The 72089-nt window shown below is 39.5% G+C and overlaps 3 protein-coding genes across 21 annotated transcripts in view; 2 read left to right on the forward strand and 1 right to left on the reverse strand.

Moving 5' to 3' along the window:
* Positions 1–21483: 21483 nt before the first annotated feature.
* LOC128612714 (uncharacterized) lies at positions 21484–47228 on the reverse strand. 16 transcript variants are annotated; one of them, XM_053633071.1, is made up of 31 exons: positions 47023–47196; positions 45122–45187; positions 44818–44987; positions 44160–44307; positions 43587–43704; positions 43264–43369; positions 40108–40255; positions 39560–39674; positions 39238–39343; positions 37657–37892; positions 37459–37521; positions 37114–37272; positions 36862–36988; positions 35193–35293; positions 34871–34976; positions 33481–33716; positions 32884–33042; positions 32632–32758; positions 30962–31062; positions 30640–30745; positions 29051–29286; positions 28453–28611; positions 28201–28327; positions 26555–26655; positions 26233–26338; positions 24640–24875; positions 24042–24200; positions 23790–23916; positions 22809–22903; positions 21880–21953; positions 21484–21695 (listed from the first exon to the last, which is right to left on the reverse strand). In XM_053633071.1, exons 2-31 carry the CDS (start codon positions 45144–45146, stop codon positions 21691–21693), a joined length of 3882 nt encoding a protein of 1293 aa, XP_053489046.1. In that variant the 5' UTR covers positions 45147–45187; positions 47023–47196; the 3' UTR covers positions 21484–21690. The 16 variants fall into 16 exon arrangements, 10 of the variants coding, with proteins under 10 accessions (XP_053489046.1, XP_053489047.1, XP_053489048.1 ...); XM_053633072.1 differs by lacking the exon at positions 37459–37521 and having other exon boundaries at positions 47023–47195; XM_053633073.1 differs by lacking the exon at positions 21880–21953 and having other exon boundaries at positions 47023–47195.
* On the forward strand, positions 47110–58610 carry togaram1 (TOG array regulator of axonemal microtubules 1). Of its 4 annotated transcripts, XM_053633083.1 has the most exons (6): positions 50981–52743; positions 52844–53265; positions 54685–54724; positions 56634–56746; positions 56849–57020; positions 57280–58610. In XM_053633083.1, the coding sequence occupies exons 4-6, from the start codon at positions 56646–56648 to the stop codon at positions 57541–57543; spliced, it is 537 nt and encodes a 178-aa protein (XP_053489058.1). In that variant the 5' UTR covers positions 50981–52743; positions 52844–53265; positions 54685–54724; positions 56634–56645; the 3' UTR covers positions 57544–58610. The 4 variants fall into 4 exon arrangements, 3 of the variants coding, with proteins under 3 accessions (XP_053489059.1, XP_053489058.1, XP_053489057.1); XM_053633082.1 differs by having other exon boundaries at positions 50981–53265; XM_053633084.1 differs by lacking the exons at positions 50981–52743; positions 52844–53265; positions 54685–54724 and adding an exon at positions 47110–47215.
* Positions 58611–68914: 10304 nt separating this feature from the next.
* Positions 68915–72089, forward strand: part of greb1 (growth regulating estrogen receptor binding 1) — a 25859-nt gene continuing 22684 nt past the window's right edge. The window contains exons 1-4 of the mRNA XM_053632827.1: positions 68915–69240; positions 71212–71216; positions 71613–71706; positions 72045–72089. The exon at positions 72045–72089 is cut by the window's right edge and continues 132 nt beyond it. Of these exons, the coding sequence (XP_053488802.1) occupies positions 69009–69240; positions 71212–71216; positions 71613–71706; positions 72045–72089 (376 nt within the window). The 5' untranslated portion in view covers positions 68915–69008. The remainder of the gene's footprint in view (positions 69241–71211; positions 71217–71612; positions 71707–72044) is intronic.

Below are 72089 nucleotides of genomic sequence, written 5' to 3' on the forward strand. Positions count from 1 at the left end.
TACTTAAATTCCTTTTATTCTTTTTTTTTTTTTAATTGATCCACGCAATGTAAGAGGTAGAATAGTACTTAAGAAAAATTGGTTATTGGTAATTGTTGGCTGAGCGCATGTTTCTGTTAAAACCATAATGCATTACATGACAAAGAGAGAGAGAGAGAGAGAGAGAGAGAGAGAGCGCAAGTGATGCCAGTATGCCTCATGGTCTCCAGCACCCGGAAGGATTTCTAGCACACCTTATTAAACACTATGTGATAGGGTCAATAACTCCCTCTCCGAACACAATCCTAGAACAATTTCAATTTTAATAGCTTTTACTATGTATTTCATAGGAGAAATAGAGTGAAATGGAGCCCCCCATTGAAATAGAGCCATCAAAAAGTGGCACCGACACATTCCAGCCCAGGAGCTTGGCATAATTATCCCAGCGGATGTGGGCCTCTGAAGCTTGGTCAGCCTCGTTCATCATTTCCAGCAGGCCCCTGACTCTGCCTGCTAATTTCATCCCAGGGATTAGCTTGGCTCACTTGTCTATCTAGTTATATTTCTGCGTAGGAGTGTAAAATATCACCTCCTTCCATTTATAATAAGGCCAGGCGAGGCCATGCACCGATGCATGCACATGGCTACGGCTCACTCTTGTGGGAAGTGACCGAGGAGAGGAAGTGAAGGTGAACAAGTGTGTGTGCCTGCATTAGCTGCAGGGCAAGGTGAAAAAAAAGGTAAAAACCAAGGTACAAATACCTCCAGAGTATGCTTAGGCTGAATTTAGCAGACACCTAAGCACACACTGTACGTACAGACTGAACAAGTGTGTTACATCTTATTAGAAGATACTGACCAAATCCACTCTTGCACAGATCATTTGCTATCTGTTTGTCAACTTCACCCTCCACTTCACACGTTCTGTGCTTAATTACACTGTATATTGTTTAAAGGGGCAATTAAAGGCAATCACACAGTGCCAGGCTAGGCCTTAATTACACACTCAAAATAAGACCTGAATAACATTTGCTCCTCAGCAACATGCTGTTACTTTGTTGCAGAAATCCCAATTAGTTACAGTTATATTTATCTGTAATCATACCGTTATAATGAAATCAAAAGTAATACAGAATGTGCTTATCAAAAGAAGAAAATCTAATCCAATCAGAACCCAGTGACATGACAAATCCCACATCACTGCAAACAAGCTATTATTCTGTGCTTGTCCATCAGAAAATATTTAGGGCTGCGCTGATCACTCAGTAAAAGGTGATAGAGCCACTACAAAATTGAAACAGAGAGACTGAAAAATATAATTAACCTTGTTATAACCAGGTCAAGCAACCAATTGTTATTCACTTTGATATGACAGCGCTCTGAGGCAGTGTGTGCCCAGGGAACCTTGAGCCATGAGACTTAAATTGAGATCAAATGAAAACAAGAAAGCTGAATTAATACAACTGTGTAGAGTAAAGAGCTCAATGGCACCTGTGAGATACCCTCAAGCAGTGTGAATTCAAATCGCAATTTAACCAGATCCATTCAGCTACTGGAGCTCATTGCTTCAGACTTTTATTACAGAAGCCAGATATCATTTCATACTATACAAACTATCAGTTTCTCACACATACTACTTACCTTTTACTGTAAGCACCTGTGTACTGTATTATATTTAGAGCCAACACATGCACACGGTACAAATGTAGACAGACCATGAGCCTGTCCTGTAAACACCATTTGTTACCCATAATCATTAATAGAGATACAAATTATTATTTTCAACTGTTATGATAGAGAAACACAGAAACACAGGTCTCCTACATGATATCTCATTTAAGGGACACTATGATGAAGACCTTTTCATACACCTTCAACATTTTCCAAATAAAATTAGAAAAGTTATAAGAGAAGTGCTATATATATATATATATATATATATATATATATATATATATATATATATTATATAATACATTACAATTGTCATGGCAACTGTAAAAAATAATAAATAATAATAATAATAATAATAATAACACAATTAATTAATTAAATGGTCAATTGATTGATTGATTGATAGATAATAAAAATAAAAATAAGTCACAATAAAACTACATATTAATCTTCATGGAATATTCTTAAAAATATATACAGGTATTTCATCTTTGATTTACACATAAATACTTAGAGGTTTGTTTGTTTTTTTTAATTATAGTTTGAAGGGCAAACATTAGCTGTATGATAGCTGTTACTGGAAAAACAATGAATTTGCCATAATGCTCTTTTTAAATTGTTCTAAATTGAAGAACAATTTTAACAGCAAAATATAATGCTCCTGAAAGGTGGACTCACAGTATTACTCAAGTAAGGAATAACAGTAAAAACATACCATTTACTAGCACAAGCAGGCAATATGGATTTAAAGAGCACTATGTTGTGGTAGGAACTGTTCTTTGAGCAGGAATTTACACTGTTACGCTCCAGCCTGTAGCTTCTATTTAATTAAAGCCAGGGAATCGTATTGTTCATTACTTTGGTGTCTCGTGCTTGCAATTGCTGCAGCCTATTAATATTTACAACCTAAAATGTACCACTCATTACAGACACAGGAGTCATTGCACTCAAATGATATATCAGATGATTAACGGAATACTTATACTGTAGATAATCAACAAGCAATGAGCCATATTTCATACACGGCCGTGAGTTTGTTTTTCATTTTTAAGGGTTTAAATCGGTTCTTTATGCAAATAAGATCTGGACACTTCTCAATTAACGTTGAGGGACACTGTAAGTACAAAACATGAAACACTTTATAATTATAATTCATTTCTCTGTGACAAGTTTTGGTAATGTATTGTTTCGACTGAATTTCTTTCTAAAGCAGCAGTAATTTTGACGTTTTGGTGTCATTTTCTATTGTAATACAATATACAATCTTTTCCATTTACATTACAAATCAATTATAGTTAAAAGCAATAAAAACAATTACTGTGAAGTTTGCTTTTCTATGTCTCTCTGTCACTTAGAATTTTTTCCAAACAATTGACACATGTATGCTAATTATTTGTGTTTCTTTATTTGCTTTGTTCCGATGTACATTACAGAATAATGTCTGAATCATTGAAGGCCTAAGTTATCTCTTTATTCTTCTCATCCAAATCAAACCGGTTGTATACTTCATTTCCATAATAAAGTAAGTTCCAAATGTTTTGATTTTTTTTTTTATCCTGACTACCTCCTGAATTTCAGTGCTCCTAAAGTGTACCATGAACCACACTGTCATTCAAGCATAAAAACAGATATTAATTGAATCACCATATTTTCTGTCTACTTTCCAGAAAAGGCCACCCACCACATCAGGTGTGCAGGATCATCAATGATGACATTTCTATCTCACAATGCCAGGGGCACACTGTGATACATCATTTACCCCTCTGAAGGTTAAACTCAGATAACCTGCCTTTGGCATTTAATCAGTTACATGTTAAATACTCTTTTAGTAATAAAATTATTTTTAAAAGTTTATTGCTTCTCAAATGAGGCTCTTTTGTTAATGGATTTAATGATTTTATTAAGGCTCCACACTTTCCATGGTGCCTCTCCAGTCACATCAGTATGTAAAATTAATGGCATGCTTTACAGCATACAAAATTGCAATGATTTTCATCCAAATGACTTTGCTAATCATTGTGTGTAAATTAGAAATACTTGTGCCATAGGCAGACATTTAAAGGCAAATTTAAACTTGGAATATGGATGGTATGCTCCTGTGTTCTCAGCACTATTTGGTTTTATGGTAGGCATAATATGATCCACATGACATAAAGAAAATAAAAGAAAATGAAACATTTTTTTTTGTCCCAATGACTTTGACTGTGGCATGGCTGTTAGTGCAGGTGGGCTGGTTTAAGTATATATTAAAGTGTTGATCTCCTGGAATTTTCATACACAACAGTCTCTAGAGTTTACACAGAATGGTGTGAAAAACATCCAGTTCTATGGGTGGAAACACTTTGTGGACTGCTTTGAGCTGACAAAAAGGCTATGCTAATTCATGGATTTGATCTAAAAATAAGGTTTTTGTGGACTTCATGCCGGCTTGAATGCACTGTTATTAAAGCAGAAAGGGGACATACAAAAATACTAAGAAACTAATTTGTAATGAAGATTTTTGTATTAAATTAGAAAATAATGCAAAATAGAAGTGTTTTTACTAGTGGTCTTAGACTTTTGGTCCTCATTGTGTATAAAATTAGAATATGCTCAGTTAAGAATCTGCTTTTCGGTTTTTAAGGTACTGTTGAATTTCAGAAAACAAACTGGCCAAAACCTTACATATAAATAAATATATTACTCATACACACTAGTGTGAAAATATCCCAAAAATGTATCTCCCTAAAACAAACCCCTTCAATACTTCACTGTCTGGGTTGCCCTTCAAAGCCCAGATGTGCTTGTTTCCCATCCACTGACACCCATATAAATGGTCTTATTATCTCCCATTGTGGCAAGGGAAGCTGGCATGGTCTGGCCCAATGAATCACCGCTTGCATCCTGCTCGGCTGGCCTGGCTCCAGCTCTTGTTTTCTCATTAGGGGCTACTTCCTGCGAACGCTGCAGTGACAATAACTCACCTGGATTAAAAGCCCAAACCAGCGCCTGAGTGGCAGAACAGCCAGCTAATGAGGGGCGTTTGGGAAAATTGTTGACAGAGCTTTTCAAAGAAAGGGAGGGGCCACTGGTAATCTCCAAGCAGCCAATGAAGTCAATGAAGATGAAGATGGATCCACTAGCAGGTCCTTGGGAACTTCTGCATTAGTGCATGACAACCTGAAATGCTCTTGTCATCAATGAGCGTGTGATTTGCCCACAGGGCACTTAGTGGGGGAACAAGAAGCCGTCAGGATGACAGATTGCAGAATAAGGAGGACTGGTAGGGGAGGAGGGTATGAGAAATGAGCGTTTTGTTGTGAGGGCAACCACAGAGAGTGACAGTTACGTGATACTCGTGTCAGTTTATTAATTCTAAACTGAAGGGAATTTTCTGTCCTTGGTTTATTCATATATGCACTATCAGAGACGCTACCAGCTTCACACAGAATTGTATTAGGCATCTAGACTTTTATAAATGCTGGACACCAAAAAGTGATAGGTCCAGGGTCAGGAATAAATATGGCCCTTTGTAATGTTTGACAGCAATAAACATGCTTAAAACACCTTGATCTTGACCAGGGTGTCCAATCTTATCCAGAAAGGGCCTGTGTGGGAGCAGGTTTTCATTCCAACCAAACAGAATCCACACCTGAGTCTATTGAAAGCCAAGATCAACCGACTAACAGGTGGAATTAGGAGTGGCTCCTGCTTGATTGGAATGAAAACCTGCACCCACACCGGCCCTTTGCAGATAAGATTGGACACCCCTGGATTAGAATATGAATGTCCTTATCATTTTAATGTTTGTTTGTTTGTCCTTTGTTTGTTTGTTTTTTTTTGTTTTTGTCTATGCTTATTGTTTTTTTGAACTATGCTTTTTCTACTGTTATGTCATCTTTAAGCAATCTACGAATTACAATGCTTTTGTAAAGCTTCCTTGTTTAAATTTATATAAGTATAATAGATATATGATGCAATGGTGCAGTAATAGTGTCTTACAGCTCCAAGGTTTGATCACAAGTTAGTTCAATAAATGTGTGCAGAGTTTCATGTTAGTGTCCAAAGGGGAGTCCTTACAAATGTTCTTCAGGTCTTATTTTGAGTTTAAATTTAAATTACACTGAAATTCCTGGGCTGCCCCACAAGGTGGCATTGCTGAATTTTTGAATAGGGATGGTCCCTTGAAACGGAGTTATTTGAAACAAGAATGAGTTGAATTTTCATCTATGTAGCTTAGCCTGATTAGGTGAATAATTAATGTAACTTAATGTACATTGTCACAAAGCAGCTTTACAGATATCTGGATATAGATATAGATTTGGCAAGGAAAAACTCCTTGAGAGCTTCCCTCATGTCTATGAGGAAGAAACCTTGAGAGTAACCAAAAGGAGAGACTCGAAAGGAAACTCATCTTCTTCTGTGTGATATCAAATAGTACTATTATAAAGCTATACTATACATAAAAATAAAATACATGTATTTTTCAAGTAGAGATTGAAAATTTAATTTTGATGGGGCACTTCTGACCGGGTTTTACAGACCGTCATATCACACCTCTGGGGTGGGGGTTCGAATCCCGCCTCTGCCCTGGAGCTTGCATGTTCTCTCCATGCTTTGTGGGTTTCCTCCTGGTTCTCTGGTGCAGGAGGCCCAGTCCAAAAGACATGTGTTGTACGCTCCAGGCTAATCCACAAACCCTGTCTAGGATAAGGAGTATGGAAAAGGAATGGGTTTATAGTGCAAGAAGGACTTTTTTAACTAAAATTATAATCTCAAATCTTTTTCATTTTAAATTCTGATTTTGCATGCATTGCACCTCCAATTTTATTTTTGGGGGCCAATGACCCAGATTTCGTGTACCTACATTTTTGTGTGTTTACTGTTCTAATAAGAGCAAGTCAACGTTGCTATTACTAAACGTTAGTAATGACACCATGTAATCAAAATACATGTTGCATGACTTGGATGTGGTGTCACTATGTAGTCTGGCATCTATAATAGATAATATTATATAATATCATATAAATAGATCATATTAATATAATGTCCAAAACTATTTCACAGTATACATAAGTGCATAGATAATAAATACAAAGAAGAACTCAAAGATGCAAGACAAATAAAATAATCCAAAGAGTAAGTGCAGGGAAAGGATTAGGATAATGAAAAGGATATTGGGCAGACTGGATATTTTGTGAATGTGTAGGTCTTTAGACATGTGCAAATTAATGAAAGAGAGGCTTGTTTCACCACTGTGGAGCCAGGATACTGGTCAAGAAAGGTTGTTGTCTTCTCATTTGTGAAAAAGAGATCTGAAGGATGTGGTGGTTGGTTTAATGAGGTCAATATCTAGAATCACACCAGTTTCTTAGCTATATGTGCGGGATGGATTGTGAGCTTTTTAATGGTTTTTGATGGGTCCAGTATTAGGAAGCTTTATGCAGTGTAATCACTGAAAACGGTGATTTAGTGTAGAAGGGAACCTACAGTGCAACAAAGCTGACTCCATAGTGAGGCTTGAGGTAATGGTACTGAATCTCTCCAGATTATATACTATATACTGAATTGATCCTGTAGATTTGATGAAACCCAAATCAGAGCATCTCTTACAGTGCCTAAGTCAGCAAGAGTGGAAATCTGGTGTTTCACTGTATCAAAGGCAGCAGACTGGTCTATGAAACATGACTTAGGACTTAGCTTTTTGTATGGGATGATATAAGAGCTTTGTGACAATATTTAATTTAAATATTGATTAATTTTTAATTATTGATTCCTCACAGCTCTTGGGTCTTGTCTGTCTGTGTGTGTGGAGTTTCATATGTTCTCTCCATGTAAGCATGTGTTTGTACGGTGCCATTTACATTTAATCATTTAGCAGACTTTTTTTATCCAAAGCAACTTACAAATCAGAAAATACAAGCAAAGTGATATCAAGCAGAGAACAATACAAGTAGTGCTACCATACAAGTTCCATTAGTTGATATCCAGAAGAAGCAATGTGCGCAGAGTGGAGCTGAAAGTGCTAGAGTAAGTCCAGTTTTGAGATAACAAGTGCCTTACAATGGACTGGCGTTCCATCCAGGGTGTAATTTTTCATGCCTTGCATCCAGTGTTGCCAGGATAGGCTCCAGCTCCACTGTGAAACTAAACAAGATAAAGCCATTGCTGAAGGTGAATGAATAAATCATAATTGTTATAACTTTTTTTTTTTTTACAGAATATAGTGGTACAAAGTAAGTATAGCATATTAATTGTGGAGAATCAAACGATATGAGACAACGTCCTGGTTGTTTCAGAAAGCCCCAATGTGATGTCCTAAAAGATTTGCTTGATGACAGAAAACGTTTACAAAAAAGTGTCCCAGATTACTTGGTCATACCATCATTTCGCCAGAAGATGGCGCTAAATGATCCTTAGATTTGTTCATTTACTTTTTTTTTTTTTTTTTTACATTTAGCTACATGCATTTATCAATATTGTGTTCACATTTTCAAAACTTTTCACACAGCACAACAGTGGTCTCTGTGGACGGAACTGTGTATTATTATTGATTTAACACAAAAGCGTTGAATAAAATCAGCTTTCAAAATTTCAAAATGATTTCAAAATAATTTCCTCGGTCAAACGCAACCTCCAACAAACCTCTGTGTATCTACAGCTCATTTTTCATATTTACATACTGTTATACACATATACACACACACACACACATACATATATATGTGTGTATATATACACACATATATATATATATATATATATATATATATATATATATATATATATATATATATATATATATATACACACACACACATATATATATATATATACACACACATATATATATATATATATATATATATATATACACACACACACACACATTATATATATATATATATATATATGTATACAGTACTGTATATTAGACATAATTTCTAAGAATAATTGTGCCATTGCAATAAGATGTGACAGATATAATCAATGATGAGATATTGTGTAGCAGTCTTCAATTATGAGTCCTCTAAAATATTCTTGTTTGACTGAAAAGACTTTTGGAAAAAGATGGGGCGTCAAACATGCAAGGGCAGTACAAGAGTTTTTCTATATTTCTCACCCAAGAGACATGAGCACAAGCTCATGTTTGGTGTTTTGCACATATACTTAATTTTGTGTTGGCAAAAACAACTGAAAGTGTGGGAGGAGATCAGTGAGGACAGGAGACACGGATGTATTGTTCCAATAGGAGAAACATGGTGGTGGCCCAAAGACAAAGCACTAAGAAAAGTCTCTGTATGTTTTGGAAATCCTGATGGGGCACTTTTCATCGACATTGTGACCACCATGGCGAAGATGGAGAAAGACAATACAATGCGGCCCACTGCGAAAGTAAAAGCCTGAGAATACATGAAGGTGTTACTCAGATATGAAACCATACTCACAGCACAGATTTTCTTTCAAATATTTTCTTGAACTACACCACTGTCAAAATACCTTCAAACAAGTGGCATGGACTTGCTAACTGCTCAATGCACGGTGTTGGGAACTGAAGACAACCGGGTTCAACCAAACATTTGAAGGTGTTAAAAGAGCAACAGATACGTTTGTACAATCAGCAAACAGAAATCTACAGAAGCAAGATGACTGTGACTTTGTTGATTGTGACTTTGATGATGGTCCAAACTGCCCTCCCAGAAAAATAGCAAAGAAAAAAGAAAGTCATGCCAGATGAGATGGTAGAGGATGAGATACTTTCTGAGTTTTTAACAAAGTACAGAATCAAAGTCCACAGCATCATCATGGACACTGCCCAAGATAGTATCTACCACTGTTACAGAGCAAGTGCAGCTCTGTGTTCAGATTTTTCCCTGTATGGATCCAAACAAATTTCCTGAAATACTTCTATAACTTTCAAAGTTTTAATCAATTTAACATGCTATGAAAATCAAGTAAATATGCATTCTTGTGCACAGACAGAAAAGGTTAAAATTGTGTGCCAAATCTCTAGACATTCAATTAATCATATAACTTATAGGTTCAATAGAGCAAACCTTAAGAATATAAAAGAGTTTAGCTGTGAGGGCGAGTCCACATACAGCAATTTGGTAGGACTTACAGTTTTCTCTTCCCTTCTTTTTTTAAAAAAAAAAAAAAATTAATTTTTTTACCTCAGTAAAATTTACTTTTGCGTTAAATTTGCCAAATGTATCATGTACGGCTGGTATGATGGAATGAGTCAATGGGGCATGCCACTTGATAATAATCCACCATAAAAATACTGCACCTCTTGCGCTTCTTAATAAGTACTCTCTTTACTTACTTATTGCTCGAACCGACTCTTTCTGTTTATTTTTACCGTTATTATCTTTCTCTCTCCCTCTCTCTCTCATATATATATATATATATATATACCCGTCGGTATACATCTTAGTTTTGAAGCTGTGATCTAAGAAACACCAATATTTCTGCCATCGCAGAGGCGAAGTTCCTCAAACTTCTTATAAGAAATCGCTCCATGTAATACTTCTCTCAATGTAATACACGCATTTCTTATATCATTGACTCCCTTCCATACACGACAGCAATACACGATGAATTCAAATTTACCTTAAGGCTGTTTCTTGATGATTTCTACAGGTCAGTGGTAAGGCTGCATCAGTCTTTCGCTCTGTACAACAAAGATCAAACCGCCTGTATCAACATGGACTTCAGGGTGAAAACTTTTCTACTTGTGTCCGGTTTGCTTGCTGTCCAGAAAATCTGAAAGACTTGCGCAGCCCACACAGGGACGCCAAATTGTCGTGGAAATTAGACAACACTCGCAGACTCGTCCTCTAAAGGTAAAAATGTTTATTACAGAAAGACGGTTAATACAGGATAGAATAAAGCAAGATAGAATAATGAGAGCGCTCTGAAGCCCTTGTACTAAACCACTACTATATATATGAAACGCAGAGCATGACATAATTCTGTGTACCGATAAGAAGCAGTTTGAGGCAGTTCAAACAGGCTTTGTTTAGGATCTTGGAAGATGTTTAGATGAACCTTGAACAGAAGAACATGTTTGTGTCTCTGTAAGCAGATAAACATTCTGTACTGATCTCAGTGACATGACATGGCCTTCTTAGGCGTTATCCTCACATGAGAATGAAGCAGAACAAGAACAAACTTATTACAATGTAAAAATTAATAATTTCCCTCACAAGTACTAGAAGCAAAACGTCTTAAAACAACTAGAAATGGGGAGAAATGCGACAGCCAGGCTGTGACGGTTAAGTTTGACGAATCAAGACTGTCAAGTAAGGTGTACATATATGAGCTATGAGGTCAGGCCATATATTCCTCCACCATTGAGATGCTTTAAATGCCAAAAATATGGCCACGTAGCAGCAATATGTAAGGGCAAACAGAGCACTCTGGGTTAGGGGTCGAAATATAGAATATTTAAGAAAGAAAGTGCAACATGCAATAGGGAAAGTAGAACAGTGGGCAAATGAATGGGGATTTAAACTATCAATTTCAAAATGTTTTTCTAAACGTCATAAAACAGTACCACTTAAATTATATGGGCTAGATCTTGAACAGGTCAAGGCTGTGAGATTTTTAGGAGTGCTTTTTGATGAGAAGCTGACCTGGGGTCCGTATATTGATAAAATTAAGAACAAATGTAAAAAGATTAATAATGTTCTGAGGGTCTGTCAGGGCGAGACTGGGGAGCAAGTAGGGGATCACTCATAAATATCTATCAGGCTCTTATGAGAGCCGCCTTTGATTATGGTTGCCTAGCATATATGTCATCATCACAATCAAATCTTAAAAAGCTTGACGTGGAACAAGCACAAGCACTCCGGATCTATACTAGCGCATTTAAATCATCACCAGTGACTGCATTACAGGTTGAGACAGGAGAGATGCTGTTGTGTATCAGGAGGGTTAAGATCATGCTGGCATATTGGAGAAATCTACAAGGGCATAGCAGGGTGCACCCCACGAAAGCCATCTTACAAGAATGCTCAGAGTTTTATAGGACTAACTTTAACAGTTTGGGATGGTTAGGAAACGCAAAGTCACAAAATGCAGGTCTCAGTCAGCTACAAGTAAGCCCCATTGTGGCGATACCAACTGCACCACCCTGGAGATTCATAAAAACCATCAGTAGATACAAGATTACAACAAATATTAAAAGAGAAATCTAAAATAGCACTACAGTGGATAACAGTTCAAAACTATATGGACCAATATCAGGATAAATTACTCATATATACAGATGGGTCAAAACAGCCTGAGACAGGCCACACTTGTGCAGCTTTTTTCGTTCCTCGGTATGAAGCAGAGTAAAAAAAAAGGGCAACCGATCACTTATCAGTGTACACTGTAGAATTATTAGGAGTCCTATTGGCACAGCAGTGGTTGGAAAAAAATCATCAGAACCAAGATTTTGCTATAGCTTCTGACAGTCTATCTGCACTATCAAATATACAGTCTGGGAAAACATCATGCAGACAAGACATTGTTTACCAAATACTTTATCTGCTTCTCATACTCCATGGTAGGGGACTGAATGTTTCCTTCTTCTGGGTTCCTGCACATGTAGGGGTAGAAGGGAATGAAACTGTGGATGTACTGCAAAAAGATTGATAAAGCATGAAACAGTTGATATACAAGTACCGTTAATTAGAGCAGAGATCAAAACCATTATAAAGGGACACACACATAAAATATGGCAGGAACACTGGGACACAGCTGACACCGTACGACATCTGTATACTATACAAAAACAAGTAGGCATGAGTGTGAGGCAGGGCAGAAACCCAAAGGAAGAGATGATAGTTACGCGTCTTAGAATAGGTCATGCTGGCTTAAATCTAGCATTAAACAGAATAGGAAAACACCCCACTGGACTCTGCACACACTGCAATACACAAGAGACGGACACAATAAATTATCTAAAAAAATACTGGGATAAGTGAGATACTTTAGTAATCTAGTATGAATATCTAGTATATAGTTATTTATCTTTGTTTATTTATGTATTATTATTATTGTTATTATTATTATTATTATTTATTCTTTTTCTGCCAATCTGCTGCCCACACTCCAGTCCAGTAGGTGGCGGTAATGCACCTTAAGTTGGCTTGCCAACCATAATTAAAACAAAAAGAAGAAGAAATCCCATAGTTCTCTGCAGGAGCTCTGGTGCTTCCAAGACTTGGCGTCACAATGGAAACGGTTGGAATGGAACGGAATGGAAGCGCCACTTTGATTCTAAACACACCACCGGTAGCGTCATGGAAAAAACTGGCATGAAGTTGGCGTGACGTTGGACGTACGATATTCACAGATATGCGGAAATTAAAGGACCGTTTCTAAAGTTACATACGACATTGTTATACACGTTTCTAACCAACAGCATTTGAAGGGAATGACTTACAGTCATACTGTCACGTCTCGTGATGTAACGGAGATACGGATGGATGCAATCACAGGTTAAACAGTTTTATTGTAGAGACACAAACAGGCAAATCCAAAACGTGATCCAAAAAACGTAATCCACAAAAATGCAAGAGGTCAGGCAATCGGCAAACAGGCTTACACAGGGCTAGGCAGGAATCAAGGTCGTGGTCACGGAAAACAGGGTCGATATACAAAACATGAAACATAAGCTATGACTATGAACTGGGAGCGGAGAAACCAGCGTGAACTAAACAAACGAATCGAAACATGAAACATGACATGGGCTATGGCTATGACTATGACTATGGTTAACTATGGCAAGGACTCTAAACTAATCTACTCTAATATATCTTATCTATTCTGATCTAATATTCCGCGCTGTGTGCTGGGAGGCGCGCGGTATATATACATACATAATCAGCCTCGTAATGGCTGACGGCTGAGGGCAATTTAGACACATGTGACACAATAGCCAATGACGGAACAAGGAGGAGACATAACAAAACATAACAAATGCACGTGTCTAAATGTCACGAATGTCAACAACGAAAAAGCAGGTGCTTGCGCACCTTGCACAGCAGCGTGCATTCACATGCTCTTCAGCACGCTGCTTAAAGGGGAAGTCGTGACAGAACCCCCACCCCCCTCCTCCCAAAGTGCCATGAAACATCCATCTCCATTGGCGGCCCCGGCCCCCTGGGCAGAATGTCCCAAGCAGAGCCAGGAGACCGCACGGCGTTCTTGGCGAAACAAAAAAGCAGAGCGACGTACGCGGCAGAGCAGGAAAGCAGAGCGACGTCCTCGGTGGAGCAAGGAAGCAGTGCGATTTCCTCGGCAGAGCAGGGAAGCAGAGCGACATCCTCGGCGGAGCAGGGAAGCAGAGCGACGTCCTTGGCGGAGCAGGGAAGCAGAGCGACGTTCACAGCAGAGCAGGAAGGCATAGCGACGTCCTCGGCGGAGCATGAAAGCAGAGCGACGTCCTCGGCGGAGCATGAAAGCAGAGCGACGTCCTCGGCGGTGCATGAAGGCATAGCGACGTCCTCGGCGGAGCATAAAAGCAGAGCGACGTCCTCGGCGGAACAGGAAAGCAGAGCGATGTCCTCGGCGGAACAGGAAAGCAGAGCGACGTCCTCGGCGGAACAGGAAAGCAGAGGGACGTCTGCAGTGGAACAGGGAAACAGAGCGATGTACTCAGCAGTGCAGGGAAACAGAGCGACGTACGCAACAGTGCAGGGGAAACAGAGGGACGTCTGCAGTGGAACAGGAAAGCGGAGCGAAGTTCCCAGCAGAACAGGAAAGCGGAGTGACGTCCTCGGCTGAGCAGGAAAGCAGAGTGACGTCCTCGGCTGAGCAGGAAAGCAGAGTGACGTCCTCGGCTGAGCAGGAGAGCAGAGCGACGTACTCAGCGGAGCCTGCAAGTTGAACTTGGCTGGTCATGTCAACAGACGTGGACGTGAGCAGAGCTTGGTTGTCCTTGTCGGCGGACTCGGGCGTGAGCAGAACTTGGCTGTCCTTGTCGGCGGACTCGGGCGTGAGCAGAACTTGGCTGTCCTTGTCGGCGGACTCGGGCGTGAGCAGAACTTGGCTGTCCTTGTCGGCGGACTCGGGCGTGAGCAGAACTTGGCTGTCCTTGTCGGCGGACTCGGGCGTGAGCAGAACTTGGCTGTCCTTGTCGGCGGACTCGGGCGTGAGCAGAACTTGGCTGTCCTTGTCGGCGGACTCGGGCGTGAGCAGAACTTGGCTGTCCTTGTCGGCGGACTCGGGCGTGAGCAGAACTTGGCTGTCCTTGTCGGCGGACTCGGGCGTGAGCAGAACTTGGCTGTCCTTGTCGGCGGACTCGGGCGTGAGCAGAACTTGGCTGTCCTTGTCGGCGGACTCGGGCGTGAGCAGAACTTGGCTGTCCTTGTCGGCGGACTCGGGCGTGAGCAGAACTTGGCTGTCCTTGTCGGCGGACTCGGGCGTGAGCAGAACTTGGCTGTCCTTGTCGGCGGACTCGGGCGTGAGCAGAACTTGGCTGTCCTTGTCGGCGGACTCGGGCGTGAGCAGAACTTGGCTGTCAGTGTCGGCGGACTCGGGCGTGAGCAGAACTTGGCTGTCAGTGTCGGCGGACTCGGGCTTGAGCAAAACTTGGTCGGCCGTGTCGGTAGACTCGGGCTTGAGCAGAACATGGTCAGCCGTGTCAGTAGACTTGGACGTGATCAGAGCTTGGTCGGTCGTGTCGGCTGACTTGGGCTTGAGCAGAATGTGGTCAGCCGTGTCGGTAGACTCGGGCTTGAGCAGAACGTGGTCGGCTGTGTCGGTAGACTCGGCTTGAGCAGGGCTTGGCCGGCCGTGTCAGTAGACTTGGATGTGAGCAGGGCTTGGTCGGTCGTGTCGGCTGACTTGGGCTTGAGCAGAACGTGGTCGGCCGTGTCGGTAGACTCGGGCTTGAGCAGAACGTGGTCGGCCGTGTCGGTAGACTCAGGCTTGAGCAGGGCTTTGTCGGCCGTGTCAGTAGACTTGGACACGAGCAGGGCTTGGTCAGTCGTGTCGGCTGACTTGGACGTGAGCAGGGCTTGGTCGGTCATGTCGGCTGACTTGGACGTGAGCAGGGCTTGGTTGTCCGGGTTAAGACACTTGGGACAGTAACTGGGCTTTACAGTGGATCTGTGGAGCTGAGACCCCCTCCTGAAACTTAAGCTGGATCTCTGGTGCTGGAGCCTCCCTGTTGACCTCTAGCTGGAGCTCGGCAGGTGAGCCCACCTCGTGGGTCTCAGGTTCGAGCTCTGAGGTCGCCAGGTTAACCTCCGGCTGGGGCTCTGCATGAGTTTGCCTGTAGTAGTGGGTAAACGGCAGGGCAGGTTTGCCTGCCAGACTTACCCCCCCAAAAGTTGTTCTAGCTCGACCTTCGCCTCCGGACTCCCGAACCACATCATGAACTCCCCCACAAACTGTTCTACACTGTCCAGGTTCCTACAGTGCTTATCCAGTAGGAGCTGCACCCACTGACGGGCCGGTCCAAAGAACCGGGACCACATGAATCGGAGCCATTGTTTCTCCTCTGGCTTCGGGTCAAACAGGCTGGAGAAATAGAACTAACAGTCTACTAGAAAATAATCCGGGGCACCGAAAAATCCGTCAAATGGATCAGGAAGCTCCATAAATGTCCGTTGTGGGAATTGGACTGAGTCCATAGCGGGCACGGTTGGCGTCAACTTCCGGGTTCTGCATTTTCTCCGTTCTGCTGTTGCATCCATGTTTAGGCGGAATATTCTGTCACGTCTCGTGACGTAATGGAGATATGGACGGATGCAATCGCAGGTTAAACAGTTTTATTGTAGAGACACAGGCAGGCAAATCCAAAAAACGTAATCCACAAACATGCAAGAGGTCAGGCAATCGGCAAACAGGCTTACACAGGGCTAGGCAGGAATCAAGGTCGTGGTCACGGAAAACAGGGTCGATATACAAAACATGAAACATAAGCTATGACTATGAACTGGGAGCGGAGAAACCAGCGTGAACTAAACAAACGAATCGAAACATGACATGGACTATGACTATGGCTATGACTATGGTTAACTATGCCAAGGACTCTAAACTAATCTACTCTAATATATCTTATCTATTCTAATCTAATATTCCGTGCTGTGTGCTGGGAGGCGCGCGGTATATATACATACATAATTAGTCTCGTAATGGCTGACGGCTGAGGGCAATTCGGACACATGCGACACAATAGCCAATGACGGAACAGGGAGGAGACATAACAAAACATAACAAATGCACGTGTCCAAATGTCACGAATGTCAACAACGAAAAAGCAGGTGCTCGCGCACCTTGCACAGCAGCATGCATTCACATGCTCTTCAGCACGCTGCTTAAACGGGAAGTCGTGACACATATAACCAACTGTAAAGTGTTTATCTAGGTGTCAGCTATAATGCACACCTTTTAGATTTTTGATATTCAACAAAATAAACTATTAAATCATATATAAATATTGCCATGTATTTTATTACTGCATGGGCTCATACACAAAATATACCATAATTTAAAGCTCAATAGCATTTGAAGGGAATGACGTACAGTCATGAAACCAACTGTAAAGTGTTCATCTAGGTGTCAGGTATGACGCACACCTTTTAGATTTTTGATCTTTATTAAAATACGCTATTAAATCATATGTAAATTTTATATGAATTTCACTACCGAATAGGTTTTTTTTTTAAAGATCCATTATCTCTTAATGGTAAATTCTCAGCAGTTTTCTGGAGATAGTGTGCTGAGCTCTAGACTGTTGAAACTCTTACCACGAGGGGATGGGCTCAAGAGTGAATTAAGAGTTGCATGCTGTTAGTAGACTGCTGTAGGCATCATGGCCAGATTTAAAAAGGGGAAACATAAAAGAGAAAATGTCCTTTGGGCAAAGGCTGGTGGCAGAAATCAAATAGCTAAGGCATTTGCTAGACGTGGAGTTGGAAATGGAAAGGCAAAGTGGTCCACCCTAGCTGTCTACATTTTCAACTCCAATCTAGTGAATGAAAATTTGCCAAAATGGCTGCAAACCGTTTGGACAGAGGACAGGAAAGGTGTTCGAGGACAGGTGCTTCCAACAGACAGAAGTTCTGGTAAATATATTTATTTGAGAATGTAGTGTTTCTCAGTTTTAGGGAATAGCTAGATAAAATAGCTAAGTAACTAGCTTAACTTGTTTCCCTCATTAGCTTGACAGTAGCTTAACCATTTGCCTCAAGTAACTAAGCAGCTTGGCCAAAGCTATTTTATTTTCACTTAATATTGATTTTAAATTTCCACAATGACAGGTAAGTCGAGTTACTCACATGAGTACAGCATGAATAGAAACACACATGTTGGTTTTTCTTGATGTTCAGGTTTCGCTGAGTTTAAAATACATATATACAGTATCTCACAAAAGTGAGTACACCTAGGGCTGCACAATTAATCGAATATCGATTGCAATTACGATTTTGACTGCCCACGATTACATGAACATGATCGACTGCGATATTAACGTTTAAAGTTCATCCTCCGCTCATAGAAAACTCCGCTGCAGATCAAACAAGCGCTTCCTAAACTTACAGCCAATCACATAGAGCGGCGCAGGGATGACGTCATTTCGTAGTGCCAAAACCCGGAAATGGATTTAGCATTTTAGCGCTCCAGCTGCTAGCGTCGCTTCGGAAATCATGACACTAACATGATGCTAAATGGCACTACAGAGGTTGTCAGTGACATTAAACATCATCACGCCGAACAGGAAAAAAAGTTTGCAGATAAACTCAGGGCTGTACAGTGCGACCATTTCACTCGCATTTGCGACTGAAAAGTACTTTGTGCGACTGTGAATAAATGTTTATTCGCACCGTTGCGTTTGACCTGGTCGGAGTTGTATAATACAATCGGGATAAAAACTACAGGAAGTCCAAAATGCATCTACACCGAGCAACAGTTACTTTCCCACTGCTTTTCATCACCTCAGTAAACCTGAACATCATCTGCTTCAACTTCCCGATTTCAAAACTGCCATCTTTTATTGATCCTGCAAAATGACCTGAAACTGTGGCCTGCTCGTGTAGACACAGCGGCGTCGGGCGGAGTAAATAAATAATAATAATGCTAACACTACAAGGTGGGTTTAATTCAAACATATTTATTAAATAATTCCTCACCAATCATTATCAAGAGCAGCAACTCTTCAGTCTGTACACATACAGTACACTGCCGCTCTCCTTCTACACCAACTCACAGCGCATTTACTTCATTTAAACTCAGGGTTCCCAGATATCACTGGAAAAGTCAACTCCAGTTTCCATGTTCTGATTTAATCCCCCCAACACTGTACTGGGGAACCGATCTAAAAGGAACAACTGATAAACAAACATAAAACTACTAAAATGTAAAGACAGAAAATGTGCTTAGGTGTAAATAAATTATTTAATATAAAAAATAGATATTATAATAACTTCATAAAATATAAATAAAATGAGAAATGAAAATGTTTAATTACTATGGGTTGCATTTAATATCAATTTGACTTTAAGCTTAGTAAGCTATTTCCTTAGAAGGCTATTAGCCTTTTCCTAATATGGATAATTTTTGTGTTAGTCTACTTTTAATTATGACTCTTTATTGTTTAAGATATTTTAAAATAAACATTGTTTAATAGCTTAACATAAAGCTTGTTTATTTATCAATTAACCAACAGTATTTCTCATTGCTATTATTTTAATTCAATTAACAGTGACCATGAGCTTACATTTAACTGTTTATGACAGTCCTCCTGATTAAAGCTTAAACAATAAAAGATTGGTATCTGGATCGGTTTCGGCTGTAAAAATCCTGATCGGAGCATCCCTAATGAACACCATTAAACTAAAGCACTTTGCATCTGACGGGTAAATGAACTCACCCAATCACATTCTATATGAGATTATTCAGATATATACACAATATACACAGAGCGGTTCGAGAACTGACTCCAGCCCAGAACCATGACAGTGGAAAATGTCTAATAGTGTAGCTTTAAATATATTTAAGAGGAGCAGACTTCAAACACTGAACATTGACGTTTATTGTATTTGTTTACAAGGTGGAACAGGTTAACGGTTGTTTTTTGCATACAAATCCTGAAACTGGTTCAGGTGTGCTGTGCACAATTCCCCCCCAAAAAAACATGGATGACGATTCATCCACAGAGTAAATCCGTATTATGGAAAATGTTTTAAATCAAGTTTGGAAAAGTTGTTGGAAGCTTAGTGATCGTGACATTGAAGTCGAGCGACCGTGGTGTAGTTTGTTTATAGCATACGGCTGTTTATTTCTGGAGATTGTATTTAGGCTTCAAACTTCATAAACATTGTGTTGATTTGTGAAAATTATCTTGATGGACAGAACATGTTAGTGTTGTAAACTTTTGTTGATCACAGAGCTTATTTTTTCCAATAATCCAAAAGTCTATGTGAAAGTCCTATTGTGTTTTTGTCGAGGGAACCAGTGTAATGATAACTTCCGGGTTCCGGTACAAAATGACGTCGTCCCTGCACCTCTCTATTGGATGATGTGGCTGCGTCTCTCCTCCTGTAAACACTGTTATCGCCTTCTCTGCATTCGCCTGAATTGTTTTCATTTAGTTGCATATTATTATATTTGATGCATATTTTCATTTGGTTTATGGTATTTTTATTTTTACTTATCCTATAATTTGGGTACAATTTTATTTATATTTTGCTTCTACAAGATGATGCACTTTAAGGAGCAGTCTAATTTCATGCAAATATTTGTACATTAGCGGGAATGTAGCACGACATGGAGATGAAAGCAGCAGTCTGTTTATTTAAATGTGAAAGTGCAATAAAAATATGTTGTCCCTAAAATCAATGATTAATCGTGATAAATAATTGAGATCTCAATCTTGATCAAAAATAATCGGGATTATCATTTTGGCCATAATCGTGCAGCCCTAAGTACACCCCTCACATTTTTGTAAATATTTGGTTATATATTTTAATGTGACAACACTGAAGAAATGATACTTTGCTACAATGTAAAGTAATGAGTGTACAGATTGTGTAACAGTGTAAATTTGCTGTCTCCTCAAAATAACTCAACACACAGCCATTAATGTCTAAACCACTGGCAACAAAAGTGAGTACACCCCTAAGTGAAAATGTCCAAATTGGGCCAAAGTGTCAATATTTTGTGTGGCCACCATTATTTTCCAGCACTGCCTTAACCCTCTTGGGCATGGAGTTCACCAGAGCTTCACAGGTTGCCACTGGACTCCTCTTCCACTCCTTCATGACGACATCTCAGAGCTGGTGGATGTTAGAGACCTTGTGCTCCTCCACCTTCCATTTGAGGATGCCCCACAGATGCTCAATAGGGTTTAGGTCTGGAGACATACTTGGCCAGTCCATCACCTTCACCCTCAGCTTCTTTAGCCAGGCAGTGGTCATCTTGGAGGTGTGTTTGGGGTCGTTATCATGCTGGAATATTGCATACTGATCATGCTCTGCTTCAGTATGTCACAGTGCATGTTGGCATTCATGGTTCCCTCAATGAACTGTAGCTCCCCAGTGCTGGCAGCACTCATGCAGCCCCAGACCATGACACTCCCACCACCATGCTTGACTGTAGGCAAGACACACTTGTCTTTGCACTCCTCACCTGGTTGCCGCCACACACACTTGACACCATCTGAACCAAATAAGTTTATCTTGGTCTCATCAGACCACAGGACAAGGTTCCAGTAATCCATGTCCATAGTCTGCTTGTCTTCAGCAAACTGTTTGCGGGAAATTTGTTTTGACATGGGGTCAAAATGACCTGTGCTAGATTGAATGGTTTTATTCAAAAAAATAGATGTCCTATTAATTAAATAATTAAAAGAACTGATGGTCCACGCATGTTTTAATATTTCAAACATTTTTATTTGTTTTCTTTTCATTTATTTATGTACATGTTTAGATTGTGGATGGGAGCCAAAGGAATTCAAAATTATTTACATAGGCAGCATTTCCAGTCAACCTTTTGAGCCTTTTTGAACTGCTTCTCTGACATAGAAAGGCATGCCACATGAAACCACCTCAGTGACATTCAATCTGAAAAAAGATAATAGTAATCTTATCAACTTTCTCAGTAATCAATTAGTTTCTCTCTCACTCTCTCTGCCTCTCTCTGTCTCTCTCTTTCATTCACTCAATCTCTTACACACACACACACAACACACATGTAAAGAAAATGGTATGCCCATAAAAATGTTATAATCATTGCTACATTACCCACCCAAAATGTTTTTGCACCACCCCCCGTGGGTTTTGAGGCAGCACATAATGAGCAGTAATGTCCCCTCTTGAATACTGAAAACATGCAGTTATATGTTAGCTCTGTTGGTAAATGGTACATACTGTAAATAGCATTACCATGTTTACTACTTAATACTACTACTTATTATGATGTTACAAAATCTGTGTTTTTTCTGTGATAAAAATCTATATTTTATACCATAGTCTAAATCAGTGGTTTTGATTGAGCATTGAGTTTCAAATAGCATTTGAAAGGAAAGTGTTCATCTAGGTGTCAGGCATGACGCACATCTTTTACATTTTTGATATTTATTAAAATAAACTATTAAATCATATGTAAATTAGATATGAATTTCACTACCGAATGGGCATATACACAAAATATACCATAATTTAAAGCTCAATAGCATTTGAAGAGAATGACGTACAGTCACAAAACGTACAGTCACAAAACCAACTGTAAAGTGTTCGACTAGGTGTCAGGTATGATGCACACCTATTTGCTACAATTAATACCTTAATTTATCCATTTTATCGGGTACATGTATGTACTTTTATTGTTTACTGACAAGTTAATTTTTTGCTATGCACAGTTTGTCAGCCACCTTCTACCCTGGTATTAAGTGGCAAAGGGTGACCATAGTATCACCACCAGATATTACTTGGATGGTGGACCATTCTCTGCACTGCAGTGGTACATGGTACTGACATGGTAGTGTGTGTGTGAAGCTGGAATAATTGTATTAGACCCAGCAGCGTTGCACAAATTTCAGTCAGTCAGGATTCTCCTTTATATAACATCAGGGGGATCTGGGAAATTCTCTGCATGGAGACCTTTCAGGTGATTATTCAGTCACCTTCTCGACATCTCGGAATTGGACTAACTTATTCCTATACTCACATACTCACCACTGCAACCACTGATCCAGAATGCAGCTACACATCTTGTTTTCAACCTCCCTGAGTTCTCTTACATTGCCGTATTCCCTCTTGGCTTCCTGTACCTATCCACATCAGATTTAAAACATTGATACTTGACTACATAGCCGAAAACAAACCAGTCCCTGTACCTGAAGACACGGTGTTCCCTTTGAGCCTCTAGCACAGCTTTAACCCACCATCCCAGATAGAAGCAAGTCATGCATCAAGAGTCTTCTCTGTGCTTGCACCCAGGTGCTGGAATGAACTGATCCATTTACACTAATGCAAAACCCACTGAAGTACCACTGCCATGTCAATGTCACCGCTGTGCTGAAAATGGTCCACTGGTGAAATAATATCTGGTCAGCAGTGATCACTGGTGGTCACGTCACACTAATGGACAGGGTTAAATATACTTACTGTATATATACGGTATCTAAAATCATATAACGTATGTAGAAATACTAACCATATTAGATAAATGAAGGCAAAAAACCTGTTTTAATAACTGCATTCATATACTAGATATCCTCCAGATACAAGTGTGTGCTACTACCATCTATCTTATGTACGGTATGCAAATACATACCATATTCAATAGGCATACATGCTTATATTGTATTTTTTATAGTTGTGAAATATGTATTTTATGCTGGTGCATGTTCTCGTGTCTAATTGCAGTGCAGGACATACTAAAATAACATTTTCCCTACATTATAGTTCCAGTTTCATTGATGATCGCTGTGTGTCTCCTCTGGACAACAGCTTCAGACTTTTTTTTTTTTTGAAGTATGATTACACCTCTAAATAACTAAATAAGCCACAGAACTTTCCAATACAGTAAATTATGTCTATAGCTAAACTAATCTAATCTAATGTTAAAAGGTTTTTATACTTTTAGCATTGTTTTAGCATAGTACTATGGACTATCATCGTGCACTTAGATGAACGGATGTTCTGAACAGACACCTTAGTCTTCAGAGTGACGACGGTGTCCCTGACGGTTGCCAGGTCTTTGGGAGGAATGTACTTTTCCACCATTTTATCAAAGTCTCGGTGAGAAGACAAGAACAACAGCATTTGCCGGCCAAAATATCTGAGAGAAATAACGGACCAGAAAAATATCGTCGGTTAATCTTGAAACACTTTAAGCTTTTAGACTAAATCACTAGTGGAGTATGAGATCGAGACAAATAAAAATGTCGTAAAGACAGCGCTAACCTGGTTTCAGGTGAAGAGTCTTGCACCAGCTTGGAGACAGCGGGTAAGATTCGGTCCGTGAGATCTTTTGCGTCAGACAATAACCGCCCGGTGCCGATCTTCTCGACCAGAGTAGTCAAGTGCTGAGCGGTGCACTTCCTTACGGCTGCGTCCAAGTGACTGTTGGGAACAGAAACCAGAAAAGTGAAAGAAATTGAAAAAATTCATAATTCAAAATACAGTCATGAATGAAAAATTGGATTTCGCAAGTAAAGCGAGTAGGGTTTTCCATTTATCTCTGGTTGACCACGACACTTGTCCATCCATACATCCATCCATTTTCAGTACTGCTTACTCTACCCAGGGTCACAGGGGAGCCTGGAGCCTATCCCAGGGAACTCGGGGCACAAGTCGGGGGACACCCTGGAAGGGAAGGGGTGCCAGCCCATCGCAGGGCACAATCACACACACTGGACAATTTGGAGATACCAATCAGCCTACAGTGCATGTCTTTGTACTGGGGGGAGGAAACCAGAGTACCCACAGGAAACCCGGAAGAATATAAACCAGTCCTGATTACAGCCAGAGATTAGTATTTCAACAGCTTGGCGAAACTTACCCGAGTCCTCCAGCAAGCAGGGCGTTCATGCTGCGTGTAGGTGTGCAGTTCTGCACCATGCTGTCCAGCGCGGCATCTGCATGCTGCCTAATGAACGCATTGATCTTTCCTCTTTTGTGTAACAGAACTTTGGCTGTTGCTTCCAGCTCCTGGTCCATTCCCTTCTGCAGGCCAGAGTATAGCTCTCCTAAAGTCACCATGGCGATGCGGGACACTCCGGAGCGCTGGTTACGAACCTGCAGCACAGAAGGCGCATCCAGGGTTTATACCACGCAGACTGCCCCAAATCATACGAACACCAATATAACCTGGATCCACTCGACTCCGGAATTAAACGTATACAGGCACTGTAAAGTTTTATGTTGTGTTAACGTCTTTTGTTTTCGACAAAAACACAACATTCTCTGCCCTAGAAGCAATATTTCCGTAAAGCTTTCACTGGCGCAAATAACAGGACAGAGCCTTGAGCATGGTTGGAACGCACACAAAAAGAAAAAAGTCCTTATTTGGGCAGAACACAATGACACCGGGTTATTTGCGCAATTCTTCTAAAACAGCTCATGAACTGCCGTAGAGTGAAAAATCATTTCATTAACACACATTATAACACACATTATATATGATATAATCACAGTGGCAGTGAATGCAGAGGTGGGTAGAGTAGCCAAAAATGTTCACTCAAGTAAAAGTAAAACTATTTATAAAAATAATCACTCGAGTAACGATAAATGTTAATAATGACTTCAGTAAAAGTAATAAAGTATCCGATGAGAAGACTCAAGTAGCAGGTTACTAGTTACTTCAGATCTGATTAACACGAAGGGAAAATCCTGAATCTCGGACCACATGGAGAACTGTAAGTCACGCCTCTCCTTGAAAGTCGGTCTGTTCTGTTTATACAATATAAAACCTGGGTTCACGACGAAGCAGCGTATCCCAATCCTGTGTTGGGTATAATAACACACAACCTGTCATTTTCAACACAAAATCTCACACACACAACCCAAAAAACAAACATTTTCCCAACAGTCTTTATTTTCACATAAGACCACTGCAGCGTATCGCAACCTCATTATACGTGATATAAACTGATTATTAAAACTACATACATTCATTAACATTTAACAGTAACGGCGGAACACCACCGAACATAGTGAAGTAAAAGTACATCCCTGTGATTAAAAATGAACTTGAGTAAGAGTATAAGTACGGCCAGTTAAACCTACTCTTAAAAGTCAATTTTATTTTCTAAAACTTACTCAAGTAAACATAGCACATTACTACCCACCTCTGAATAAATATTTACAAGTGGACTAATAGCCAATATTTATTAGACCAGTGAAAAAAACGCTTTTCAGAGACCTTTTAAGCTCCTTGAACATCTTATCCTATACTGCAGCTTATCCTCTGCATCAAAACATTGCCAGAGGCAGCTTATCTTCATTTGGACGCACGGCGTAAACGAATACCCAAATTCTGATTTAAGCATTCGATTACTAGCGTCTCAGACAGTTAACCGGGAACTCAAATACCTGTGCACAATATTAGTAGTACAAAGCAGAAAGCAAAAAAATAAATAAAAGAGTGGCTTACCTCTTGAATGACAGCAAGGCAGACTTCATGAAGCCTACTATTAAGCACGTCTGCGTGATACCGTGCCAAACAGCGCAGGAACATGAGCCCCTCGATTTTTTTCTCCCTGTACGTAGAGACAGGATTTATACTGCTACGCTGGGAAAAGCAGGCTATAGTAACTGATCTCTGTTTAGTTATGAAAAGGTAGATATCATTAATATTTACCATATTCATATATGACAGAACACCTTCTCAGACCAGAGTTAGGCAGCCCGGTTTTAAAGAAACGGACACATAAATTCAACGAGATGTAACCTAGTTCTATAGATGTTGGACTCACCAGTCATCCGAGTTAAGCAGTCTGAAGCTATGAGTGAGGGCAAGCTCCGGTCTGGAGAATGGCTGCAACTCCACCTGCTTGTTGGGATCCTTCTTTATAAACTATTAAATCATATGTAAATTAGATATGAATTTCACTACCGAATGGACCAATACACAAAATATACCATAATTTAAAGCTCCATAGGATTTGAAGAGAATGATGTACAGTCACAAAACGTACAGTCACAAAACTAGGTATGATGCACACCTATTCGCTACAATTAATACCTTAATTTATCCATTTTATCAGGTACATATATGTACTTTTGTTGATTACTGACAAGTTAATTTTTTGCTATGCACAGTTTGTCAGCCACCTTCTACCCTGGTATTAAGTGGCAAAGGGTGACCATAGTATCACCACCAGATATTACTTGGATGGTGGACCATTCTCTGCACTGCAGTGGTACATGGTACTGACATGGTAGTGTGTGTGTGAAGCTGGAGTAATTGTATTAGACCCAGCAGCGTTGCACAAATTTCAGTCAGTCAGGATTCTCCTTTATATAACATCAGGGGGATCTGGGAAATTCTCTGCATGGAGACCTTTCAGGTGATTATTCAGTCACCTTCTCGACATCTCGGAATTGGACTAACTCATTCCTATACTCACATACTCACCACTGCAACCACTGATCCAGAATGCAGCTACACATCTTGTTTTCAACATCCCTCAGTTCTCTTACATTGCCGTATTCCCTCTTGGCTTCCTGTACCTATCCACATCAGATTTAAAACATTGATACTTGACTACATAGCCAAAAACAAACCAGCCCCTGTACCTGAAGACACGGTGTTCCCTTCGAGCCTCTAGCACAGCTTTAACCCACCATCCCAGATAGAAGCAAGTCATGCATCAAGAGTCTTCTCTGTGCTTGCACCCAGGTGCTGGAATGAACTGATCCGTTTACACTAATGCAGAACCCACTGAAATACCACTGCCATGTCAATGTCACTGCTGTGCTGAAAATGGTCCACTGGTGAAATAATATCTGGTCAGCAGTGGTCACTGGTGGTCACTTCACATTAATGGACAGGGTTAAATATACTTACTGTATATATACGGTATCTAAAATCATATTACGTATGTAGAAATACTAACCAAATTAGATAAATGAAGGCAAAAAACCTGTTTTAATAACTGCATTCATATACTAGATATCCTCCAGATACAAGTGCGTGCTACTACCATCTATCTTATGTACGGTATGCAAATACATACCATATTCAATAGGCATACATGCTTATATTGTATTTTTTTATAGTTGTGAAATGTGTATTTTATGCTGATGCATGTTCTCGTGTCTAATTGCAGTGCAGGACATACTAAAATAACATTTTCCCTACATTATAGTTCCAGTTTCATTGATGATCGCTGTGTGTCTCCTCTGGACAACAGCTTCAGACTTTTTTTTTTTTTTTGAAGTATGATTACACCTCTAAATAACTAACTAAGCCACAGAACTTTCCAATACAGTAAATTATGTCTATAGCTAAACTAATCTAATCTAATGTTAAAAGGTTTTTATACTTTTAGCATTGTTTTAGCATAGTACTATGGACTATCATCGTGCACTTAGACGAACGGATGTTCTGAACAGACACCTTAGTCTTCAGAGTGACGACGGTGTCCCTGACGGTTGCCAGGTCTTTGGGAGGAATGTACTTTTCCACCATTTTATCAAAGTCTCGGTGAGAAGACAAGAACAGCAGCATTTGCCGGCCAAAATATCTGAGAGAAATAACGGACCAGAAAAATATCGTCGGTTAATCTTGAAACACTTTAATCTTTTAGACTAAATCCCTAGTGGAGTATGAGATCGAGACAAATAAAAATGTCGTAAAGACAGCGCTAACCTGGTTTCAGGTGAAGAGTCTTGCGCCAGCTTGGAGACAGCGGGTAAGATTCGGTCGGTGAGATTTTTCACGCCAGACAATAAGCGCCCGGTGCCGATCTTCTCGACCAGAGTAGTCAAGTGCTGAGCAGTGCACTTCCTTACGGCTGCGTTCAAGTGACTGTTGGGAACAGAAACCAGAAAAGTGAAAGAAATTGAAAAAATTCATAATTCAAAATACAGTCATGAATGAAAAATTGGATTTCGCAAGAAAAGCGAGTAGGGTTTTCCATTTTTCTCTGGTTGACCACGACACTTGTCCATCCATACATCCATCCATTTTCAGTACTGCTTACTCTACCCAGGGTCACAGGGGAGCCTGGAGCCTGTCCCAGGGAACTCGGGGCACAAGTCGGGGGACACCCTGGAAGGGAAGGGGTGCCAGCCCATCGCAGGGCACAATCACACACACTGGACAATTTGGAGATACCAATCAGCCTACAGTGCATGTCTTTGTACTGGGGGGAGGAAACCAGAGTACCCACAGGAAACCCGGAAGAATATAAACCAATCCTGATTACAGCCAGAGATTAGTATTTCAACAGCTTGGCGAAACTTACCCGAGTCCTCCAGCAAGCAGGGCGTTCATGCTGCGTGTAGGTGTGCAGTTCTGCACCATGTTGCCCAGCGCGGCATCTGCGTGCTGCCTAATGAACGCATTGATCTTTCCTGTTTTGTGTAACAGAACTTTGGCTGTTGCTTCCAGCTCCTGGTCCATTCCCTTCTGCAGGCCAGAGTATAGCTCTCCTAAAGTTACCATGGCGATGCGGGACACTCCGGAGCGCTGGTTACGAACCTGCAGCACAGAAGGCGCATCCAGGGTTTATACCACGCAGACTGCCCCAAATCATACGAACACCAATATAACCTGGATCCAATCAACTCCGGAATTAAACGTATACAGGCACTGTAAAGTTTTATGTTGTGTTAACGTCTTTTGTTTTCGACAAAAACACAACATTCTCTGCCCTAGAAGCAATATTTTCGTAAAGCTTTCACTATTGTAAATAACAGGACAGAGCCTTGACCATGGTTGGAACGCACACAAAAAGAAAAAAAGTCTTTCTTTGGTCAGAACACAATGACACCGGGTTATTTGCGCAATTCTTCTAAAACAGCTCATAAACTGCCGCAGAGTGAAAAATCATTTCATTAACACACTTTATATATGATATAATCACAGTGGCAATGAATGCAGAGGTGGGTAGAGTAGTCAAAAATGTTCACTCAAGTAAAAGTAAAACTATTTATAAAAATAATCACTCGAGTAACGATAAATGTTAATAATGACTTCAGTAAAAGTAATAAAGTATCCGATGAGAAGACTCAAGTAGCAGGTTACTAGTTACTTCAGATCTGATTAACACGAAGGGAAAATCCTGAATCTCGGACCACATGGAGAACTGTAAATCACGCCTCTCCTTGAAAGTCGGTCTGTTCTGTTTATACGATATAAAACCTGGGTTCAAGACAAAGCAGCGTATCCCAGTCCTGTGTTGGGTATAATAACACACAACCTGTCATTTTCAACACAAAATCTCACACACACAACCCAAAAAATCAAACATTTTCCCAACGGTCTTTATTTTCATATCAGACCACTGCAGCGTATCGCAACCTCATTATACGCAATATAAACTAATCATTAAAACTACATACATTCATTAACATTTAACAGTAATGGAGGAACACCACCAAACATAGTGATGTAAAAGTACATCCCTGTCATTAAAAATGAACTTGAGTAAGAGTATAAGTTTGGCCAGTTAAACCTACTCTTAAAAGTCAATTTTATTTTCTAAAACTTACTCAAGTAAACATCGCACATTACTACCCACCTCTGAATAAATATTTACAAGTGGACTAATAGTAAATATTTTATTAGACCAGTGAAAAAAAAAACGCTTTTCAGAGACCTTTTAAGCTCCTTGAACATCTTATCCTATACTGCAGCTTATCCTCTGCATCAAAACATTGCCAGAGGCAGCTTATCTTCATTTGGATGCACGGCATAAACGAATACCCAAATTCTGATTTAAGCATTCGATTACTAGCGTCTCAGACAGTTAACCGGGAACTCAAATACCAGTGCACAATATTAGTAGTACAAAGCAGAAAGCAAAAAAATAAAAATAAAAGAGTGGCTTACCTCTTGAATGACAGCAAGGCAGACTACATGAAGCCTACTATTAAGCACGTCAGGGTGATACTGTGCCAAACAGCGCAGGAACATGAGCCCCTCGATTTTTTTCTCCCTGTACGTAGAGACAGGATTTATACTGCTACGCTGGGAAAAGCAGGCTATAGTAACTGATCTCTGTTTAGTTATGAAAAGGTAGATATCATTAATATTTACCATATTCATATTTGACAGAACACCTTCTCAGACCAGAGTTAGGCAGCCTGGTTTTAAAGAAACGGACACATTTATTGAACGAGATGTAACCTAGTTCTATAGGTGCTGGACTCACCAGTCATCCGAGTTAAGTAGTCTGAAGCTCTGAGTGAGGGCAAGCTCCGGTCTGGAGAATGGCTGCAACTCCACCTGCTCGTTGGGATCCTTCTTTATAAACTATTAAATCATATGTAAATTAGATATGAATTTCACTACCGAATGGGCATATACACAAAATATACCATAATTTAAAGCTCAATAGCATTTGAAGAGAATATCGTACAGTCATAAAACGTACAGTCACAAAACCAACTGTAAAGTGTTCGACTAGGTGTCAGGTATGACGCACACCTATTCGCTACAATTAATACCTTAATTTATCCATTTTATCAGGTACATATATGTACTTTTATTGTTTACTGACAAGTTAATTTTTTGCTATGCACAGTTTGTCAGCCACCTTCTACCCTGGTATTAAGTGGCAAAGGGTGACCATAGTATCACCACCAGATATTACTTGGATGGTGGACCATTCTCTGCACTGCAGTGGTACATGGTACTGACATGGTAGTGTGTGTGTGAAGCTGGAATAATTGTATTAGACCCAGCAGCATTGCACAAATTTCAGTCACTCAGGGTTCTCCTTTATATAACATCAGGGGGATCTGGGAAATTCTCTGCATGGAGACCTTTCAGGTGATTATTCAGTCACCTTCTCGACATCTCGGAATTGGACTAACTCATTCCTATACTCACATACTCACCACTGCAACCACTGATCCAGATTGCAGCTACACATCTTGTTTTCAACATCCCTCAGTTCTCTTACATTGCCGTATTCCCTCTTGGCTTCCTGTACCTATCCACATCAGATTTAAAACATTGATACTTGACTACATAGCCAAAAACAAACCAGTCCCTGTACTTGAAGACACGGTATTCCCTTAAAGCCTCTAGCACAGCTTTAACCCACCATCCCAGACAGAAGCAAGTCATGCATCAAGAGTCTTCTCTGTGCTTGCACCCAGGTGCTGGAATGAACTGATCCATTTACACTAATGCAGAACCCACTGAAATACCACTGCCATGTCAATGTCACCGCTGTGCTGAAAATGGTCCACTGGTGAAATAATATCTGGTCAGCAGTGGTCACTGGTGGTCACTTCACATTAATGGACAGGGTTAAATATACTTACTGTATATATACGGTATCTAAAATCATATTACGTATGTAGAAATACTAACCAAATTAGATAAATGAAGGCAAAAAACCTGTTTTAATAACTGCATTCATATACTAGATATCCTCCAGATACAAGTGTGTGCTACTACCATCTATCTTATGTACGGTATGCAAATACATACCATATTCAATAGGCATACATGCTTATATTGTATTTTTTATAGTTGTGAAATATGTATTTTATGCTGGTGCATGTTCTCGTGTCTAATTGCAGTGCAGGACATACTAAAATAACATTTTCCCTACATTATAGTTCCAGTTTCATTGATGATCGCTGTGTGTCTCCTCTGGACAACAGCTTCAGACTTTTTTTTTTTTTTGAAGTATGATTACACCTCTAAATAACTAACTAAGCCACAGAACTTTCCAATACAGTAAATTATGTCTATAGCTAAACTAATCTAATCTAATGTTAAAAGGTTTTTATACTTTTAGCATTGTTTTAGCATAGTACTATGGACTATCATCGTGCACTTAGACGAACGGATGTTCTGAACAGACACCTTAGTCTTCAGAGTGACGACGGTGTCCCTGACGGTTGCCAGGTCTTTGGGAGGAATGTACTTTTCCACCATTTTATCAAAGTCTCGGTGAGAAGACAAGAACAGCAGCATTTGCCGGCCAAAATATCTGAGAGAAATAACGGACCAGAAAAATATCGTCGGTTAATCTTGAAACACTTTAAGCTTTTAGACTAAATCACTAGTGGAGTATGAGATCGAGACAAATAAAAATGTCGTAAAGACAGCGCTAACCTGGTTTCAGGTGAAGAGTCTTGCACCAGCTTGGAGACAGCGGGTAAGAGTCGGTCCGTGAGATTTTTCGTACCAGACAATAACCGCCCGGTGCCGATCTTCTCGACCAGAGTAGTCAAGTGCTGAGCGGTGCACTTCCTTACGGCTGCGTTCAAGTGACTGTTGGGAACAGAAACCAGAAAAGTGAAAGAAATTGAAAAAATTCATAATTCAAAATACAGTCATGAATGAAAAATTGGATTTCGCAAGAAAAGCGAGTAGGGTTTTCCATTTTTCTCTGGTTGACCACGACACTTGTCCATCCATACATCCATCCATTTTCAGTACTGCTTACTCTACCCAGGGTCACAGGGGAGCCTGGAGCCTATCCCAGGGAACTCGGGGCACAAGTCGGGGAAACCCTGGAAGGGAAGGGGTGCCAGCCCATCGCAGGGCACAATCACACACACTGGACAATTTGGAGATACCAATCAGCCTACAGTGCATGTCTTTGTACTGGGGGGAGGAAACCAGAGTACCCACAGGAAACCCGGAAGAATATAAACCAATCCTGATTACAGCCAGAGATTAGTATTTCAACAACTTGGCGAAACTTACCCGAGTCCTCCAGCAAGCAGGGCGTTCATGCTGCGTGTAGGTGTGCAGTTCTGCATCATGCTGCCCAGCGCAGCATCTGCGTGCTGCCTAATGAACGCATTGATCTTTCCTGTTTTGTGTAACAGAACTTTGGCTGTTGCTTCCAGCTCCTGGTCCATTCCCTTCTGCAGGCCAGAGTATAGCTCTCCTAAAGTCACCATGGCGATGCGGGACACTCTGGAGCGCAGGTTACGAACCTGCAGCACAGAAGGCGCATCCAGGGTTTATACCACGCAGACTGCCCCAAATCATACGAACACCAATATAACCTGGATCCAATCAACTCCGGAATTAAACGTATACAGGCACTGTAAAGTTTTATGTTGTGTTAATGTCTTTTGTTTTCGACAAAAACACGACATTCTCTGAACTAGAAGCAATATTTTCTTAAAGCTTTCACTGGTGCAAATTACAGGACAGAGCCTTGACCATGGTTGGAACGCACACAAAAAGAAAAAAGTCCTTCTTTGGTCAGAACACAATGACACCGGGTTATTTGCGCAATTCTTCTAAAATAGCTCATAAACTGCCGCAGAGTGAAAAATCATTTCATTAACACACTTTATATATGATATAATCACAGTGGCAATGAATGCAGAGGTGGGTAGAGTAGCCAAAAATGTTCACGCAAGTAAAAGTAAAACTATTTATAAAAATAATCACTCGAGTAACGATAAATGTTAATAATGACTTCAGTAAAAGTAATAAAGTATCCGATGAGAAGACTCAAGTAGCAGGTTACTAGTTACTTCTGATCTGATTAACACGAAGGGAAAATCCTGAATCTCGGACCACATGGAGAACTGTAAATCACGCCTCTCCTTGAAAGTCGGTCTGTTCTGTTTATACGATATAAAACCTGGGTTCAAGACAAAGCAGCGTATCCCAGTCCTGTGTTTGGTATAATAACACACAACCTGTCATTTTCAACACAAAATCTCACACACACAACCCAAAAAACAAACATTTTCCCAACAACCTACTCTTAAAAGTCGATTTTATTTTCTAAAAGTTACTCAAGTAAACGTAGCACATTACTACCCACCTCTGAATAAATATTTACAAGTGGACTAATAGCCAATATTTTATTAGACCAGTGAAAAAAATGCTTTTCAGAGACCTTTTAAGCTCCTTGAACATCTCATCCTATACTGCAGCTTATCCTCTGCATCAAAACATTGCCAGAGGCAGCTTATCTTCATTTGGAAGCACGGCATAAACGAATACCCAAATTCTGATTTAAGCATTCGATTACTAGCGTCTCAGACAGTTAACCGGGAACTCAAATACCCGTGCACAATATTAGTAGTACAAAGCAGAAAGCAAAAAAATAAATAAAAGAGTGGCTTACCTCTTGAATGACAGCAAGGCAGACTTCATGAAGCCTACTATTAAGCACGTCAGGGTGATACTGTGCCAAACGGCGCAGGAACATGAGCCCCTCGATTTTTTTCTCCCTGTACGTAGAGACAGGATTTATACTGCTACGCTGGGAAAAGCAGGCTATAGTAACTGATCTCTGTTTAGTTATGAAAAGGTAGATATCATTAATATTTACCATATTCATATTTGACAGAACACCTTCTCAGACCAGAGTTAGGCAGCCCGGTTTTAAAGAAACGGACACATTTATTGAACGAGATGTAACCTAGTTCTATAGGTGCTGGACTCACCAGTCATCCGAGTTAAGTAGTCTGAAGCTCTGAGTGAGGGCAAGCTCCGGTCTGGAGAATGGCCGCAACTCCACCTGCTTGTTGGGATCCTTCTTTATAAACTATTAAATCATATGTAAATTTGATATGAATTTCACTACCGAATGGGCATATACACAAAATATACCATAATTTAAAGCTCAATAGCATTTGAAGAGAATGTCGTACAGTCATAAAACGTAGTCACAAAACCAACTGTAAAGTGTTCGACTAGGTGTCAGGTATGACGCACACCTATTCGCTACAATTAATACCTTAATTTATCCATTTTATCGGGGACATATATGTACTTTTATTGTTTACTGACAAGTTAATTTGTTGCTATGCACAGTTTGTCAGCCACCTTCTACCCTGGTATTAAGTGACAAAGGGTGACCATAGTATCACCACCAGATATTACTTGGATGGTGGACCATTCTCTGCACTGCAGTGGTACATGGTACTGACATGGTAGTGTGTGTGTGAAGCTGGAATAATTGTATTAGACCCAGCAGCATTGCACAAATTTCAGTCAGTCAGGATTCTCCTTTATATAACATCAGGAGGATCTGGGAAATTCTCTGCATGGAGACCTTTCAGGTGATTATTCAGTCACCTTCTCGACATCTCGGAATTGGACTAACTCATTCCTATACTCACATACTCACCACTGCAACCACTGATCCAGAATGCAGCTACACGTCTTGTTTTCAACCTCCCTGAGTTCTCTTACATTGCCGTATTCCCTCTTGGCTTCCTGTACCTATCCACATCAGATTTAAAACATTGATACTTGACTACATAGCCAAAAACAAACCAGTCCCTGTACCTGAAGACACGGTGTTCCCTTCGAGCCTTTAGCACAGCTTTAACCCACCATCCCAGATAGAAGCAAGTCATGCATCAAGAGTCTTCTCTGTGCTTGCACCCAGGTGCTGGAATGAACTGATCCATTTACACTAATGCAAAACCCACTGAAGTACCACTGCCATGTCAATGTCACCGCTGTGCTGAAAATGGTCCACTGGTGAAATAATATCTGGTCAGCAGTGGTCACTGGTGGTCACTTCACATTAATGGACAGGGTTAAATATACTTACTGTATATATACGGTATCTAAAATCATATTACGTATGTAGAAATACTAACCAAATTAGATAAATGAAGGCAAAAAACCTGTTTTAATAACTGCATTCATATACTAGATATCCTCCAGATACAAGTGCGTGCTACTACCATCTATCTTATGTACGGTATGCAAATACATACCAACCATATTCAATAGGCATACATGCTTATATTGTATTTTTTTATAGTTGTGAAATATGTATTTTATGCTGATGCATGTTCTCGTGTCTAATTGCAGTGCAGGACATACTAAAATAACATTTTCCCTACATTATAGTCCCAGTTTCATTGATGATCGCTGTGTGTCTCCTCTGGACAACAGCTTCAGCCTTTTTTTTTTGGAAGTATGATTACACCTCTAAATAACTAAATAAGCCACAGAACTTTCCAATACAGTAAATTATGTCTATAGCTAATCTAATCTAATCTAATGTTAAAAGGTTTGATACTTTTAGCATTGTTTTAGCATACTACTGTGGACTATCATCGTGCACTTAGACGAACGGATGTTCCGAACAGACACCTTAGTCTTCAGAGTGACGACGGTGTCCCTGACGGTTGCCAGGTCTTTGAGAGGAATGTACTTTTCCACCATTTTATCAAAGTCTCGGTGAGAAGACAAGAACAGCAGCATTTGCCGGCCAAAATATCTGAGAGAAATAACGGTCCAGAAAGATATCGTCGGTTAATCTTGAAACACTTTAAGCTTTTAGACTAAATCCCTAGTGGAGTATGAGAGCGGGACAAATAAAAATGTCGTAAAGACAGCGCTAACCTGGTTTCAGGTGAAGAGTCTTGCGCCAGCTTGGAGACAGCGGGTAAGATTCGGTCCGTGAGATTTTTCGTACCAGACAATAACCGCCCGGTGCCGATCTTCTCGACCAGAGTAGTCAAGTGCTGAGCGGTGCACCTCCTTACGGCTGCGTTCAAGTGACTGTTGGGAACAGAAACCAGAAAAGAGAAAGAAATTGAAAAAATTCACAAAAGGATGTTAACGTACAGTCATGAATGAAAAATTGGATTTCGCAAGAAAAGCGAGTAGGGTTTTCCATTTTTCTCTGGTTGACCACGACACTTGTCCATCCATACATCCATCCATTTTCAGTACTGCTTACTCTACCCAGGGTCGCAGGGGAGCCTGGAGCCTATCCCAGGGAACTCGGGGCACAAGTCGGGGGACACCCTGGAAGGGAAGGGGTGCCAGCCCATCGCAGGGCACAATCACACACACTGGACAATTTGGAGATACCAATCAGCCTACAGTGCATGTCTTTGTCACAGCCAGAGATTAGTATTTCAACAGCTTGGCGAAACTTACCCGAGTCCTCCAGCAAGCAGGGCGTTCATGCTGCGTGTAGGTGTGCAGTTCTGCACCATGCTGCCCAGCGCGGCATCTGCGTGCTGCCTAATGAACGCATTGATCTTTCCTGTTTTGTGTAACAGAACTTTGGCTGTTGCTTCCAGCTCCTGGTCCATTCCCTTCTGCAGGCCAGAGTATAGCTCTCCTAAAGTCACCATGGCGATTTGGGACACTCTGGAGCGCTGGTTACGAACCTGCAGCACAGAAGGCACATCCAGGGTTTATACCACGCAGACTGCCCCAAATCATACGAACACCAATATAACCTGGATCCAATCAACTCCGGAATTAAACGTATACCGGCACTGTAAAGTTTTATGTTGTGTTAATGTCTTTTGTTTTCGACAAAAACACAACATTCTCTGCCCTAGAAGCAATATTTTCTTAAAGCTTTCACTGGTGCAAATAACAGGACAGAGCCTTGACCATGGTTGGAACGCACACAAAAAGAAAAAAAGTCTTTCTTTGGTCAGAACACAATGACACCGGGTTATTTGCGCAATTCTTCTAAAACAGCTCATAAACTGCCGCAGAGTGAAAAATCATTTCATTAACACACTTTATATATGATATAATCACAGTGGCAGTGAATGCAGAGGTGGGTAGAGTAGTCAAAAATGTTCACTCAAGTAAAAGTAAAACTATTTATAAAAATAATCACTCGTAACGATAAATGTTAATAATGACTTCAGTAAAAGTAATAAAGTATCCGATGAGAAGACTCAAGTAGCAGGTTACTAGTTACTTCAGATCTGATTAACACGAAGGGAAAATCCTGAATCTCGGACCACATGGAGAACTGTAAGTCACGCCTCTCCTCGAAAGTCTGTCTGTTCTGTTTATACGATATAAAACCTGGGTTCAAGACGAAGCAGCGTATCCCAGTCCTGTGTTGGGTATAATAACACACAACCTGTCATTTTCAACACAAAATCTCACACACACAACCCAAAAAATCAAACATTTTCCCAACAGTCTTTATTTTCACATCAGACCACTGCAGCGTATCGCAACCTCATTATACGTGATATAAACTGATTATTAAAACTACATACATTCATTAACATTTAACAGTAACGGAGGAACGCCACCGAACATAGTGATGTAAAAGTACATTCCTGTGATTACAAATGAACTTGAGTAAGAGTATAAGTATGGCCAGTTAAACCTACTCTTAAAAGTCAATTTTATTTTCTAAAAGTTACTCGAGTAAACATAGCACATTACTACCCACCTCTGAATAAATATTTACAAGTGGACTAATAGCCAATATTTATTAGACCAGTGAAAAAAACGCTTTTCAGAGACCCTTCAAGCTCCTTGAACATCTTATCCTATACTGCAGCTTATCCTCTGCATCAAAACATTGCCAGAGGCAGCTTTCCTTCATTTGGACGCACGGCATAAACGAATACCCAAATTCTGATTTAAGCATTCGATTACTAGCGTCTCAGACAGTTAACCGGGAACTCAAATACCCGTGCACAATATTAGTAGTACAAAGCAGAAAGCAAAAAAATAAATAAAAGAGTGGCTTACCTCTTGAATGAGAGCAAGGCAGACTTCATGAAGCCTGCTATTAAGCACATCAGAGTGATACCGTGCCAAACGGCACAGGAACATGAGCCCCTCGATTTTTTTCTCCCTGTACGTAGAGACAGGATTTATACTGCTACGCTGGGAAAAGCAGGCTATAGTAACTGATCTCTGTTTAGTTATGAAAAGGTAGATATCATTAATATTTACCATATTCATATTTGACAGAACACCTTCTCAGACCAGAGTTAGGCAGCCCGGTTTTAAAGAAACGGACACATTTATTGAACGAGATGTAACCTAGTTCTATAGGTGCTGGACTCACCAGTCATCCGAGTTAAGCAGACTGAAGCTCTGAGTGAGGGCAAGCTCCGGTCTGGAGAATGGCCGCAACTCCACCTGCTCGTTGGAATCCTTCTTTAGGGTAACAGGTCTTTCATCTAAAATAGAAAGTATGTGTTCATAAAAAAATATTCACAACATTTTATAATGCTAGCAAATGTTTCCATTCCAGTTAGATGGTCATAAAATATGATTAAAAAATAATTTAAAAACTGCAGAAAAGAATATCATGACATGCTCGAGGAAATATTTTTTTTAATTTTCTCCGCCATGGCAGTGTGTATCTGCTAGGGAGGCCTGTAGGAGGGCTCGGCTGATGATGGGGACTGAAACACTTTTGTGGGTTTTGGGGTCCTTGTGCACTTGTAGGACTGGTAGGTGATTCCCTTGTCAGGGTTTCAGGCTTAGTGGAGGGTAAAACGCTACCATTCAGTTGCAACTCTGGGAACAGGAGGGAAATTACAGTGACGCCAGAATTTCTGCCAGTCGATGCGAGTGTGACGAGGAGCATTCAGCGAGTCAAACTCTTACCTTGCAGAGATGCTGCTTCATCTGAGGTCACTTCAGATGTTACATGTCTAAGGCTCTGCCTCATTCGCGGTGTAGGCTGGGCTTCTTGCTGTTCTAACCAATGTTGGCGCATCTTATCCATTGCAATCTTGGACAGCTTCACCCTCTTCTGTAATTACAGGTTTGAAATGCTCAGGAGTAGTAATAAGAGACTACTGGACTTGCAGTGTAATCTGGAAGGATTTCACCTCTCATTCATTATTAGATTTTTTTAGTTTTACTGATGATGCCCCTCAGTTGGGTGGCAAAATATCCTTCAACACATGCCTAGAAAGTTAGGGGGCATTCAAAATGTTTTGGTTTGATGAATGCTGAATGACAAGCAGAAAGGAAACCTTGGGATTCTACGCAGTATCCAATACTAAATTCGAATTAAGAAACAACTAGAGGAGTATTAAGCAAGCTCTGTATCCTGAATCTCGGACCACATGGAGAACTGTAAATCACGCCTCTCCTTGAAAGTCGGTCTGTTCTATTTATACGATATAAAACCTGGGTTCAAGATGAAGCAGCGTATCCCAGTCCTGTGTTTGGTATAATAACACACAACCTGTCATTTTCAACACAAAATCTCACACACACAACCCAAAAAACAAACATTTTCCCAACAGTCTTTATTTTCACATCAGACCACTGCAGCGTATCGCGACCTCATTATACGTGATATAAACTGATTATTAAAACTACATACATTCATTAACATTTAACAGTAACGGAGGAACGCCACCGAACATAGTGATGTAAAAGTACATTCCTGTGATTACAAATGAACTTGAGTAAGAGTATAAGTATGGCCAGTTAAACCTACTCTTAAAAGTCAATTTTATTTTCTAAAAGTTACTCGAGTAAACGTAGCACATTACTACCCACCTCTGAATAAATATTTACAAGTGGGCTAATAGCCAATATTTATTAGACCAGTGAAAAAAACGCTTTTCAGAGACCGTTCAAGCTCCTTGAACATCTTATCCTATACTGCAGCTTATCCTCTGCATCAAAACATTGCCAGAGGCAGCTTATCTTCATTTGGACACATGGCATAAACGAATATGTGACGCCTACAAATGTATAGTCACAATTGTTAAGTTGTTTTGTGTATTGGCCTGTATAAAATGAACAATTTGAATATATTTTTGCAATGGATTTGAGTAGTATTGTTGAGGATGCAATTGCTTGATTATGCCACAAGGGGGAGTGTTCATTTATGTGAGCGCTAGTAGGGCTGCGCGATGCTTCCGTTTCTCAGACAGAGAACAGCCTGCTGAGCGATCACAAGTAACATCTCCTGTGTCTGATTTTCCTGTACAAAACAGGTTAGTAGTGTGTGATATTTTGCTGCAATACATTTCTAAGGACTTTTAAAGACTTAATTGTTGTTCTGACAACGTTTTATGTGCAAAACAGTGGTTTATTCGGTTGAGAGACCTTGAATTGAAGTGTAGCTAGCTCCCTTGTAAAAAGTGTAAGTGACATGGCAGCCTTCCGACGTTGACATTTATTTTGTTTATGGTCATTGCTCCTGGACATGTGCACCTTTCTCTGTATTTGTTAAAGCTAAAGTTTATAAAGTACGGTTATTTCAATAGTCGTGTATATATAATTGTAATGTGTTGGAAAGGTTAAAGAGACAGAGGTATTTTGTATAAGGTAGGCCTCTGTATTGTTTTTGTATTTGAAAATGTAGTAAAAGTGTGAAACAAGTAGGCTTAACAGTATTAAAGCTACTGGATGTATATGATTTTGGAGCTGGTAATAGCAGTAACTCTGAGTCATAGTACCAGTTAAGACTGGGATAGGTGAAGTATTTCTGTTGAACTGAACAACAGATTTGTACATTTATATAATTTGTAAAATATGCTATTCCAGCATAGGGATGTCACGATACCAAAAATCTAGTAGTCGGTACCGATACCACCAAAAGTACACGATACACGATACCAAAGTTGATACCACGGTGTGGTATAAAAAAATAATAATTAAATTAAAAACTCTCCTGGAGGACATCCTCCTCTGGCTGATACTGGCAGAGAGGGGGGGGGGGTATTTTAGTTATCAAACACTGTCTGACAATGAGTGGCGGTGCACTCCTAAATGCGCACACACACACACACAGACACACACAGACGCACACGCGCACACATACTCACACACACTTTATACTCTGAATGCTAGCATTAGTTTAAATTCACTGATATGGTGGCAGGCCAAAAAGATTTATTAAAAGCATGAACATTTGAATAATTATTAGTGACATTAGGCTACATTTTGCTGACAGGACACGGGCTGAATGGCGATGCATGGTGGCCCATTAGGAGGTAGTTTATAACACTGCAATGCGTTAGCGTCGTTAACAAATAACTGGCTATCGCAAACATTACATGGAGCATAATGTTAGCTGGTTTCACGGCCACAATGCCAGCTGCCTCAAACAAACATAATATAGGACTGTCTTTCAGGTGCTTCGCCAAATTCCAGGTGTTTCCTCGCTTTGTTTGAAATGAACGATAGCATCGGTTGCACACCGGAAACTGATACTAGCTTTCCTCTCTTTTTCTCTCATCGAGTCGGGGCGGAGCTAAACTTGTTAAGCTAAGCTAATCTTCTGTAGTTTTTCCCATGTGTTTGTAGGCGTTCCTCTTCTTCTTTACCACTTGTGGACCGACTAAAACACTTGCACGTATTTGCTGCCCCCATCAGGCCCGGAAGAATTGCAACCTCCATTAGAAAAGATTCCAACGATAGTGCAGAAAAACAAGTACCGTCACGTTTTAAGAATGTTGGTATCGACTTGGTACCGAAGTATCGGTTCTCGTGACATCTCTATTCCGAGGAATATTATTGTCGAAGTGGTTTAAATGAAGAAGAAAAAGAAAAGATATATTCTGTTTAATAAAGACAGAGAACAGCCTGCTGAGCGATCACAAGTAACATCTCCTGTGTCCGATTTTCCTGTACAAAACAGGACACAATATCTGTTCACAGGTTACTCATGCTTAAGGCCTGTAACAAATACCCAAATTCTGATTTAAGCATTCGATTACTAACGTCTCAGACAGTTAACCGAGAACTCAAATATCAGTAGTACAAAGCAAAAAAATAAATAAAAGAGTGGCTTACCTCTTGAATGACAGCAAGGCAGACTTCATGAAGCCTACTATTAAGCACGTCAGAGTGATACCGTGCCAAACAGCGCAGGAACATGAGCCCCTCGATTTTTTTCTCCCTGTACGTAGAGACAGGATTTATACTGCTACGCTGGGAAAAGCAGGCTATAGTAACTGATCTCTGTTTAATTATGAAAAGGTAGATATCATTAATATTTACCATATTCATATTTAGGCAGAACACCTTCTCAGACCAGAGTTAGGCAGCCCGGTTTTAAAGAAACGGACACATTTATTGAACGAGATGTAACCTAGTTCTATAGGTGCTGGACTCACCAGTCATCCGAGTTAAGCAGACTGAAGCTCTGAGTGAGGGCAAGCTCCGGTCTGGAGAATGGCCGCAACTCCACCTGCTTGTTGGAATCCTTCTTTAAGGTAACAGGTATGATTTCATCTAAAACAGAAAGTACGTGTCCATAAAAAAATATTCACAACATTTTATAATGCTAGCAAATGTTTCCATTCCAGTTAGATGGTCATAAAATATGATTAAAAAATAATTTAAAAACTGCAGAAAAGAATATCATGACAAACTCGAGGAAATATCATATCATATCAATTGAAATATTTTTTTAAATTTTCTCCACCGTGGCAGTGTGTATCTGCTAGGGAGGCCTGTAGGAGGGCTCGGCTGATGATGGGGACTGAATCACTTTTGTGGGTTTTGGGGTCCTTGTGCACTTGTAGGACTGGTAGGTGATTCCCTTGTCAGGGTTTCAGGCTTAGTGGAGGGTAAAACACTACCGTTCAGTTGCAACTCTGGGAACAGGAGGGAAATTACGGTGGCGCCAGAATTTCTGCCAGTCGATGCGAGCGTGACGAGGAGCATTCAGCGAGTCAAACTCTTACCTTGCAGAGATGCTGCTTCATCTGAGGTCACTTCAGATGTTACATGTCTAAGGCTCTGCCTCATTCGCGGTGTAGGCTGGGCTTCTTGCTGTTCTAGCCAATGTTGGCGCATCTTATCCCTTGCAATCTTGGACAGCTTCACCCTCTCCTGTAATTACAGGTTTGAAATGTTCAGGAGTAGTACTAAGAGATTACTGGACTTGCAGTGTAATCTGGAAGGATTTCACCTCTCATTCATTATTAAATTTTTTTAGTTTTACTGATGATGCCCCTCAGTTGGGTGGCAAAATATCCTTCAACACATGCCTAGAAAGTTAGGGGGCATTCAAAATGTTTTGGTTTGATGAATGCTGAATGACAAGCAGGAAGGAAGCCTTGGGATTCTACGCAGTACCCAATACTAAATTCGAATTAAGCGACAACTAGAGGAGTACTGAGCAAGCTCTGCATCCAACGCAAAACCAGAACTGAAACGGCAGTAAATATGTGAACAACAATATGCACAAAAAAAACCTCCCTAAAATTACAGCCAATCCCTTAAAATGTTTTAATCAAGCAACATGTTATACTAATGACAGTTGGGATCAAGCTTAGAGTGAATGCTGAGAAACAGTAAATGTGGAATTTTTTATATTACTTGACCAAGAAAGATTCTCACCGTTGCCTCATCAGGTTCTGGGCTGTCATCACAATCAACATGACTTCCAGAGACAGAATGGCCATATGTTCCAGCTGGTGGCTCCCATGAGGCTTTGTTTATGGACTCATCCTGCTCAGGACATGCTGCCACTTCGGGTCGGCTTGGAAGGACCATGGAGCCAAAAACTCCTGCCAGGGGGTGTGGGGGGGTGGTTGAACGAAGAGATGTCCATTTTTCATTTTTAGGGTCAAAAGTCAATTATAAAATTCACAATAAACATTTAAAAGGATTTTTATTACAAAAGCAGACATGTTGCACTAACCTCTCCCAACTACTCCCTCAGACATGTCACTAACAGGGGTGGTCTTCGTGTTGTGTACCTGAGATCCTGAAACACAAAGAGAAAGTGATAAATACTACTGCTGATTATATTTCATCGCTTTATGATACACGTAAAGAGAGAAAAGTTTCTAACAAAAAGTAATTTCCAAATCTCTGTGTTGCCTGTGAAACAAACTCTAATTACGACCCACTCTCTTAATGTCTTATAAGAGAAAGGGACATAGCTGAGGAGCGCTGCTCCAGCAGGAGCTAAAGCTAATGTCTAGGCCAGATAAACGTAAATAAAAACATACAGTGGTGCTTGAAAGTCTGTGAACCCTGTAGAATTTTCTATATTTTTGTAAAATTATGACCTAAAACATCACTGGATTTTCTATGATGTCCTAAAAGTAGACAAAGGTCCCAATTGAACAAATGAGACAAAAATATTATACTTCACAACACATTTGTGGAAGTGTATCATGGCACAAACAAAGGAGATTTCTGAGGACCTCAGAAAAAAAGTTGATGATGCTGGAAAAGGTTACAAAACCATTTCTAAAGAGTTTGGACTCCACCAATCCACAATCAGGCAGACTGTTTACTGGAAATTTAGGACCAAGAAATTCTGTTCCCCTGCCCAGGAGTGGTCGACCAACAAAGATCACTCCAAGAGCAAGATGTGTAATAGTCCACAAGGTCACAAGGGAACCCAGGGTAATTTCTAAGCAACTAAAGGCCTCTCTCACATTGGTTAATGTCAATGTTCATGAGTCCACCATCAGGAGAACACTGAACAACAATGATGTGCATGGCAGGGTTGCAAGGAGAAAGCCACTGCTCTCCAAAAAGAACATTGTCTGCCTGTCTGAAGTTTGCTAAAGATCACATGGACAAGCCAAAAGGCTATTGGGAAAATGTTTTGTGGATAGATGGGAGCAAAATAGAAATTTTTGGTTGAAATGAGAAGTGTTATGTTTGGAGAAAGGAAAACACTGCAGTCCAGCATAAGAGTTTTATCCTATCTGTGAAACATGGTGGTGGTAGTATCATGGTTTGGGTCTGTTTTGCTGCATCTGGGCCTGGACGACTCGCCATCATTGATGGAACAATGAATTCTGAATTATACTAGAGATTTCTAAATGAAAATATCAGGACATCTGTCCCTGAACTGTATCTCAAGAGAAAGTGAGGCATGCAGCAAGACACCAACCCCAAGCACATGTGTCATTCCAAAGAATGGTTAAAGAAAAATAAAGTTAATGTTTTGGAATGGCCAAGTCAAAGTCCTGACATTAAGTTTTTCCAATAGAAATGTTGTGGAAGAACCTGAAGTAAGCAGTTCATTGAGGAAACCCACCAACATCCCAGAGCTGAAGCTGTTCAGTACGGAGTAACGGGCTAAAATTCCTCCAAGCCGATATGCAGGACTGATCAACAATCATGCTCATTGAAATCACTAATGACCAAGCGCTGATGTTGACAAAGACTGTGTACGATCCCTATGATGTCCAACCTGACTTGTATACTAAACCTGACTGGGTATCAGATCCTCCCAGCGACACTTACGATGACGACCCATTGACAACCATTTCACACTTATTGTAAATATTCCTTTGACCAGGACGACTCTCATTTCACTCTAAAATAAGCTTGCTTGACTACAGGATACTTTATATCTGCAAAAACAGCCTTAGCGCCTTCATTATGTCTGTATTATGATGAATTCAGTTGAACCGTGAAAGGTTTCTGAAGTTCTGATGTATTCACAGCATAGTAATTGCTCTGCGTTTCATATATATAGTAGTGGTTCAGCACAAGAGCTTCAGAGCTCTCTCATTATTCTATCCTGCTTTATTCTATCCTGTATTAACCATCTTTCTGTAATAAACCTGTTTTTACCTTCAGAGGACGAGTCTGCAAGTGTTGTCTAATTTCCACGACAATTTGGCGTCTCCTGGCTGGGCTGCGCGAGTCTTTAAAGCTTTTAGAAAAAGCTCTTGAAAATGTTTCACCCTGAAGTCTGTGTTGACGCGCAGGCAGTTTGACCTTTATTGTGCAGAGAGAAAGATCGATGCAGCTTTACCACTGACTGGTAGGAATCATCAAGAATTTAGAATTAGAATTTTATGAAGTCATCATGTATTGCTGTCTCTATGGAAGGGAGTCAATAATTTTGAATTAGAATTTTATGAACTCAGTGTGTATTGCTGTGTGTGTGGAAGGTCAGTGATATAAGAAATGCACGTATTACATTGAGAGAAGTATTACATGTAGTGATTTCTTATAAGAAGTTCCAGGAACTTCGCCTCTGCGATGGCATGGTGTTTCTTAGATCACAGCTTCAAAATTAAGATATATACACCGATGGATATATATATATAGAGAGAGAGAGAGAGAGAGATAATAATGGTTAAAATATTTGCTAACGGAAAGAGTCCGGTTCGAGCAATAAATAAGTAAAGAGAGTACTTATTAAGAAGTGCAAGAGGCGCAGTATTTTTGTGGCGGGTTATTATCAAGTGGCATGCCCCATTGACTCAATGATCCATATTTGTCAAATTTAAGGCACAAGTAAATTTTACTGAGATAAAAAAAAAAAACATTTTTTATTAGGTTTTAGGTTTGTGTACTGTGAGCCTAACTTGAACAAACACAAACACACCGCTATGCAGTTTCAGGCATCACATACCAGCGTTGCTGTGCATTAGCAGCGTTACAAAAAGCGCAGTCGCCGACTGTAAAGCAGCACACAAGGCGTTTAAGTCTAGACTTGAGGCGCTTAAGCTTGGAAACTTGTTTGCAGTTTTATTCGCGGTCCACAGTTGATATATACACATATATTAGTTCCACACTGGCATAAAGTTGGCTTGACATTGGACGTTCGCATATTCACAGATATGCGGAAATTAAGGGACCGTCTCTAAAGTTACATATGACATTGTTAAACATGTTCTAACTTCAATAGCATTTGAAGGGAATGACTTACAGTCATAGAACCAACTATAAAGTGTTCATCTAGGTGTCAGCTATAATGCACACCTTTTAGATTTTTGATATTTAACAAAATAAACTATTAAATCATATATAAAAATTGCCATGTGTTTTATTACTGCATGGGCTCATACACAAAATATACCATAATTTAAGCTCAATTAGCATTTGAAACCAAATAAGTTTATCTTGGTCTCATCAGACCACAGGACATGGTTCCAGTAATCCATAGTCTGCTTGTCTTCAGCAAACTGTTTGCGGGAAATTTGTTTTGACATGGGGTCAAAATGACCTGTGCTAGATTGAATGGTTTTCCCCAAAAAAGTAGATGTCCTATTAATGAAATAATTAAAAGAACTGATGGTCCACGCATGTTTTAATATTTCAAACATTTTTATTTGTTTTCTTTTCATTTATTTATGTACATGTTTAGATTGTGGATGGGAGCCAAAGGAATTCAAAATTATTTACATAGGCAGCACTTCCAGTCAAGCTTTTGAGCCTTTTTGAAATGCTTCTCTGACATAGAAAGGCATGCCACATGAAACCACCTCAGTGACATTCAATCTGAAAAAAGATAATAGTAAACTTATCAAGTTGCTCAGTAATCAATTAGTTTCTCTCTCACTCTCTCTCCCTCTCATTCACTCAATCTCTTAAACACACACACACACACACACACACAACACACATGTAAACAAAATGGTATGCCCATAAAAATGTTATAATCATTGCTACATTACCCACCCAAAATGCTTTTGCACCACCCCCTGGGGGTTTTGAGGCAGCACATAATGAGCAGTAATGTCCCCTCTTGAATACTGAAAACATGCAGTTATATGTTAGCTCTGTTGGTAAATGGTACATACTGTAAATAGCATTACCATGTTTACTACTTAATACTACTACTTAGTATGATGTTACAAAATCTGTGGTTTTCCTGTGATAAAAATCTGTATTTTATACCATAGTCTAAATCAGTGGTTTTCAAAGTTGGGGCCGCCAGGGGGCACCCGGGGGGCCTCAACAATTTGGTGTGAAAAATAAATAAATACATGATTCTCACTCTCAGACAAACACACACAATCAATTCCTAATGTAATGTAATGTAAAGATGAAAGAGATCATTATTAATAAAAAAAAGGGGGGGATATATTCAGAAGTCTGTATTTTTAATGTGTTTTAAAGACATCTTGCAAAAGGGGGGCCTCGGTCAAATGTTAATGCCATTTGGGGTGCCTTGCCCCGAAAAAGTTTAGGAAACCCTGGTCTAAATGACAGGCGTTTTTTGTACAAGTAATAAATTACCTGAGGCTTTCAGAAGTTCCTCTGCCATTGTCAGTCACAGATGTTCCATGTGCTCCTTGGATGAGTTTATAATCAAATGGCAAGGGATATTTGGAAAAGCACCAACAACTTCTTTTTCCATCTACATAGGACAAGATAAGTTAATTTTTTTATTGTCCAGGGGAGATTGTTTCACAACAGCAGCCATACATACAAACAAACAAAACACATACATCTAAATCCATGAATCACATTCAATACACTATTTGCATAATTTACATCAAACAAACATTGAAGAGCCTGAGCCTCCACACAAAGTAGAGTTTGCTCTGACCCTTCCTCTGTGTAGCCTCAATTTACCTGCTGCATTCTGGTTTGTTGTCTAGGCACACTCCAGGGTTCTTATAAGACTGAACTAAATCAACATTCTGCTCCACAAATTTCTAAGAACTGTGTCAGAGATTATTATACGATAAACTCTTTGTTTTTCTTTATGTTGTACAATTTAATGAGGAAATCCAACCTGCATGACAAACATTCCAAAGCTGTACCAGTCCTGTTGTGTGGAATGGTTAATTTGTCCTCCATTCCATTTTATGCCCACCCAGTCACATTTACTGAGGCAGTTTCTTCTCATCTTGAAGTATTCTCTAGGCAGTGTAAATAAAGAAAATCATGAACATTCTTCATGTAAATAACCTATTTATTTGTTAATTCTTTGTTGAGTTTAACTGTAGAGAAAGGTGACAAATCAATTGCTTCTCTCCTACCGTGAAGGGTTCGTTTCCCAGCTCATAGGGTATTTTCCTGATCACACCCCCACTCTTCTATCCTATATTGCCTTGTCAATTTTACACCATCCCTACCCCAATAAAGCAAAAAAGGCCCCAAAAGCAATAAAAACACATTCTTGTGATTTAGACTACTTTAAGGTTAACCTTTTTAACCATATGTTTACCAAATGTTAGTACAAAATCCAAACAATAAATGTTGTTGTGAATCTTTTTTATTTAAGAGACCCACTTTGTTAGTCAATTTAATTGAATGTTCTGCATTGTGCTCTCTGTTCTCTTTACAGGCCATATAAATATAATTATATTATTAGAAAGGCAAAAATATCCATTTTGTTTTAGTGCATAAAACACAAAATGAGTAGGAAAAAACATTGTGTTAAGCGAATCAAAATGATTGACAGGATAACATTAAACATTAAAACGTTATTGCCTACTAATTTCCTGTATATGTAGTACATGGTAACTATTGTCTTTACATATCTCACTCACTTTACACTTAACAATTATTGTGAATTGCTTGCTACATATAGTAAAAGTTAATAAGTAAAATTATTGTAAGGATTTGACAGCATTTAAAAAAAAAACCTTATGAGAAGACTAGTATACTTACACAATGTAAAAGACTCGAAGCCTGTCATTTAGTTCTTACGAAAATAATTGTTAAGGATCCAGAGATCTGCAAGATCTATGCCAAGTCTCTGGAACACCAACAGGAGGGATAGAGCATAATTTTTTCAAAATATATTTCTAAATTTTTACATTTTCAAGATGATACTGGAGAGCGCTGACAGTTTGGTCCAAAATCTAATTTTTTGTTTAATTTACTAAAGATCCGATGATAGAAAAGGACACAGCATATCATTCACCATTCAATACCCAGTGACAAGAAAACACATCAAAAAGAAGTGCGCCTCTTCACACTAGGGGCTAAGCAGTCATGCTTTTTTTCTAATTTGTAACCCATCTTTGTAAGTACAGTATATAACAAGCTAAAAATATTACTGAAATCTAGTGGCTGTATCAAGGTTATTATAGTTTTGCATTTTTCATTAGTTTTTATTTTTATTTAGTTTTGACTTTATGTTTTCAAATTCAGTTTAGTTTTAATTCATTTTTAAAGGGGGTTTGCTAGTTTAGTTTAGTTTCTATTTTTTGAAAATGCTTAGTTTTAGTTTAGTTTTTATTAGTTTTAGTGTTAGTTTTAGTCTTTTGTCAAAAAAAGTATTGTGTAATAAAAACTCAACAAAAACATCATACAATTTTAGAAATATGTATTCAACAATAACACCAGTACATAAAATGTACATATGGGCACAAATAAGCTGACACACCCATGAACGATGCTGTTAATCCTCTCTTGCTCCAACCATCTACACATCGGCTCAGCTTCCTCGCATCCTTATACATCTCTTTTAATTTCTGCTTTGCCGTATCCATCTTAGCCCCAATAAGGTTGTTGACTCTTGCAGCTCCAGGTGTTTTGAACTTTGGTTCGAGTAAAGTGGCGAACTTTTTGAAGGCAACTCACACAGTTGTGTAGACATCCCAGTATCAATAAACACATTAACCAGCGCTTCCTCCTGCTTGTGCTGTTCCTGCGTATTTACTAACCAGCAGCTATCAGTTCGCCAGTGAAAGCACTGCTGTAGTGTTCTCTGTCCTACGGTTGTCTCCGTCATGCTGCCTAGCTCTGTACCGGGGTTAGCTTCTGTTTCGGGGGAAGGGGGCGTGGCATTCTCCTTTACCTTATTAAGGTAAGCTAGGCTAGCTTCCTTGTGCGCGCTTCTCAAATGTACTTTCAAATTCGTGGGATTTTTCCCTTTAATAAATTGTCCACATATTTCACCACCTTCCACTGCAAGGCACTTGCTTTTATCTGACACACAGTCATTTATTCATTTACATTTATTAATTTAGCAGACGCTTTTATCCAAAGCGACTTACAAATGGAGAAAAAAAAAATACAAGCGAAGCAATATATCAAGCAGAGAACAATATAAGTAGTGCCACCATACAAGATCCATTAAATGAGTTCTAGAAGAAGCAAAGTGCACAGAGTAGAGGTGTAAGTGCAAAAAATTTTTTTTGAATTTTTATTTTATTTTTTTTTTTTATGAGTTGGTTAGGTGTTCACGGAAGAGGTGGGTCTTTAGCTGTTTTTTGAAGATGGTGAGAGATTCTGCTGTCCGGATTGAGGTTGGGAGTTCATTCCACCACTGAGGAACAGTTAGTGTGAAAGTTCTGGAAAGGGACCTTGCGCCACACTGAGTGGGAACTACTAAACGTCGGTCGCTAAACGATCGCAGATTGCGTGAGGGAACGTAAGCCTTCAGGAGAGAGTTGAGGTAGGAGGGTGCTGTTCCAGACAAGGTCTTGTAGGTGAGCATCAAGTCCTTGAATTTGATGCGGGCGGCTACAGGAAGCCAGTGGAAGGAGATGAAGAGGGGTGTGACATGGGTTCTCTTGGGCTATTTGAAGACGAGGTGTGCTGCTGCATTCTGAATCATCTGAAGGGGTTTGATGGAGCTGGCTGGGAGGCCCGAAAGTAGTGAGTTGCAGTAGTCCAGTTTTGAGATAACAAGAGCCTGGACTAGTATCTGTGTAGCCTGTTCGGTGAGGTAGGGTCTGATTTTCTTGATGTTGTACAGGGTGAATCTACAGGACCGTGCAGTTGTTGAGATGTGGTCTGTAAAGGTCAGGCTGTCAACAAGAATCACCCCAAGGTTCCTGGCCATCCTGGTTGGCTTGAGTGTGGTTGAGCCGAGCTGTACAGTGAGGTTGTGGTTGATTGAGGGACAGGCTGGGATGATAAGAAGTTCAGATTTTGCCAGGTTGAGCTTAAGATGGTGTTCCCTCATCCAAACCGAGATGTCCGACAGGCAAGCAGAGATGCGTGCAGAGACGGATGGATCGTCAGGCTGGAAGGACAAATAGAGCTGGGTGTCATCAGCATAGCAATGATATGAGAAGCCATGAGACTCAATCACCTGCCCTAGAGATGTAGTGTAGATAGAAAAGAGGAGTGGACCCAGAACTGACCCCTGTGGAACACCAGTTGTGAATATTCAAAGTAATATATTCAAAGTATACAGTCATATTCAAAGTAAACCCAAATAAGACTCTACCGCTTTCTTACAACTTTCGGTACCGCCATGATGCCAGACGAGGAGCATGGACTATACTGTGTTCAATTTTGCATGGAATGTCGTAATTTCCGGGTTCCCTGTCAGAAATATCAACTCTGAAAGATATTTGCTCTATGAAAGACATTGGCAAAGACAAAAATTAAGGACATTTACTCTATAATTGTATTTTATTTTAGTTAGTTTTGCAAACAGACAATACAGTTTTAGTTAGTTATCGTTTTTTTGTAATGCCTCATTTTTATTTCGATTTCAGTTAATGACAATGTTTTTTCACACCTAGTTTTCATTATTTCATTAGTTTTCGTTTACGATTATAACCTTGGGCTGCATGCATGGATTTTGCTTCTACATCATGTCCTGCTTGGTCTACCACAAACACCTGGCTGGATGCTGCATGGAGATACTGTGCAAGATTAAAAAAAAATTAGATGAAACTAGAATGAAACTACAAAACAAAGTTTTGTAGAAAAACTTTGAGGTCGGTTTGAAAAAGTCTGGCCTGAAAGTTAAAATTATGGATGGATGGATGGATGAATTAATGAATTAATTAATTCATTCATTCATTCAACTATTCCAGACTCTTGTGTGTGGTGTAGACACAGTGAAAAGCATATGGCCTTGTACGGGTTAGTTTATATTTGAATTTTGATGGTTGGTGTTTGAATAGTCTTGGCTCATCTGAACATTTATTCAATGTGATTTTTCAAGCCAACCAAATTATGAACATCCTCTATAGAATAGAGTAATATAACAGTGTCTCATGTATATTAAAAAAGGACTATAAAATGTATTCACCAAAAATATCCAATGATTCCCGTTGACATTCAGGAAACTTATCATTCCTTTGTAGTCATCAAAGTACACCTGAAATTAAAAAATTTAAATAAAATAAAAAACCTATGACATTTCATTGTTATGTAACTGCCTTAAACTATTATGGATAAATTCACACACTTAAAATGTGTATCCTGTGTTTATGTTTCTGTGAAGCTGCTTTGAGACAATGTCCATTGTTAAAAGCGTTATACAAATAAAATTGAATTGAATTGAATTATTAAAGATAAAGATAATCTTTACCTTTGAGAGACTGTTTCTACGTACTTCTTCTCATTCTCCATGAAGTATAACATTCGCTGTGTAGTGATCTAATATAAAAATCCTGTTTCCCTGGCCTCTGTTATTCACCGCCACTTGAAAATAGCTTTGGATTGTCTAAGAACAAAAGATAAAAAATAAATTATAGTTACCTCATCTAGTGTTTCATTAACATTGATTCAATATACTCAACAATGGCTTAACATTGTCATCTTTACATAAATTAATATATTCCTCTATGTTCACAGATCATTTTTCAATTGTCATAAGACAAAGCATTTCCCAAAGGTATGTATAATTTTTTCTTACCTCCCCCACCAGCCATTTATGTGGCTGGAGTGTTTTCAGATCTGAATGATGCAGGATATAAGACCTATTTTGTCCTTTGACTGTGTGATGGCAATGACTATCTCACATGCTTTCTTAGACCACAGAGCTTGGATCTGCAATGGGATATTTGAATATAATATAAAAGGTGATATGAATTAATGTGAACAAAAGCTTTATGACATGATTGGGAACTGCATAATACCTGGGCTGATGTGTCCTCTGAATGATCCTCAGATGTTTGCTTTGTCTTGTGTCTTTTTGGTTGGGGCACTGCTTCTGGTGGATCAAAATACTTTGAACGATGCTTTGCTAGTCTTTGAGATAGGGATCTCTTGGCCCATTGCTCTTCTTGTTGGTTAATGGTCTGTTGCTTTGGAGATGTTCCTTGAGACAGACTATCAAGATTATGCATCATCTGATGCTGTGTGTACCTTCCTTGCAGAGAGTTAAACATCTTTGTAATGAAATCTGCAGGTCGCAGGAACCTTTTTCTGCGTAATATGTGATTCTTCACTATTGAGAACCACTGCTTCACATGGCAATTTGTTTCCCTTGTTTTTATTTCTTTAGTATTCTCTTTAGAGAATCTGTTCAGGTCCCTAAGCAATATGCCACTCCAAGGGGGAAAATGAACATTTTATTTTTCATGAGGACATTAATGATCCCTGGGCAGTAGAATTCATTCTTTTTGCCACTCTCTGTCTGTGTACACCTGGTCTTCTCTACAACACCACTGAATAAACGTGTGAAGGGAGATTTGCCACATATAGTCTTGATGTTGCTGCTCCTCTCCATGTCTTCTACATATGGTGGAAGTTTTTCATCCATAGTAGTAGGCTTGGACTTCAGGATTTTTTGGTCCAGTGAGTTTTTTGCTGCCATAACTGCATTGGAATTGTTTGCTGACATGAACAACATAGACATATCCTGAAAGAGGTTAAGTGCTTCTTGTAGGGTGGTGCTGTTAAGAAGAAGGCCAAAACAGTAGGTGGCATATTCCTTTACAGCATACTCGCCAGTTGTCTTTGAAAATCCTTGAGTTACAGCCTTTATTATGTGGGATGAACATAGATGGAGCACTGTGAAATTAACTGCATCTGCACTTTTTATATATGTATACACAGTATCTCACAAAAGTGAGAACACCCCTCACATTTTTGTAAATATTTGATTATATCTTTTCATGTGACAACACTGAAGAAATGACACTTTGCTACAATGTAAAGTAGTGAGTGTACAGCTTGTGTAACAGTGTAAATTTGCTGGCCCCTCAAAATAACTCAACACACAGCCATTAATGTCTAAACCGCTGGCAACAAAAGTGAGTATACCCCTAAGTGAAAATATCCAAATTGTGCCCAATTAGCCATTTTCCCTCCCCGGTGTCATGTGACTTGTTAGTGTTACAAGGTCTCAGGTGTGAATGGGGAGCAGGTGTGTTAAATCTGGTGTCATCGCTCTCACACTCCCTCATACTGGTCACTAGAAGTTAAACATGGCACCTCATGGCAAAGAACTTTCTGAGGATCTGAAAAAAAAAATCGTTGCTCTACATAAAGATGGCCTAGGCTATAAGAAGATTGCCAAGACCCTGACACTGTTCTTGTCTTCTCACTGAGACTTTGATAAAATGGTGGAAAAATACATTCCTCTCAAAGACCTGGCAACCATCAGGGACACCATCGTCACTCTGAAGACCAAGGTGTCTGTTCGGAACATCCGTTCATCTAAGTGCACGGTGATAGTCTACAGTAGTATCTATTCGTCTGTTAAGATCAGAGCCCTCGTTTATTTGATTGCTGTGTAATAACATTCACACACGACAGCAGTGGGGAGATTGATTGATTTAATAATCGTGATCTTTTAGGGACCGGGTGAGATGCCTCAGGACACTCGTTCAGCTCGAGGCAGGCTCTCCATATCTGGCGGCAGAATGGTGCATGCCTCGTCTCTCACTCGAGAGCCTCAGATTTCCAGCAGGTAAATATTTGAACGTTGGGGATTATAAAATGGTTAATGTTTTTCAGGCCCAGTTGGTTGATTTTTCCAGTGTTTCTCACTTGCATTTGTTCTACATTTCAGCAAAGACAAGAACAAAGCTCAGTTCCGCAGCATCGCGGACAAGACTGAGTATGTCAAGCAGCTCAAGGTCCTGCTGGCTTCAAAGGACTTCCAAGAACGCATCAAGGGCATCGATCAGCTGGTGGCTGACTGTAAGGAAAACCCATATATGGTCATGGGCAACATCTTCCCGGTAATTTATTCAGACATCTTTTGATTTTTTTTCTTTGTGTGCTTTAAGAAGTATCTGTATAAGAGAGAATAAATTGGGAGAATATAAATATTCAAAAGCTAAGGGGTTTCCAAACGGAAGACTTTGTTTAACGGATAGAGATGGCCGCTGTATGCACGTGGGCCAATGGCCAAAAGCTACTTAATATTTTTTATATAATAAAGTGAACAGCTAAGCTATAGATAGTATAGGTGTGTTACTGTTTCTGTATTTCGCCCAGGTGTTTGATGCTTTTAAAGAACGGCTGCAGGAGTCAAACAGCAAAGTGAACCTCTATGCGTTGGAAGCCTTACAGAAGATAATCACCTTACTTAAAGACAACTTGGCCCAAGCGGTCTATATCCTCGTCCCAGCTGTAGTGGACAACCACCTCAACTTGAAGAATAATGGCATCTACACGGCTGCGACAGGCACCATACACACTCTGATCAATAACCTCGGTGGGTTCCTTTCTCTCCTGCACTTCGAGGTCTATGCAAAATGAAATGCAGTACACAAGGAACGAAACCTGACACAGAGACACGTCATATTTTAAACAGTTTATAGTTACGTTTAATGTTGACGAACTTCATCTGCCAGACAAGTTCATGTTATCACAGCATCAACAGTCGTTCCCTCACCAGCCTCTTTAAAAAAATGTTTTTATTCTTTTGCTTTTTCTTGAAATTAATCAAACAAACAAACAAACAAACAAAAAAGCAGCTGTCATGTTATATAGAAACCAGAAACTCCAGGTGGTCTTGAAGACCATGGCATAAAAGTTATAGGTTTTTTTTTATAAAGCGCTGACACTCGATGCTTGGTCTATTACATTTTAAATAAATGTCTCCTTATGGGAAATTTCACTATATCAGTGATTATACATTATGAAATAAAAAGATGTTGTTCTTTGTTTGTTTTTTTTTGTTTTATTTATTGTTTTATACATTTATCCTGCATACCAGTCCGTGGGAATGAGCTGCTACTATATATTTAGGGATGCACTAGCGAGATAGAAGAGCTTTTTATACTTCTGCCAGTTTTGTAATTTGAAAAGCTGAAAGGCGTGATTCGTGTGTATGATGTGCGATTCATTTAGGTCTAATGATCATTCTGTTTAGAATTCAAATCAAGTTTCTGAGAAACAAATTCGTATGTCATCTCTCTCTTTGTTTTCGTTTATCTTTCAGACAACGCTCTACTTCTTCAGCCGTTTTGCACAAAGGCGCAGTTTCTCAGTGGGAAGGCTAAACTGGACCTTGTCGATAGAGTTGCAGGTATGTCCAGGATGCTCAGAGTGCCTGGAGAAGAGTTTCTGTATGTTCCACAGGTCTATGTCAACTGTAACGTGTGGCAAGAAACATAACGGTCATGTTCTGTCAGAAATCAGCGGTTATTTTTAATATTTTTTTGCTCTTTGTGAGTTTTACAAAATGTTGACACATCCTGAGGCAACGATGCAGAATGTAATATTTGTGTCATGTGACTTGTATAGCTATGAAGTGTGATGGCACAGTATTAGCTTCATGTATGCTATATTATATTGCAGTATGTAATGTGTTATGTGTGTGTGTGTGTGTGTGTGTGTGTGTGTGTAGAGATGAAAACTCTATAACGACTTGTTAACTGATAAGCATCTCTTTTTGCATGACCAAATATAGAGGGGGAGTGAAAAGACTATATTTCTAGTACAAAAAGATTTATTTTGATGTATACAGAAATTAACTCTGGATGTTAAGCAGCCATATTTTTGGTGGATGGTAAACAGGCAAAACAAAACCATATGATGAAAGCTAGCTTCATGCTAATAGATATTTTTCTAGTCTACGTGTGAATTTAGTCTACATGCCCAGGTCTGTAATTCAGTATCGTGCCAGTCTTTAATTCAGTTAAAGACTATATAATTCAATACTGTAATTCAGTATCGTGCCAGGAGCCCACTGCATTTAGATTTCTTATGCCAACATGTCATCCATTCAAATGTGTAGGTTTTGTTTTTTTTTTTTCAATTAGTTTCTATCAACTAATCAAGTTGTGAGACTTTTTGTTAATTTCCATGTTACTCTGACCAATTACAACATAAATGTGCTCAACCAATCAGCTGAAGATTATAAGTAATGCAGGCTTGGTTAATAATGCTTCTCCTACTAGGGGGCACAGTGGCCTCACTGTGGGGTTTGAATCCTGCCTCCGCCCTGTGTGCGCGTAGTTTGCGTGTTCTCCCCAGTGTTTCGGGAGTTTCCTCCGGATACTCCAGTTTCCTCCCCCAGTCCAAAGACATGCATTGTGATGGCATTTCCAAATCGCCCGTAGTGTGTGAATGGGTTTGTGATTGTGCCCTGTGATGGGCTGTCTCCTGTCCAGGGTTTCCACCGCCTCGACAGGCTCCACGTGACCCTGTGTAGTCTAAGAGGTACAGAAAATGGAAGGATCGATGGTTGGATGTCCAGATACCCTTTACTACGGAAGAAAAAGTCCATGGGGTGGAGTTGGACCTGATCCAGCTTCTCCTACCTGGATACAACTTGCGTTTCAGGCTGGATAAGTGTGTTTAATGTGTTTTGAGGTTGTACAGCATTGTGTAGGGTAGATTTATAGGAGGAGTCTCAGACTATCTCCTGGATTTATTTTTTATTTTATTTTTTTGCAACAACCACTGAAAATGGATGGACGCAAAATATTTGATGGTGAATTCACATTCATTGTGCATGTACAATCATTAAGTTGCCACAGGATGGCCATGAATTGTGATTGGTTGGTGTGTTTAATTTTAATAATGTTTAATAACATCTATAATTTAAAAAAATAAATACACACACACACACGCACACAGAGGGTTAGTGGTTAGCACGTTCACCTCATACCTCCGGGGTTGGGGGTTTGATTCCCGACGCTGCCCTATGTGTTCTCCCCATGCTGTGGGGGTTTCCTCCGGGTACTCTGGTTTCCTCCCCCAGTGTGATTGTGCTCTGCGATCGATTGGCACCTCATCCAGGGTGTCCCCCGCCTTGTGCCCTGAGTTCCCTGGGATAGTCTCCAGGCTTCCCATGACCCTGTGTAGGATAAGTGCTACAGAAAAAGGATGGATGGATGACATGTTTACATGTATGGCATTGCAGATGCAGATTTAGTCAGGAATTCAACTGAATTCACTATCAATAAATACATCCTGGGTCACTAGGTCAGGGACTAAGAGTGAAAAAAAACCCTGTTGGGGATGTAGTATAGTATGAAATACACACGACAACATATAATATTTTCATATACCTGTCCTTTTTCAACAATAATTGAAAAATATAGTAGATAATAATCGATTTATGATTGTTGTCTCGATTCAGTTCACTCGTTAAACATTACTAGGATATATCAAAGTTGTGCAATTGTTGCATCTCTAACAGAAATACAACAGATGTTTAAATATCTCCAAACTGAATCGTATGTCATTGGAAAGCGTATTAAGTCGTCCATATCACAGGTTCCGTAAACTGTTCTTGGAGTACTCCATGTCCTTGTACATCTGAGTGTTTTCTCAACTCAGTGTTAATTAACTGATTAGTTTAGTCAGGTGTGTTGGGGGAAGGGAAAACATTCAAATGTGCAGGACAGGGAGAACTACATGACCAGGGTTAGGGCCATATAGTCAACAATTCCTATATAATGTAATGATTCATATTAAAAGATTAACTGTTTTCTAGGGTCCTGTTAAATTGCTGGTGTTACATTCATGGGTCATTTTCTCAAAAATGAACATTTTCCATGTGCCAAATTAATTTTCTTCGCCTCATCCACATATTTCATACACACACTGGTTCAAAGTTCTGCATAATTTGTTTATTCTGATATGAGTAAAGGAATAAAGACAAGTTTAAGTTTCATCTAGTATTAATCCTGTGGTCAGGTCTACAAAACATAATTTTGTTCCATCGGTTAGTCTATAACAATGCTAAAATTATCAAACCTTTTAACGTTAGTTTGAACTCGATTAGCTTAGCGATAGACATAATTTACTGTATTGGAAAGTTCTGTGGCTTATTTAGTTATTTAGAGGTGTAATCATACTTCAAAAAAAAAGTCTGAAGCTGTTGTCCAGAGGAGACACAGAGCGATTATCAATGAAACTGGAACTATAATGTAGGGAAAATGTTATTTTAGTATGTCCTGCACTGCAATTAGACACGAGAACATGCACCAGCATAAAATACATATTTCACAACAATAAAAAATACAATATAAGCATGTATGCCTATTGCATATGGTATGTATTTGCATACTGTTCATAAGATAGACGGTAGTAGCACGCACTTGTATCTGGAGGATATCTAGTATATGAATTCACTTATTAAAACAGGTTTTTTTGCCTTCATTTATCTAATTTGGTTAGTATTTCTACATACGTAATATAATTTTAGATACCGTATATATACAGTAAGTATAATGAACCCTGTCCATTAGTGTGAAGTGACCACCAGTGATCACTGCTGACCAGATATTATTTCACCAGTGGACCATTTTCAGCACAGCAGTGACATTGACATGGCAGTGGTATTTCAGTGGGTTCTGCATTAGTGTAAATGGATCAGTTCATTCCAGCACCTGGGTGCAAGCACAGAGAAGACTCTTGATGCATGACTTGCTTCTACCTGGGATGGTGGGTTAAAACTGTGCTAGAGGCTCGAAGGGAACACTTTGTCTTCAGGTACAGGGACTGGTTTGTTTTTGGCTATGTAGTCAAGTATCAATGTTTTAAATCTGATGTGGATAGGTACAGGAAGCCAAGAGGGAAGTTGACAATGTAAGAGAACTCAGGAACGTTGAAAACAAGATGTGTAGCTGCATTCTGGATCAGTGGTTGCAGTGGTGAGTATGTGAGTATAGGAATGAGTTAGTCCAATTCCGAGATGTCGAGAAGGTGACTGAATAATCACCTGAAAGGTCTCCATGCAGAGAATTTCCCAGATCCCCCTGATGTTATATAAAGGAGAACCCTGACTTATTGAAATTTGTGCAATGCTGCTGGGTCTAATACAATTATTCCAGCTTCACACACACACTACCATGTCAGTACCATGTACCAGTGCAGTGCAGAGAATGGTCCACCATCCAAGTAATATCTGGTGGTGATACTATGGTCACCCTTTGCCACTTAATACCAGGGTAGAAGGTGGCTGACAAACTGTGCATAGCAACAAATTAACTTGTCAGTAAACAACAAAAGGACATACATGTACCCGATAAAAGGGATAAATTAAGGTATTAATTGTAGCGAATAGGTGTGCGTCATACCTGACACCTAGTCAAACACTTTACAGTTGGTTTTGTGACTGTACGTTTTATGACTGTACGTCATTCTCTTCAAATGCTATTGAGCTTTAAATTATGGTATATTTTGTGTATGTGCCCATTCAGTAATGAAATGCATGTCAAATTTACATGTGATTTAGTAGCTTATTTTGTTAAATATCGGAAATCTAAAAGATGTGTGTCATACCTGACACCTAGATGAACACTTTACTGTTGGATGTGTGACTGTAAGTCATTCCCTTCAAATGCTATTGAAGTTAGAAACGTGTATAACAATGTCGTATGTAACTTTAGAGACAGTACCATAATTTCTGCATATCTGTGAATATCGAACGTCCATCGTCAAGCCAACTTTATTCCAGTTATTCCCTACTAATAACAGGCTACTAGACATCTTGCAAACAGACTGCACTTCAGCAGGACTATTTATACGCTGAACAATCTTTCTTAACCTAATTTAAGAAAATTAGGGTGTGGGTGCATGTTAAAATCACTGAAAGTGACCGAAACTCTACCTTTAAGCTATCAGCAGTTGGATAGTTGGTTATTAGATATTATGTTATGTTTATGTTATTTTTTAAATAGCTGCTGAAATCTACAAATTTTCACACACCACTGTACTACCACATTGCCCTCTTAGACTGTTTTCATAAAATAATAATAATAATAATAATAATAATAATAATAATAATAATAATAATAATAAAATATTCTTATTTTGTTTAATTTATAATGTTAAACTACTCTTAGTACACTTTATAACTCTGTGCTGCTGTAATATGTGAATTTCCCTCTGGGATGAATAAAGTGATCTATCTATCTATCTATCTATCTATCATCTATCTATCTATCTATCATCTATCTCTCTATCTATCATCTATCTATCTATCTATCATCTATCTATCATCTATCATCTATCAATCTATCTATCATCTATCTATCTATCATCTGTCTATCATCTATCTATCTATCTATTTATCATCTATCTATCTATCTATCTATCTATCTATCTGAGTACGAACAGCAGCTTTGGTTTTTTCAAAGCGCCCCCTTGACGGAGTTGGTATCTTCTGCGTGTGTCTGATGCTCAATCATGGGAGATACCATCTCCACGATGTGGGAGGGGGTTCCTCTGAGCGACATCCTGAACCTGTACGCGTATTGGTGTTAAGCATCCGGCCGCGCTCAGGGCACACGGCTGACACGCACATCGGACAGAGCTATGTGAACTACCGGCTATTCGCTTCAAACACAGGAGTATTTCAGCGGTTTGTTCAACTCACTGGAGGTAAGTGTGTATTCGCCTGTTTGGTTTGAAACAACTGCTGAGCGCAGGCCGTTTGAATGTTTTCTCAGTACACTGACGCTGAAAACTTAACATGCACTTTGTCCTAAAAACCCCGTTACATTTTGTTTATTTAACACTGCTTGAAACGGGCTTCACCCAGGCGCTAAATTACCAACAAACAGGGAAACATAAGCTTTTTTTATTCTGGGGAAATTGTCTATGCGAACTGAAATATCATAACAGCGCTCATAGCAGGGAGTAGATGTGTTATCAGATCTAATAATCTGAATTTATCACTGAGATAAAAGTCTAATGTGGCTACATACTGTATTAGAAACCTTAGGAAATGTATTATATATGTAGCATTTATCCAAACTCGAATTCTGAATTAATATTTAATCAGCAGCTATAATTATTTTGCTTCACCGGTTTGGTGTTGTCTAATATCTGATAATATTTTTTTTTTATTCAGGGTTTGTATCACTTTTGTGTGTACTTTCAAAAGTTCAGCCATTGTAGTGTTGGCTCATCTTTGTGTAAATCATTCAGTCTTTTCCCTGAAAGACAACACAAACACAGGCAATTTTATCTTTTTAGCTGCTTCCAAGGACAAAGCAGTAGTTCATCACCATAGTTAGAACTGCATCCAACTGTGGATTCAGCATTAGTCACTATGTATACAACAGCTGAAATGGAAATAATTGGGATGTAAAACAGTGTGCTGCAATGCACATTAAAATTATCTTTATTTTTGGATTTATGGTACACTGGAGAAAAAAAATCTAACAAATTAAACCTCATTTTAGCCACTTTAATGATCTAGGCCTCAGGAAAAGTGTGGACAGTGTTTTAAGCTATTACTATTTCTATCACTATGGGTTTAAGCTATACAATTACTATTATTTCTAAGCTATTACGGTCTTATTATCATGTTATACTGTATAATAGGTTTGCATGCTGCAACTGGACAGCCATCTGTAGAAAGTAATACCTGCCAAAATTTCAGCATCTCAGAGAAATTCTATATTGAATAAGCTATGTAATAATTCCACTGGTAAATCTATATTAGTAACTATTATCTGTGTGTTGAAGTCTTAACAGAACAGTTTTCGGTTTTATGACATAGTGACCACAATGGTTTCAATCCCCAACCTTTTCTTTACACTTAGAAACCAGACAGAACCAGTTTACTGATTTTACAAGAGGAGACTTACTGCTCAAAAGGCCTAATGTGATATTATAAAAGTTCTTTCTGTCTGTGGAACTGCTAAAACTAGGTCAAAGGCAGAAAAAGTTGAATGAATAAAAGAATATTAGCATCCATAGCCGTTTAGAATCTTTATTTGACCCCTGAAACTACTCTAATGATGAACCACCATTATTTGCAGATGTTAACATTAAAAATGAGACAGCTCATAAAACTTTCAGAAGGAAGAGGTATTGTTGTAGTGTGCCTTTATGTGCACCGTGTTTCATTATGAATATTAAAATCACATTTGTGGAACGCACTAGTACAGGTCACAGTGGTATTTTCTCAACAGACTGATGAAATCTTGTTGGCTATTGAAGATGCTTAGCTGATGTTATGGTGCTATTGTGTCTCAGACAGGTGGCCAGGCCTTTTATAGGACTGTGAGACATGATTAAGATCCACTCTACCATCACATCCTACCACAATCGCTCTTCTCTTTCTACCTCAGTTTTTCATTCTTTACCTACTTTGCTCCTTCCTACTTGCTAATGTATTTTCAAAATACATATTCAGGTAAAATGTTCCAGTTTGATGTCATTTCAGGACATCCCTATTTGCTGACAGCATACATAATCTTCCTAAAACTGCACCACTGGATCCCACTGTGGGTGCAGGGTGAGGTGGGGTGTCTGAATGCAACTGGCCAGCCCTGAAATGTGATCTTTTTTGCTAGGGTGCAGAGGCCAAAGGTTAAAGGTGATGAGAAGAATGAGTTAGGGTTATCTTCCTGGCCCTATAAGCCTCTTTATGTGCATTGAGACACTGGCTGGACCATGCCAGAGCACATCAAAGCTGTACCCAAACATTGTTATCTGGACCTGACCTTTAACCTGTTGCTATGGGCCATGAAAAGTAGGGTTGGGTGATAGCACTGATTGACTTTTTGATCCAGCAACAATACCATGGTTTGTATAGTGATACTGATCATTTGAAAAGTCTTCTTTTGTATGTAAAATGCAAACATACATATCAAGAATTATATGTAAAATAATTCATTTGATATACTGATATATATAGTTTGTGTGAGTGTTGATTTGAGCAGTGAGGAAGGGAAGTCAAATAATTGTCTTAAAATTTCTAAGACTCCTATCTACAGCTCTTCCACCAAAGCATTTCTGCCCACTCTTTGGCTCTGTGTCCATTTTGTTGTTAGTCTGGACCAGAGAATTCAGAGAATTAGGCACACCACCCCCATAAACACACACCATTCTTCTGGGGGCTAGAATTCTTTAAAAGTGTCCTCCCCCTCTCCTGCTCTTTTGTAGCTAGGCAGTGAAAGTAACAGTTCTTACAGGGGCACTAGCAGACCCTAGACTGATGCTAATTTGTTGTTTAATTGTAATGTAATTGTTTAAGGTTTGTTGCAAAATAACAGTATCCAGAGGGAAGCTTTTTGACAGTTTGGCTGAATTATAGTATAATTCTTACACATGTTGGTGAAATTTAAAATTTAAAACTGCTGCATTAACATTTGTATGTAGATGGAAAATCTGTCACATTGTTAATGGACAAATGTGGCTAATATGGGGAATTTAGTTCCTGATCTTTATGTCATGCTTTGGTGAAAACAATGCAGGAGTGAGAGACAGACAGAGAACGGCTCACGGTCTTTGAGACAGAAGGTCATAAATACAGGCACAATGGTGGGGTGCAGTGGGCTGGGAGGAGCAGAGGAGAGATGAAAGGGCTTGTCACCTCTGTGCAAGGAAGCCTTGTCGGGGAGGTCAGAGCGGGGGGACATCCTCAATTCTATCAACACTTCCTCCTTTATCTCCCCACCTATCAGCAGAGCACCACTCAAAAGCAGCAGCTTTATTTACATCTGTTTATTTCACAGACACTGCAGATCAGGAAGGCTTGAAAAGTCTGGACAGTAATCTGCAACCAGCTACAGAGGTCCTGTACACACCATGAACATAGGCTTGTATATAAAAGCTTGCCTGAGGGACAAACAAAGAACTGGGTGCTGTATGCACCCTTTTCAGAGTGTGTATGATTTATTTTCTTCTAGTCAAAAAAGTTGTCAATTGATGTTGGGCCAGTCAGAAAATTATTAGATAGACGGTATTTATTGATTTAAGCCCTTACTCTATCATTGGATGTGACATTAAATAATTAGTACTTCACTCTCAGAAAAAGGTTAACTATAGAATGATAAAAGGTTTGTTTGTTTTTTGTCCCTCTGGGGATTTGTTGAAAGTTTCTTGTAGAACTTTACAACAGAGGGGTCTCCGTCGGACACTCAAGTTTCATTCATTATACAGTGGATAACTTTATTTGGATACTATAGATTTAAAGCTAAAAAGAGTTGGAACTGCTTTGTGACCATGTCCGTTGTTAAAAGCACTATATAAACAAAAGATTATATAAAGGTAAAGATCACATGGGATAGTCTGTTTGGGTGCTCGGGGATTCATTAGGAGTGTGTTCCTGAGTTTCTTGAAAAGTTTCCTGGGGTCCTGAAAAGGTTTCTGCACTACTGTGTCCCTGCATAAAAACACAACCTTTATGTGCTGTCCATTATTTACTATATATATGTTTCTATTTTATGTAATACTTCTCAAATACTCTAGAACAAGCTCATGAGTATGTACTCAGGAATAAATATGAGTTATGAGTAATTTCATCCATATAAATTCTGGTTCATGAATCAACTCATTAATAAATAAATAAGATAATTAATTAATAAATTAAGGGGTTCATGTTATGACCCTGTTATTCTGCTGCCTGATTTGCTGCAACCACTTCTGACGGTAACTGTTGTTTACCGTAGGAAAGATTATGTGCACTTGCTTGCTCCCTCTATCTCTCTCTCTCCCTCTGTGTGTGTGTGATTCAGGTCAGAATGACCTGACATTTGGTTAGGATTACTTCATGAGGCGGTGAATTGGACACCATGACCAAATTCACTGCTTCTGTTGACCTCTCTAGAGGAAGTTGAGCTTCTGAAGGCGAAGTCATGAAAAATATGTTTCTCAAATGGCTTCGCTAATAGCAGAGATGATTTAAACCAATTCTTGGCCTGTGAGCACTCTTCAGAGATTCATCATATTTACTAGGCCGAGAAAGTGGCAGGCTGACTTATCTTGTTTGAGCTTATTTGATTATTTGGTGCACTCCTCAGAACCTTGTATCCTCAAATAAACTTTTGTAAGTAAGTCGTGACATTGCTATAATGATTTTCTGATTTATATCCAGAAGTCATGTAGCAAAGATTTATAAAGCTACAGAATACTAAATTCTTTTTCCATGTGCAGTGGGATATATAATATATAACAATATATAAATGCAATTTTAGTTTGTGCTGGAAGTTTACATATCAAAGAGCTTCCCAGTAGAGTACAAACGAAACTTAAACTCAAGTATAGTTTGAGTAACTTAAACTCAAGTATAAGGCAGTGAGATGGGTAAAATCAAAACTGAATAAATTAATAAAAGAGTGCAGACATGGATGTGATTTCGTTTTATATATACAGTGCCCTCCACTAATATTGGCACCCTTGTTTAATATGAGCAAAGAAGGCTGTGAAAAATTGTCTTTATTGTTTTACCTTTTGATCTTTTGTCAAAAAAATACACAAAAATATTCTGCTCTCATGGATGTTAAACAATTGCAAACAAAACATACTGGCTTTCATTGTCACCCAATTCCAATTATTTGCCATTCTGAGAAAGAGCATTTTGTTGTTAAATTGATAAAATAATATAGAATAAATGCTCTTTTATTCTGCTGTAAGCTGAACTCTCACACTGTTATATATTTATTTACAGTATTAGCTGTCATCTCTTCTTTCTTTCTGCATGATTATATTAGGAAATGTTTTCTTGTGGGGGCACGGTGGCTTAGTGGTTAGCATCGCACCTCCGGGGTTGGGTGAATCCTGCCTGTGTGCGTGGAACTTGCATGTTCTCCCCACAGTTCCAGTTTCCGCCCCTAGTCCAGATACATGTAGGCTGACTGGCATTTCCAATTTGTCCGTAGTGTGATTGTGCCCTCCATCCAGGGTATCCTCTCCCTGCCTTGAGCCCCAAGTTTCCTGAGATTGGGAGCAACTTGGGGTTCAATGTCTTGCCCAAGGACACTTCAGCATGTGGAGACCCGCTCTACCACCCGAGCCATAGCTGCCCAATGGATGGATGTTTTCTTGTTCTGTTTTCATTTTATTTCATTTTCATTTCTACCTTTTTTCCAAAGGAGATGGGAAACTCATATGCAGGGCAGCTGCGCACCACCCGTTTCGAAGAGGTTCTGCACTATTCCATCGAGGCATCTCTGCGTTCCAACACTGTAGTGCCCAGACCAGTGTTCTCTCAGCTGTATCTAGAACCAGAGCAGAGGTCCCTCTCTCGAGAAGGTAATGGTCTCTTCTTGTTTTCTGGGTCCTTTGCTGTGTCCAAAAAGAATATGTATCTGAATTACGATTTGTGTTTTTATTCATTGTCACGTGGTGATACTGTTCCAAAGGATTACTCCGGAAACCAAAAATGCTAACACTGCTAAAAATTGGAAGAAACTTAGGAGAACCCATTAACATTTACATTAACCATTCTCCGCAATGTTGTTCTTTTGAAAATTTTGGGAAACAGAACCAATTAAATTCCTTAAAAATATCCCAGCCAGCTACATACAGAAACAATACCTGCTTGAAGGAGATTAAAAAAAACTTGCCATCATCAGAGTGTGTGTGTGTGTGTGTGTGTGTGTGTGAGACGTTCTTAAAGGCTATCTGAAAAAACAATAATAATAATCTAAAATAAGTATGAAAAACTAAGAAGTGTTCATTTCCCCTATGTATGGAGACTTTTGGGATACCCTGTAGTTTGCTCGATTATTATTTGCAAATAGTTACCTGTAAATTGTACCCATAAGACACCAACTAACTATGTGATAACTTAAATATACTGAACAAGCAAAGTGGCCTCAATTATGAACTGGAATGATGTAGCTGAGGTTGAGGAACTGTCAGAGTCAGAATTTAAAGACCATGCTGACAGTGCTGGGGTTTTTCCATTGTTTTCCAGGTGTCAGAGTGGTAGGATTCTTTTTTTTTTTTTTTTTTTTTTAAATAAACTCTTCTGATATAGGCCAGGTCCATGTCTGGTTTAAATCTGAATACAGTCACTGATACACATTTTTGGAGCACTAAATATACACATATACAGATAGTGGGATTGTGTTACACCCTTAGTGTTCATAAGGTGTTTGAGTGTTAGTGTACATGTTCATGTGTTTCCTGACTTGTTTTGGATAAAGGTGTACGGTATAAGGAAGGCTATATGTATGCAACATACTTATAGAGGGGGGGGGCTCTGGGTTAAGGCTCTGGGTTACTGATCAGAAGGTCGGGGGTTCAAGCCCCAACACTGCCAAGCTGCGACTGTTGAGCCTTTGAGCAAGGCCCTTAACCCTCTCTGCTCCAGGGGCGCTGTATCGTGGCTGACCCTGCACTTTGACCCCAACTTCCTGACATGCTGGGGTATGCGAAGAAAAGAATTTCACTGTGCTGTAATGTATATGTGATAAATAAGGACTCATTATCATTATCATTATACCAATACTTATTTGTGTAATGTTTGCCAAATTATTTATGCAGTTATAAGTGCACATGTTTATTTATTCATCTTCAGTAACTGCGTTATTCTGGTCAGGGTCATGATGGATCCGGAGCCACCAGAGAACATTCCCCTGACGCAGGACTAAACCCTGAATGGGACGTTAGTCCATCACAGGGCACCATGCACACACATTCACACACTTATTCATACTTAGCATATCTGCAGTTTAATATAACTAATCTACCTACCGTCATGTTTTTGGGAGGTGGGAATAAACCAGAGAACCCATAGTAAACCCACACAGACACAAGGAGAACACGTGAGAGATTTGCATGGAGCATGGCATCCTGTTATGCACATGCGCATGAATAAATTGTGTGAATCTGTGAATTTAATTACAGTTTTTCAATATGTATATTATTAATGAATTTAACGCATTTTTTGTTTAAACGTTAATTTGATAAATTATTTAGAATTTAGTCAATTAATTATTTCTTAGTTTCTCTTAAAGCAAAATGTCCAAAATAAATGTTCTCTAAATTCTTTCAGTATTCCTTCACTGCAAGTTTGGCATAAAGGCATAATGATCGTAAGAACCAACACAGTCAGTACACAAGCTGTATTAGCTCATGCTAATACTCATGCTAATAGAGCATTAATAGCTCATGCTAATATAATGATTTCACAATATCTAGTTCATGCAGGACACTCTCAGCTTTGATATTTGTTATCATTTTGTGTTTATTATCAACCTCTAGCCAACCTTGTGTTCCCAGTGGATGTATGTGCCATGTTGAGATTGACTTTTGGGAATTGCCTCACCTTCTCATAAGCCATAATGAGATTAAAAAAAAAAAATTTGGAGACATGTGTAACAATAACTGTTAAATTTTGTAGAAGCAGGAATGCAGTAATGAGTTTAGAAACAAGATCGTAGTCCCTAAGTAAACCATAATACTGCAGGAGAAGTACTTTCAAACATGGAGAACAGCTGCTAAACTCCTGAGTGTGCAATATGCTTATTCACTCAAAGTAGATTCGAAAATTTTCAAAGCAAGTTGGAAATTGTAAATGCCGGCATTAGCATCACGCAAGTGATGTTATGTTTTATGGTGTGTAAATTTACAGATTCAAACTAAAAATATATGTTTATTCACCAGGCCAAATGGAAAATGAGGAAGACGATGATGATGAGAATGGCTCAGAGTCTAACAGTCCTCCCATTCCATATCAGATGAAGCCTGCTCCAGATGGCTCTTGCACCACTGACGGTAAGAGCACAAACATTTTAAAGCGGGGGATCAGAGTAGTAGCCCAATCATCATAGTATTGAACTCTGTCATATGAGATTGTAAAAGCAGCTGTGTATACGGTCCTTTGTCCTCAAAATTGTACAGCAGTGTTTTAAACCAAATAACAAACATATCCAGTGTACACTACGTTTTGACATAATTATTCACAGAACACAAAAACAGTGCAGTATCAGCTCAGTACGTCTTTGAATGTTACAATTTACCAGTATATTAATTCAATAAAACACTACTACTCATTATGCCTTGGTATCCACTGTTCCACAAGATCCACTGTTCTGTTATTGGGTGCTTCTCAGGATTCTGTCAGGCGGGTAAAGACCTACGACTGACCTCGATGTCCA

The sequence above is a fragment of the Ictalurus furcatus genome, chromosome 9 (genome assembly GCF_023375685.1).
Source record: "Ictalurus furcatus strain D&B chromosome 9, Billie_1.0, whole genome shotgun sequence".
Classification (NCBI taxonomy): Eukaryota; Metazoa; Chordata; class Actinopteri; order Siluriformes; family Ictaluridae; genus Ictalurus; species Ictalurus furcatus.

Bases quoted from the DNA above. Each gene is read 5' to 3' on its own strand.
- LOC128612714 (XM_053633071.1), bottom strand. From the start codon at position 45,146: ATGTCTGAGGGAGTAGTTGGGAGAG. The intron at 40,256-43,263 runs GTAAGCCACTCT...CTGTAATTACAG, and splicing joins GCCTTGCTGTCATTCAAGAG to AAGAGGGTGAAGCTGTCCAA. The intron at 33,043-33,480 runs GTAAGTTTCGCC...TGTTCCCAACAG, and splicing joins CTGCTTGCTGGAGGACTCGG to TCACTTGAACGCAGCCGTAA.
- togaram1 (XM_053633084.1), top strand. From the start codon at position 56,646: ATGCCTCAGGACACTCGTTCAGCTCGAGGCAGGCTCTCCATATCTGGC. The intron at 56,747-56,848 runs GTAAATATTTGA...TCTACATTTCAG, and splicing joins GAGCCTCAGATTTCCAGCAG to CAAAGACAAGAACAAAGCTC. The intron at 57,021-57,279 runs GTAATTTATTCA...TATTTCGCCCAG, and splicing joins TCATGGGCAACATCTTCCCG to GTGTTTGATGCTTTTAAAGA.